General features: G+C 39.7%; 5 protein-coding genes across 5 annotated transcripts; 4 read left to right on the top strand and 1 right to left on the bottom strand.

Annotated features, from left to right (window-relative positions):
* The first annotated feature begins 25,680 nt into the window (after window positions 1-25,680).
* Window positions 25,681-30,881, top strand: LOC106913531 (gap junction beta-4 protein-like). Its single transcript, XM_088010125.1, has 3 exons — window positions 25,681-25,802; window positions 29,197-29,686; window positions 29,845-30,881. Exons 2-3 carry the CDS (start codon window positions 29,297-29,299, stop codon window positions 30,280-30,282), a joined length of 828 nt encoding a protein of 275 aa, XP_087866251.1. The 5' UTR covers window positions 25,681-25,802; window positions 29,197-29,296; the 3' UTR covers window positions 30,283-30,881.
* On the top strand, window positions 25,738-36,290 carry LOC106913077 (gap junction beta-4 protein-like). The gene is made up of 3 exons (XM_088010126.1): window positions 25,738-25,802; window positions 34,901-35,390; window positions 35,548-36,290. The coding sequence occupies exons 2-3, from the start codon at window positions 35,001-35,003 to the stop codon at window positions 35,983-35,985; spliced, it is 828 nt and encodes a 275-aa protein (XP_087866252.1). The 5' UTR covers window positions 25,738-25,802; window positions 34,901-35,000; the 3' UTR covers window positions 35,986-36,290.
* Window positions 36,291-43,945: 7,655 nt separating this feature from the next.
* pef1 (penta-EF-hand domain containing 1) lies at window positions 43,946-48,843 on the top strand. Its single transcript, XM_014987353.2, has 5 exons — window positions 43,946-44,048; window positions 45,285-45,522; window positions 46,976-47,131; window positions 47,614-47,757; window positions 47,893-48,843. The coding sequence occupies exons 1-5, from the start codon at window positions 44,028-44,030 to the stop codon at window positions 48,120-48,122; spliced, it is 789 nt and encodes a 262-aa protein (XP_014842839.2). The 5' UTR covers window positions 43,946-44,027; the 3' UTR covers window positions 48,123-48,843.
* Window positions 48,844-52,031: 3,188 nt separating this feature from the next.
* On the top strand, window positions 52,032-54,638 carry smim12 (small integral membrane protein 12). Its single transcript, XM_014987355.2, has 2 exons — window positions 52,032-52,140; window positions 53,528-54,638. The coding sequence occupies exon 2, from the start codon at window positions 53,551-53,553 to the stop codon at window positions 53,824-53,826; it is 276 nt and encodes a 91-aa protein (XP_014842841.2). The 5' UTR covers window positions 52,032-52,140; window positions 53,528-53,550; the 3' UTR covers window positions 53,827-54,638.
* A 6,442-nt stretch (window positions 54,639-61,080) lies between these two features.
* Window positions 61,081-69,468, bottom strand: gja4 (gap junction protein alpha 4). Its single transcript, XM_014987352.2, has 2 exons — window positions 69,158-69,468; window positions 61,081-63,651 (listed from the first exon to the last, which is right to left on the bottom strand). Exon 2 carries the CDS (start codon window positions 63,640-63,642, stop codon window positions 62,527-62,529), a length of 1,116 nt encoding a protein of 371 aa, XP_014842838.1. The 5' UTR covers window positions 63,643-63,651; window positions 69,158-69,468; the 3' UTR covers window positions 61,081-62,526.
* Window positions 69,469-71,535: the final 2,067 nt, after the last annotated feature.

Raw genomic sequence — 71,535 nt, 5'->3', positions numbered from 1 at the left:
TCCTTTTGTTTTTCCTTCTGTCCTTCCATCCTTTGTCCCGATCTAAACTCTCATTCCTTTCTTGTGCCCCTTATCAATTCTCCCTTAGTCGCTATTGTTACCATCTTTCCTTCCTTGTGGTATTTCTTATGCTTTTTTGCAGGTGTCCCATTTATTGCCTGTAGAAATCTCTACCGTAAATTCTCACAGTGAACTTTGGAGAGACGTCACTGCAAAGTGATTAGGCTAATATTCTTAACTAGAAGACAAAAATTTATGGAGGGGACCTTGGAAGTCTTGGTGTCAATGACGGCTTCCACACTGAAAGGTGTTACTGTTTCTCCAACTCTAAAGGGAAACAGAGTTGTTGACAATTTTTTTTGTTTTCTATAAAAAAAAAAAAAAACCTTAATGATTGGCAAAGCATTGGGTGTGTAAGGGAAAACACGTGACTAACTGCTAACAAATTTTACCCTGAAGGAGCAATTTATGAGCTGGAAGGCTTTTCACCACATGTGACCCCCACAGTAACCAGCCTCGGGTGGTTCAATTATTCCTCAGCTGGAAAAATTTTAAATTTTGAGAAAGTGTATCTGAGATGGTGTTGGTTTAAGTGAAAACGTGTCAGAAGATAAGATAATAAAAACTAACAATGGATCCGTTCCATTTTTAGATGTTTATTATTACTTCAGTGAAGCCTTTGTAAAATGAGCAAAGGGGCATTTTACTAAGAAAAGAAGCAAAAACAGATCCTTAATCCTTATACTGAGTCCTTGAAACGGCATGATAAATGGATGCCGTGAAGTAAAAAAAGAAGTTTAAAATAGGCGTAATGAAGAGGACTCGAAATTAAGGGAAAAAAAAGTTTGGAAAGAAAAAAAAAACAAGAGAAGGAGGCAAATATGAAGTCGGCTTCGGCGGTGAGAACGTACAGAAAACAGAGAGACGGAGTGTTGGTCCTCTCTGCTGCAATAAGCCTCCAGCAGCGAGGGTAAGAGGCAGAAAGGCCAGGATTCCTGACAGAGCCTTATCTCATCTTCGGCCTGGAATAAAACCCATTTTCCAGCCCCGAGACAATAAAGCACAAGGTTACTAAACCTCACACCCGTGACACCCCTATTTAGAGAGAGGCCTCGGCCCGACATAAAAATGCATAACACCATCACTGCACCGAGAGATAGCGCATGACACCGGGTCTTAGCTTTCTGTGTCTGTGAGCATATATGTGTGTTTTATGATAATTCAACAGAGGAGTGTTAAGCTCCACTGTGCTGTGCCGGAGCTAGAGAAAGTCTACTGGGGCAAGTAGAGAGAGACGGAAAAGTCATGACAGTCCAATGCTGGCGTAAGTTTTTGTCTTTTTTTTTTCTTCTTCTTCTTTCACTGCTCGCATACAAAGATTAATTAAATCACAGAGCAACAAGCGACCACGAGAGTGCGCGTGCGCGCTTTCAAACAACTAAATGGAGACGCGCATGGAGTATGTCTGATTGCTTCCTCTGGGATTTCTTCCCCTCGCATGCTGAAGTGAATGTGACATGCGGTCTCTCATCACTAAGTAGGTTGGGCATTGATGGGAAAATCAGGCACCCTTAGAAAAAATGCCATACGGATAATGCGTTAATGCGATTCACCTCTTTCGTAATGTGCAACCGGCATTTCCCGTCTTTCCGTCCACCGTCCTTAGCCCTGTACAGACGAGAGCGCCACCTAGCTCACTTCCTGAGCTGACATGCTAAGTAACGCATAGGTAGAATGCTGGGATTATATGCTGATGGGAAAGTCTTCAATTTGATTTCAGTGGGTTTTTTCTAATATTTGTGTCCTTCCTTTTCTTTTGCCTTCAGTTGTATATTTCCTTTTTGCTGTCTGCTGTGTCTTTGTTGTTGTATCTTTCCTTTCTATGAGCTTTTTGTGCCTTTCCTTTCTTTTGCCGCCCATTATGTCTTTCCTTTCTTTTGTCATCCGTTGTATCCTTTTATTCCGTCCATTCTGTCCTTTCTTACTTGTCTGTTTCCTCTTGTACTTTCTTTCTTTTCTTTATTCCTTCCAACTGTTAATCAGTCGTGTTCATTCCTCCACTTTTGTGTTTTTTTGTACATTTCAAAATAAGCAGAGTACTTAAAAGATGGGATGTATTTTTTTACAAGTTAGTGAACCCTGAAAATAGGGGCTTAACTTGAGAGAAGAAATGTAATCAGACAAGAGTAAGGCACCAAATGACACCTTTATGGACTCTATTAGAAAGCCCATAAGTCTCAGACTTCCTTGCCTTGTTTTTTTTCCCCCCCTGCCTCAAAAAAAGCACAGAGAAAAGTGAAATGTCCAGTATAACGGCGAAATACTTTCTGGCGAGAGCAGATGCAAACACAGGGTGGCTAAGGCAAGCATCTGCCCAGAGCCAAAGTCTGCCCTACATAATTACTGGTATATCACGCAAACAAAAACACCCAAAAGAGATAGAAATACGAAGCCAACACTGTGTGGAAAAAAGAGTCTGCTCTGCTTTGTCATATCATTGCAAATTAGGTCAATGCAACCAAAGCAAGTTTGGCATCAGTGAAGCATTTAATTTTTTTGGTGTGCATGTGCTGCATCACTGCTTGACTCAGAAGACTCGGTCTTCTCACAGCCACTGTGAGAAGACCTCACCTCGCTCATCAAAGGGATCTGGCAGAAAACCAGGAACTGCAGAACGCATCCACTGGTTCATTTAAATGGGAGAGCGGTAGCAAGCCAAGATTTGGCATTCAGTAAGACTGTTAGTTGCATGGGAAGCTCCAATGCAGGGAGAGGAAAGCTATTTTGTCTGGAAGAAACACCTATCTAATCTTCCTTCAATTATCTAATTTGTAATAAAGCTCTGGGAGGGGCGGGTGACACTTTTCAGCACATAGCAAGGCGGATCTGAGTTTCGGTTGACTTTTCAAACCAGTCTGTTTATTTTTTGCTTTTGTTTAAAAGCCTGGTCATGACACAAACTCCCAAAAAGACAAAAAATAAATAAAATAAAATAAATAAAATCCTCCATGCAAACACACTATAATTACTATAATTTGTCTCTAAATTAGCGTGGAGACAAATTATAGTTTACGGTGTAGAATTCATGGAAAGGAAAAACTGTAAAACTAGCCATTGTTTACTTGAAAAGCAAAGTTATCTGTATGACCGGCCCTTTGTATGGCACAGGACACAACTTGAGTATTATACGAGCTTTGGAAATTACCTACTCATAACCGCAAGATAACCTCATTTGTTACTGGCAACAAAAAACATCTCTCGAATGCAAGATATATTTCTGTTTCAATCTTCCATATTCTGAAGTAGGCGGTTGCAAAGAGTACTTGAAGGCATGCACCACCACAAGGCAATTTGCAGCGAGAAAAATAGCTATAGTTAGCCGGCATTATTTGACAATGATGAAATGTGAGCTCTACATTTTCCTTGAGGTGCTTCAGACAGTGCAGTAAACTGTAAAAATGTGAGGGAGGCTGAACTCCTTCCACGGAATTAGGGTGCAAGTCTCACAACCTGGTGTTTTTATTCGCCCGTGCACACATGAGTAACTCTCGGCGCGAGAGTGCGCGTTTTAAGCGCGCGCTAGATCCAGAGGCCCTTTATCAGATGCTGGCAGAGTGGAGAACAGCCGGATCGATAGAGCGTTGGCCTGAAACAGGGAGACGGTACCTGGATCTCGACCGGCCTCCACCTTTCCTCTCATTGATCTTCATTACCTGAACAGACTGGAGCGAGCAAAGAAGGAGCTGCTCACACCGCCCATTAAAGACGAGAGGATAAACTGCGTGTGTACACACAACACGCGCCGCACAAATGGGAACACGTGAGGCACGCACACGCTAATACATTTCAATTACAGTCACAGCTATCTCCATGACTTTGTAAGGACCTTAGGTATTCTACATTCAGACGGTGACCACCGCTGCTTAGAGCCACGTCCAAAACAAAGCCGACAAGCAAATCACCTGTTAGGCTGTTAAAGCAAAAAAGAAAAAAAAGAATAAGAAATATAGCTAGAAGTTACTCTAAATATGTTAATACTTAAGTAAGAATATTTAGAAGCAATGGTACTCTTTGGTAAATACCGATACTCACGTTTTGTCGGTGTCCACGCTCTTTTGCCAAGTGTATCGAATTTCAGCTGGATTAAATCGAATCGTATGCAAGCGATTGATGCTCCAGTTTTTTTGTTTTTATTTTTAAAATCATCTGAGAATTTTGCCTGTTTGAAAAATGTCACACAATTACTTTATCAAATTAAATTGTTGGAACAAAGATTTCTACCAACAGCACAAAGAACAAGCAAGAATTGATGAAATACCTACACTCCTGATCAAAATCTTAAGACCAGTCAAAAAAATTCCAAGAATTTGCATTTTGCACTATTGGATCTTAAGAAGGTTCTAAGTAGAGCTTCACAATGTTAAAAGAAGAAATCAGCGTAAGACTAAGAGACAAAAATTTTGAGCGGGGAATTAATTGAAAACTGCATTTACACTCAAACATGATTTTTTCAGCTGATCAAAAGTTTAAGACCATAGCTCAAAAAATCCAAAAAAAAAAAAAACCAAAACAGAAACAAAGTGTCAAAAAAAAGGACTCATTAATGAGTAGCTCCACTATTCTTGTTGATGACTTCAAACAATTGTTTAGGCATGCTTGATGCCAGTGTTTCCAGGAGGCTAGTGGGAACGCTGCTCCAAGTGTTGAAGATGGCTTCACGAAGGACATCCACTGTCTGGAACTGATGTCCATTTTTGTAAACTTCCCTTGCCATCCATCCCCAAATGTTCTCAATTGGGTTTGGATCCGGGGAACATGCAGGATGGTCCACAAGAGTGATGTTATTCTCTTGGAAGAACTCATTTGTCAGGCGGGCATTGTGAACTGCAGCATTGTCCTGTTGAAAAACCCAATCATTACCACACAGACAAGGGCCCTCAGTCATGAGGGATGCCCACTGCAACATCTCCACATATCCAGCTGCTGTTTGACGCCCCTGCACAATCTGAAGCTCCATTGTTCCATTGAAGGAAAACGCACCCCAAATCATGATGGTGCCCCCACCACTGTGCCATGTAGAAAACATCTCAGCTGGGATCTCCTTGTCATGCCAGTAACGTTGGAAGCCTTCAGGACCATCAAGGTTAAATTTTTTCTCATCAGAGAAGACAACTTTCTTCCACCTTTCAATGTCCCATGTTTGGTGCACCCTTGCAAAGTCCAAGGGTTTTGTGCAGTTTTGTGGCATTGACGAAGACGTGGGCTTTGAAGAGGTTTTTTGTTTCTGAAGCCCTTCTCGCAGATGCCATCTGATGGTTATTGGGCTGCAGTCAGCACCAGTAATGACCTCAATTTGGGTAGAGGATCGTCCGTGTCTTGACAGACAGCCAATCAGATCCTGCGGCTCAGAGCTGGTGAAACATTTTGGGGTCTACCACTTGACTTTTTTGTTCCATAACCCTCAGGATCATTTAAAAAATGCAAAATGACTGTCTTACTGCGTCCAACCTCAGCAGCGATGGCACGTTGTGAGAGGCCTTGCTTATGCAGCTCAACAATCCTACCATATTCAAAGTCAGTGAGCTTTTTTGATTTTCCCATCAGGAGGTCTTGACAGTGTAAAGACTTGACAGAAAATGACATGGAATCCAGATTTTTGCACAGCTTTTGGCTTTTAAAGACTAGGGTCTTAAACTTTTGATCAGCTGAAAAAATTATGTTTGAGTGTAAATGCAGTTTTCCGAAAATTCCCCACTCAAAAGTTTTTGCCTCTTGCACTGATTTCTTGCTTTAACATTGTGAAGCCCTACTTAGAACCTTCTTAAGATCCAATAGTGCAATAATTCTTGCAATTTTTTGATTGGTCTTAAGATTTTGATCAGGAGTGTATATACAAAAAAAATTACTTACCAAGTCAAGGCTATTTTCAAGCAACAAAGAGAAAGCAATGAGAAAGAATTAAGAAAGCAGCATGAATTTGAACACGCGGATTGCTTTATGCATTTTTTTATGCATCTTCCCACTAAATAGCGAGTAATTTCATGCCGAAGTCGAGCGAGTTTGAAAGGAAATGTGAGGGGAAAGGTGGAAGTGAATAAAAGGCAGTTTATCGAATAACCAACACTGCCAGGTACCATTCTCTCCCTGTGTCTTAAGTTAATTTAATTCTCCCCCCATGTCCCATCAAGTCTCATTTGGAAGTAGACGGCATCAAAGCCGAGCCGGAAAACAGCAAATGAGTGTAATTCAATTGTTGTGCGACCATCATTGATTGTTTGCCCGGAAAGAAGTTGGAAGAGAGACAAGACACTTATTTTCTTCACCTCTCCCATCCTCAGCAATCACTTTTTGAGATGGATGAAAGTGTATCAGAAAGTGCCTGTACCTGTTAGAACGAATACGCCTCAGTTCACTTAGCTTTCAGCTGTTTCATAAGGTGCTGTAGGCACAAGAAACACTAATGGCACACAGAGGCAATTAAGAATAATGTGGTGGACTTGCATAAAAAAAATGGATAAAAAAAGAGGGAGAGAGAGCACTCCTTGGTCGCAGAATAAAACAGATGGGTCTCTAAGAGCCTATAGCAGGTCATTTTGCCCGTTGTTACTCTCTCAACACTAGCACTAGTGTCTGGATTCTGACAGCAAGGCAAATAAGTAATGTTTTTTTATCATATTGGGCTCTTTAACTTATTAAAAAAATAATACAGGAGTAAAAAAATGTTAAATCTGTTCAAAAACTCTACACATACAGAAAATGCTCTAAGATATAGATAGTCTCTCCGATTTTGTAACCACAAGGAGTTAAATTCAACTGAAAGAGATTAGGTTTTGTCCACTGAACAGAGGCCATTCAGGAAGAAAAAACTATAAGGAAAAGTCAGATTTTATTAGAAAGTCTGAAAACTAGATTTGAGTGAAAAACAACCAAGTGCTGTTGGGTTTTTACTTTTATAAGAATGCTATTTGTGTAGTTTTGTCAACTGGGTATTGTGCTAAATGCTAAACCATACCAAACAGTATCCAAGTAGTTCATTACAGTACTCCAGGTTTTGATCAAGACAATATTATTGTTTTTCATACCAAAATTTACGCAAGTCATCGACTACATTAGCGCTAACAGATCAAGATTTACAAGTCCTCTCAATCGTCAAGAAAACCAGTCTGTTTGTGCCTTTTGACCAATAGGATAAAGGTTTCATAAATCTTCCCACTGTGTTTACGAGAGTCTCTCTTTGCTGTAGAATGTTTCAAGGTAGGTTTGATCTCCAAGACTTTTGTATTTTGAACTAGATTTTACGCTAAGCAGCTCCAAAACAGTTGACGCTTTAGCTATATGTCCGCCTAAACCTGCAACTCCCCAAAAAGGAGGATATAATATTTAATCTTCTTGTATTTCAACCTGGAATGCTTTTCTTAATTCCATTTTGCAAAATAAATATGTGTATCACTGCTTGTTCGTGTTGTACATGTTTTGGGGTACAGTTGGAACAGTGTTTCCATTCCACCCTGGTATTGTTTTACTACGTTGAGCTCATATTTTTGATATGTTGCCACTTGCTTTGGCAATTTTAAATACATTGGTGCTGTGTTATCTAGTCAGTCATCTTAACAAGAAGTCAACCAAGCTGTTTCTCCTAGATGTTCCAGGACTTCCGATAAAATGTAAAGGCGCACATTTCCAGCAAACACACACCACAGTTAATCTTCTAATGCTAGAACAGTAAAGAACTGTGTGAAGTTGTCATCAGCGGTTGGCAGAGAGTGGTTTTACCTGACTGGCAACATGTTTGGAATGTGTTTGTAAACTGTGCTGGTTCATCTCTAGTATATTTAGACAGGGCATCGTGGAAATACATAAAATCAGCATGACTCATTAACGCCGCATTATGTTCTTGGGCCAAGTGATGTGTTAAATTGTATTCCTGTACTGCAGAAAGCAACAAGCTTGTCTCGTATTGACTAAACGGTGTGTCAAAGCTGTGCTTACTTACACACCTCCGTTAAGATTGCAGCCTTATTTCATGTAGCTATCTGACCGCAAGGGAGAGCAGTGTTACAAAGAGAGTCTAATTTACAAGCTGGCATTGTCACGTCTGCGTTCTTAATCATTAAATATAAGGTAGTTGTGCACCGGCATGAGAAGAAAATCTTAAACTAGTAGCATTGCTTAGTTTATCATTGTAAAATGGCTAAAATAAGGCACAACTACAAACATACCAGGAAGTGGCGGTTCACCTTAGCTGAAAGTCTGGTTAACGAGACGATTGATCAAAGAAACCAGCAATAGGATTGTGAAAATTATTGTAAGAAAGTAAATATAAGCCTCGTTTAAAGATACAGCAAATATCCAGAAGAAGGTTCTCTGATCAGGTGAGATGAAATTCAACTATTTAGCCTACACTACAAAAACACAACATCTTTCCAAGCATTTTTGTATAGTTTTTAGTGCAAATACGTTAATATATTTTAAATGAGACAAAACTAACTTACAGGTCACGTTTGAGGAAGGTGTAGGAGCTTCTTTGAAGTTAATAATTCCTTAATGTTGATTTAAAAAGTACCCGCTCCAATATAAGATTATTTCACTGAAAGTATGGAAAAATGTCTTGTTCTAGGTGAAATAATCTAAACTAATACTTTTTTATTAATATCACGATTGCTCGCTTTGTGAACTACCATGTTCCATTGTGAAACATAGTATCATTCTGTGGGGATGCTTTTTCTTTTATAAGTCCTCTCCTCCATATTTAAGATCCATATGTCTTTGTTCATAGTTCTTTCTTTCTCTTATTACACTTACATTGCACATGTTCCTTATGTAGCACATACTTAGAATAGTCTCCATGTCTTCGCTCCGTTAAAGGAATCCACATTTGTCTAAGCATCAAAGCGATTTACATCGGTGATGGATGACAATCTTTTTCTTTAAAACCATTTTCTTTTTGTTTGCACTCATCTCCATTACACATATTGAAAAGGTCAAGCTCGTGACTGGAAGCCCCCTGTACTTTAATAGCCCTTTGAATGTTGCTCCCGTGAGCTGTGAATGTGGATCACGTGTGGCGCTTCTGATTTCACTCGACGGCCGAGCTCAATGGGAATTCTCTCTTTCATCCTCCTCCCTCACACGCACACGGCAGTCTTTTAGCGCAGTTCTGTTCCACGCAGGTCAGTCTGTTTCATTTTCATTCCTCGGTGCCGAGGCCTAGCTCGTTCACATGAACGTACGTCTTTGCACGTACAATTTCATGTAGATGTAATCACCTAACTCTGCCGAGCATGTCATTCTGATTACCATGGCAATTACCAGTAGAAAGTGTTGCTCTGATTGACAGGATCCAGCTCAAAGTGTTGTGCATACATATAGCACTGAATTGCACAATGTTCTTGCATTTTCGAGTCAAGCAGAGTAAAAAACACCCATAACTATCAGTTTTTGTTGCCATAGTGTTATTATAAACAAAGCACTTCAAATTAAAACGCATAAGAAATCACTTGTTCAATTACAAAAGTGTATAATCTGAGTTCACAAGCTGTGTTTTGTGAATTAGTGGGATATTTCAGATGCAGCAGTGAAGTCCATACTGGGGAAAAAAACAAAAAATTGGCTTTAGATCCAGCATGCCTTCCATAAATGAAAACATAAATAGAAACAGCCGGTCTTGAAGACTGCAGCCACAAAAGAGAATTTTGACTTTTTTCAGGAATCCTTCAGTGCAACACACATTGGTTGCCAAAGGTTGACGCGTTCTGTCAAGATGTGTTTTTCTTTTTAACAAAGAAAAACATTTACAAGTTCTTTCACCACAATGTAACATTCATTGCACAATTCAAATGAAAATCAAATTTAAAAAGAGGAAAAGTGGAGAAGAAACCAAATTTTAAAAAGCTGTAGTAACCAGGTTGAATACGTTTGCCACAACATTGAATCCTCTGTTGTTGCTCCTTTCAGTTCAAAAACAGCATTTTAGTTTTGTTAGATGTTGGCCACCATGCCAAGTTCCCACCTACCCTCCCAGATTGCGAGGACATCTCTTTCCACAGCCCTCTCTAGTGGATCCCATAGATTTTCTGTCAGATTCAGTTCTGAAGTCTTGGCTCTGCTATTCCAAAAGCTTCGATTGTTCCTTATTTGATGCCAAACTTTTATTGATTTTGACCGATGTATGATTAGACTGACTTTCCTGCTAAAAAATAATAATACTTCTTTTATATCTACATTCTAGTAGGAAGGTTAAAATCTCTAAAATCTGAAAATATGCATAATTTTCTTCACCTTGACAAAAAAAAAAAAAACTTAACTCCAACCCACAGGGTTATCGTCCAAGTTATTCTGGTCCCATAGTGCATCACTATGGGTAAGGTGTTCTTTGGTTGATTCACATTGCCATTTCTGTGCCAAACACAGCTTTTAGTATTGGGGACCAAAAACGTAACTTGGATTTTATCAGACTGTAACACATTCAATCCCACAGGCTTTAAGAGGCTTCTAGCTAAGGCTAGAAGTTTTGTTTGCCATCAATCCTACATCCTTGGCAATGTCACCAAGCGGTTCCTATTGTTTTGGTTTTCGCAATTATTTACAAAATTGAATAATTACTTCCCCTTTTGATTACGTTTCCATCTCCCCTTTCTAGACTGAACTGGACCAAACCGGAATGTCTGTATTTGAATCTATATCAGGGGCGTCAAACTTATTTTCATTTTGGGCCCTATCAAAAACCTCAATGTTCTTAAAGGGCCAGTTGTGCCAAAATGCATCAATAAAACTATTAAACTGTTAAAATATCAATAAATAGTTGTTTGTTTCAGCATTCAATAAGTGTTTCTTAAAATTAAATCTTTTCACGCTGATCAGTCCATCCAGGATTTCGTGATTATTTTTGTGCTTGTTTACAATCAAAATCACAGATTTTGTGATGCCAATTTAGAAATATCTGTAAGAAAGTTTTACGATATTTGTGCTAATGTCTGACGTTAAATGTGACTATTTATTACTCGTCATATAAATCAGACTGTAACTTGACATGCAGTCAGGCTGAGGGCAATAGTCACTGAAATCCAGTTTTGTTTTGTTTTTTTTGTTTTTTGGCCAATTTTGCGAAAAAATCAGCAGTAAGAATCAGAAAAAAATGTGGGGATGTGTTGATTTTGTGTGAATTTTGCATATTTGTGAAAAATTGGGGGGGCTTATTGATGTAATTTGGGCCACATAAAGAACTACGGCGGGCCAGTTTTGGACCACTTGCCTTAAGTTTGACCCATGTGATATATATGACTAGACTCATTTGGCTATAAATTTTTCAATATAAATTAAATCTGTTTGACTTGCAACGTGCCCTACGATAAATTTTTGTTTCTTGTGAATTTTTTTTGCAATACAGATAAACTGAACTTATAAATTCCTTATGGTCCAAGAACGCCTCAACAAGCCCCAGATATCGACCCTGTAGTGACTCAAACGGTTTGCATTTGAAATCCTGAAGACAATGTATAACTTTCCTACAGTTCAGCTATACCATGCTTAGACCTTACATGAAATGCACTGAAACACTAACTCATTTAAATCAAGTATTACATTTTCTGAGCCGCAATAAAATGGAAGTGCCATCTGACTGCGTAGGTATTGGAAGAATTACACAGTCAAGGCAGACGTCAATTGTCCAGCATCATTGTGTATGATGAGATTAAATGGATGTTTGTGAAGCAATGATTAATCCTGTTGTGAATTGCTCCATAGATTGCGAGAGAGCCCCGAAGGACGGGGAACCAATCTGCCGAAAATCTCCCCACAATAGCACTTGTTGTGCATGCGGCGCCATCGCTTAGCATCATCCTAAACTTCATTGCCATGCAGGAACAAACTCAAAGCCTCACTTTGTCGCCGTGATAATTAAAGATAATTTATAAATAACACCATGCATTATTTATAAAATAAGAGGTTACATGATAATTGGCATGCAAATTTGTTCCTCCCCCCCCCACTCATCCAAACTCATAACAGTAATAATGAAAACTAAACAAAGAAAAAGAGTTAAATTTTTTTTACCAGTAACCACAATTAGTCTTCAATTAATTTGTTTCCCAATTAAACCGCGAACCTCCAATTAATCAATCTTCAATTATGAGCATATTATACACATCACATCGTGGCGTAAATACACAAAGTCAGATTTTATGCTCTGGCAGACATAATAAACAATGTGTGGGGAGTTTAACATGCACCACACCGATCCCTCAAACACAACAATCACCGCCTAACCCACATACACAGAGGTGCCTGTACTTTCTGGAATACCAATTGTTGCCAGCTCAGAATGGAAGAAAAGTTAATGGGCTGTACATGGCACAATAAATCGTTGTTTTCCTCAACTAATCACTCACACACTGCGTCTTAAATAAAGTATTTTGCAGATATCAGTTAGATCGGGTTGCAAAGCAATCAGAAAAAGCATTCAGAAAAACCAGGAAAGCTGTAAATAAAAAGCTAAATTTAACAGGGCTTGTTAAGTTAAATGAAAATTAGCTACCGCAACAAACTAAACATCTTTGTTGGTTAAAACGTCTTTTCTTCACTTCTTCGCTTTAAAAACAGGGTCTTTAACATGTAGTTAGTGTGACCCAGCTGAAAAGATCACATTTAAACAGTGGGGCTTGGTATATATTTCAATCCTAAAGGATTTCTCAGTGTTGTTAAAGTTGCATTTTAGTTTTTTGGAATGACTAAGATCTATTTGTGCATTCCCATGTGCTTACTGTTGCTCTGAAGCACGCATTTTCAAGAAATGTTCTGTTGTGGCTGCATGAGACATGTATGGCAATGTATATTTAAAAAAACAAAAAAAAACCAAATGTTAACTTCCTGTTGAGCTTTTCCAATTTCTTCTGAATATCCTGATAATTTCTGGATAAGAGTGTGTGAACCTTCAAGAGGATTTGCTGAAAGTAAAATCTGTGTGAACACTATTCTTTTTGCACTCAGTGTATTTCCCATCCACATCCCACCCACTCAATGCACCTGTCACTGTGTTCTTCGGTTGCAGTTCTCCATTTATGAGAAAGTATACCTGAAAACATTCCTGGTGTTACAGAGTGAAAACAAATACAAAGCAAAAACCTCAGCTAATAAAAAAAACTGAGATGTTGTGTGGTCCAAACAAAATGCACATTGGGTCATTATGGCAATAACTCGATAATGTTACTTGCAGATGGCTTGTATGCATTGATGAAGAGCCACTCACCTTAGCATGCTGAATGTTTGAAATGGCTCACACAGCAAGGAGGGCTAGACTTGTATTAACAATTTCTGACCACTTTGGACCAATCAGACATATTTACTCTAAAGACCAAAAATTATAAGCAAATATAGAATCAAATACTTTGTGTGTTGTTGGGTGTCAAATGGCTAAAAATGAATAAATATTGTTAATTTGAGTAAGATGTATACAAATTTATGTCACCAGTATGCATAATAAAAATTTATACTGCAACACTGGTGTTTCCAAAATGATATGAGGAGGAATTATTTTTGGATCAGTGTAAAATGTGTTTTAAAATCTTGGAACATTTGTGGCAAAACAAGGAACGGTGTTACACAATCTAAGATTACAATAGTTTTCCTTAAGGTGTTGGTTGTATTCTGAAAAGTACTTTCTGTGGGTCTAAGGTAGAATTTCTGTAGCTTCTGGCGCACAATGACTGTTCTGCAAGGTTTAACAACATCATCATTAGCTGAATTAGACTCAAAGTGGAACCATAAGTTTTACTTTCATTTTCAAGCATTCTGCACCGAGAGGTGAGTAAGGCGCCGGCATTGGGCAGTGTGAGACTAGTTAAACTTGTCATGTTAATCTAATTTATCTAGTGTTTATGTTGCGTATAGCTGCGTGGAATGCATTGAAACTTGATGCGAGAGAGCTATGTTGAAACAAAAGCCAGAAACGCACAGCTGATGGGAGTATTAGAGATTAAGTTTTCACTCGTACGTAGATAAAACATTTAAAAGGTTTGAGATAGAAGAGACGGTTACATTAGTAGCTGTGGAGTGCAACAAACTCCACAAAAAGCCATTCATTTATATCAATTTAGGGCTTAAGCTCAGGTGACTAACGTTAATAGGGTCACCCAAAAAACAGGCCATTAGTTGAAATTTTTCATGATGAAATAGAACACCACTTCAGAAGCCAAGCATTGCCACTAGCAACTACTGCTTCGAATGCCAAGTTAGTGTGTTATACCAAATGTGGTACATTAAAAATAATCAAAACAGCATTATTGCAATATGAACAGATAACTATTCCTCAATAAACTGTTGAACAAAAGACCTTAAGACTTAAGGATTGTCAAGCTAAAAATCAAATTTATTTAGATGAGATGCTGGAATAGAAAGGAGACAATTTCTCCCCATTTCTTTATCTGTTTTCTATTTCTTTTGTATGCAAAGTGATGGGTATTTTTCTCGAACCTACATAAAAGAACCACAGACAACGTATATGAATTTTATGACTAGGCTTTTGCAAAAGGAGAAGACTCCGCCAACTGCTCCTCCGAGCCGTTCACAGAGCATTCTGGTCTGCTTCCGCGTGAGCCCCTGTTTTATTGTCAAAGAAAAACAGCCAAGGGGGCAGTCAGGAAAAACAACAGAGGTCGTAAAACTTCTAACCCAAACAACTAGCAACCCAGTTCCAGGTGTGATATCTGATCTACGGTCTGAGCCCGGTTCAAATCTTGGTCAAACTGTCAACAAGGCAAAATACGACTGCACACAGGCACTTCCTAAGTTAGGAGTTATTTTGGTTGATAAGAATTTAAGGTCTGAGAAACACAGAGTTAACTGTTTCACATGAAGATGAACAGACAGTCGTGACCTCCAGGTCAGTTCATACACACATAAGAAAGAGAACACTTTAAACTGAAAATCACAATAATACTGATTAACATTAGACTGAATATGAACTAAAGTAATAACAAAATGATAATACCAAAAAATCCCTAACACAAAGTCAAACTGTTGGTTAAACACGAGGATTTTGAGTAAAGAGTTATGTTTCTGAAGATACCCTTTTCATTGCTTGACATTTTAAAAAGCATTTCTTTACTCTGGTGTCAAGAAAGAGAGGAAAGGGAATGATTTTGTCAGCGTCCTCCAGGGGACATCCTGACATCATCCACAGTGACAGTGGAGATACGGTGCTGTTACAACACAGTGAAATGAGAGGGAGCTTAGTTTAGTGTCATCAGCTTCATCACTCAGGGGAATGACCTAAGCCTCAACAGGGACTGTTGTTGTGACTTTTTTACACTTATGTTGTTCAGTATATTTGCATGATAAGTGACTGATTACAATTATATGTTAAGCATAATTTACATGATGATTATTATTATTATATTGAATATGATTGTATACAATTACAAAGGCGAAGTGAAATATATTTCAGTGTAAGACATGATTTATTTGAATAGAGGAAGTCTTTTATTTTGAAGAATGCTTAAGGATCTGTTACTGTTTAGTCACTATCTTGCTTTGTTGATTTTATTGCTTGGTTACGAGCAGTTGTTGTTGCTGTTGTTCTGTTTTTATCGGCTGAAGCCCTTTTTTTCCTCTTCAATAAATACTGAACTTGTTTGAGAAGAAGCTTTACTCCGCTACATTTTGGTGCCGAAACCCGGGAATAAGAATTTTTTGATTTTTTTGAACGAAGTGAAGCTAAGGCTCAGTTTAGCAGCCAACATGACGGAAGGACTGGAGCGGTTAAAGAGGAAACGGTCGACTATCCGAACAGCGACGACGAAGCTGTTAACTCGACTAGAAGATGAGGTGGGCAAAGAGAGTCCCGATATGGATAGACTGCGTGAGTTCCTGGCAGTTTTATCTTCTAAGGAGGAAATTTTATTGGATTTGGACAAGAGCATAGAAGATGAAACGTCAATTGAAGACTTGGACACTGAGATAACGAACTCACAGGATTACACGGACCGGATTCTCATTTGGAAGGTTCGCACCACCAACGTTATTGGATTGCAGGAGACCGCTACAGACACCCTAAGAGCGCATGTGAGTGACGTGAACAACGGCTCATTTTCATCACAATCCAAACAGACGGTTAAACTGCCCAAACTAACGATAATCAAGTATGATGGAGAAATAAGCCAATGGCAGGAATTCTGGTCACAGTATGAATCAGCCATTCACAGAAATGATGGACTATGTAAGACGGACAAGTTCACTTACCTGAGATCTTACCTAAGTGGGGCAGCTGCTCGGACTATTGCAGGACTGACAATGACAGATGTCAACTATGATGCTGCAATAGAGTTACTCCAGAATCGTTTTGGAAGGAAGGATATTGTGATAAGTGCTCATATGTCTAAATTGCTGAACTTGACACCTGTGAGAAGATCATCTGATGTTGCAGCTTTGAGGCACCTTTATGATGAATGTGAGATCCAGATACGCAGCTTGGAGTCTCTTGGAGTGCAAAGTGATACTTACGGCTGTCTCCTATGTCCAGTGTTGCTACAGCTTATTCCAGAAGACATAGCACTTGCTTATACACGGCAACAAAACTCAACTAACGAATGGAAAGTCCCAGAATTGATTCAGTTTCTGCAAAATGAAGTGCAAAGCAGAGAACGGGCGCTTCTGCTGACCAGACCAGGCCACACATTGAAGAGCCCGAGCCCACAACACAAGCATGTGGGTAAGCCATCCTATGCCTGTGATCAACCTAGAAAGTGGAGCATTCCATCAGCGACTGCTTTGCATACAGCCAGCGTCGTGCCACAAACCTGTGTGTTTTGTGACGGTAATGACCATAAACCAGAGAACTGTCCTGGTTTTACAATAAGTGCACGCAGGGAGAAACTGAAAAGACTTGGACGGTGTTTTGTCTGCCTGGGCCCGAAACATATTGCGAAATACTGCAGAGTGAAGATTTTGTGCAGACAGTGCAATCGAAAACACCACTTGTCAGTTTGTGAACAATCTGAAGCTAAACCAGAAGTCGACAGTACAAGTAATAGTGGAAATGCAGAAGCTGTGTTGTCTTCGTTGACCAGCTCAGTCAAAGTGAAGACAAATACTCAGAACACAGTATTGCTCCAAACGGTTAAGGCATGGGCTGTAGGACCAAAGGAGAGAAAAATATCTCGCTGTCTGTTAGATGGAGGTAGCCAGCGTAGTTTTGTTCACAGAGACATTGTCCGAGCCCTAGGACTGCAAGTTGTGAGGCAAGAGACACTAAACCTCCATGTTTTTGGTTCCACCAGTCCTGTAGTGGAAAAACGCAACATAGTGAGAGTTCAACTTGAAAATGTGTGGAACACTGAACGGAAAATCGAAATAGATGCTATAGAGACCCCCGAGGTGTGCACTGCTGTAATAAAGGTACCAACTGAGCCCATTCAAGCAGAGATTAAGAAAAGAGGACTGCAGCTTGGAGACTTTCCACTAGAGGGTGCTAATGAACAAGAGTTGCAGATGTTAATTGGAGCAGATTACTACTGGCAGGCTGTTACTGGAAAGGTCCAAAGGGTTACAGATTCATTAGTGGCAGTTGAAACCCTCTTTGGATGGGCTTTACAGGGACCAGTGACTACCTCCAGTGTTACAGACACCACGTGTATGCACATTAGTTTGAACGAAGACACCCAGCTGTCTAATCAGTTGCATGCATTCTGGGAGGTGGAGTCCCTGGGTATTGTAAATAAACAGTCAGAAAGCCCAGAGGACTCAGAAATTATGCAACGTTTTGAACAAACAACAACATTTGAAGACGGAAGGTACCAAGTTGAGTTACCCTGGCAATGTGACAAAGACCAGCTTCCAGACAACTTCAGGGTAGCGAAGAAACGCTTTGAGAATCTAACGAGAAAGCTGAAGACTGATGTAAATTTATTTGCCAGATACAACGATGTAATAGAAGACTATCTTCAAAATGGTATCTGTGAGGAGGTTGCAGATGGAAAACCAGAAATGAATCAACAGACTGTGAAATATTATATGCCCCATCATGCTGTAATAAGAGAAGAAAAGGCCACAACCAAACTTAGAGTGGTATTTGATGCATCCTCACATGAGGCAAACAGTCCATCCCTCAACGACTGTCTGTACACTGGACCTAACCTGAACCCAAACCTGCTAGATGTGCTCATAAAGTTCAGATTGCACAAGATAGCATTTACTGCTGATATAACTAAGGCTTTTCTTCAAATCTCACTAGCAGAAAAGGACAGAGATGCTGTCAGGTTCTTGTGGATGCACAGACCTTTAGCTAAGGACTGGAAAAATGAGGTGCGTGTCTTAAGGATGAAAAGAGTTGTTTTTGGAGTAACTCCCAGCCCATTCTTGCTTGCTGCCACTATCAGAAAACATCTCAAACAATTTGAAAGAAAACAGCCAAAGGCAGTACAGGCTCTCAGAGACTCTATGTATGTAGATGACTTTATTTCAAGCTCACCTACTGTGCAGGATGCTCTTCACATGACAACTGCAGCAAAGCACATTCTCTCTCAGGCAAGCATGAACCTCTGCAAATGGGTTACCAACTCACCTGATCTGAAAGCCATGTGGAAAGAAAATGGAGTAGAGCTCACTGGTGATACAGAGTCCAGTGGAAATGTGCTTAAAGTACTTGGACTGGTTTGGAGACCGGAACACGATGATTTTGTGTTTGATCAAAAGGGGTTAATGGACATTTTGAAAGACAGAGAAAATACAAAAAGAAGTGTACTAAGAACATCAGCCCGTATATTCGACCCTATTGGATTTCTTACTCCTTTTACAGTCCGAGTAAAGTGCCTGTTCCAAGAGATGTGGGAAAAGGGACTGAGTTGGGATGAACCATTACCTACTGACTTAGAAGAGAAGTGGGAGCAATGGTGTCTGGAGTTACCACACTGTGACAGTAATGGCCTGGGTTTCTGGGTAAAAAAATAATAAAAAAAACTGTTGCCAGGGCAAAAAGGTGCGGGGGTTATGGAAAAGCTGTCGAAAGTAATAAAGTAGAACAGGTTTGATGAATTTCCATTTGTAATTTTTGATGTAAAGTTAAGAACTGACAGAGGAAAGTGGTTAGAAAAGTTGTGCCAAGCTTGTAAAGTTTATCACTTATTGAAGAGCTGGCACAACCTCACATTTGTTTGGGGTTTGTACAAAAATAATCATAGGAAGACCTTAAGTAATACGATTTTTTTTTTTTCATGGAACTGATGTTTTCATACGTACGCAGTCAGAAAAAGCTTCGAAAACCAATTAATGTGTCTGTAGTGAATGTAAATAAGCATATTGGCAAGTTAAATTGTTATTAAGTTGAAGGTGAATGTGAATTCCCCTCTCCCATTCCTCTCTGCTGTCTGCTTGAGCATGAATCTTAGGAGACGTAAATTTCATCATCTTTTCCTGGACTTATTCGGGATGAGAAATCTCTTATGGAGGATTCTGTCTATAATTGGACTTGTGGGTATTCAAGTTCCAAATCAAAATAATAATAAGAAGAAAAGGCCCCATGGAGTGTAAATTTGAGCTTGGTCCATAGGAGAGCCCAGCCACCAAGAGGGTCACACTCAATTTAGTTCAAGCACATATACAATTTGAAGGTTGTTGAAGTAAACTGTTATTTATTTTGTAAAAAAAAAAACAAAAAAACAGTTTTATAAAGAAAATCTGTTGAAAGTATTCACTGCTCTGCCCTGTACAATATAAAACTAGCTTCATGCTGCACATGGGAAAATATTAAAGCAGCAACAGGAAAGATTCTGATTTAAGGCATCTCAGCCAAAAGTTTCATCGTTATTTCTCTTACATGTCTTAGGATGGAAAATGTTTTCATGGTTCATTTACCGAAAGATAATTAAGTTGCTCCACTGTTTTATTTCGCACATTTTAATTAGGGCTTTGCCACTCATTAGTTTCTGCAATATGAGGACGCCTGCACGTTCAACCAGTCATTCTACTTAACCTTTCCATTTTGCTGCAACAAGATTCATCTGCAAATCTGTCAGGGAGCACACGCTGTGCAGACTATTCGTAATCCGCCGCCTCAAGACGCACCGCTAAACAATTTTTACCATAAGCAGTGTACGGGGGAGAGGAAAGAGTTGTCTGCCCTTCCCTTTAGATTATTTGGTCACAGTTCTCCTCCATATGCACTTCTATGCAGACTTTGGAGAAAGCCTTATCAAAAAGCTCTCTCTGTTTGAAAATGTTTTTAGGGGAAAAAAAACTCTCCAATGATGTATTCTTCCATTGCTTGGTGGGTGTTGCATTTTCATCACTCTCATTCTTCAAACCTTAGGAACATTGTGAACCAGCGTGCTTAGAAAGACTCTCTCTCAGATTGCTACTGCTAGAATTTGCCCCGCTGATTCACAGAGGTGAGCAGCATGCGTATTGTTACTTTTTTTTTTCCAGCTTCTTCCAGATATATTCTAATAAAAACTGTTCTGAATCATATCTCCAGCAGAAACAGAAAAATAATAAAATAAATCACTCCCCCTCAAAAATGTTTTTTTACATCAGGTACAAAAAAGCATCATGAGTTGTTCATTTATTTTATTTATTTTGTTGATTTAGAATCAGGAATGAATGAACCTACCCACACAGAAGGATGAAAGCAAGGAGAGGCCTCATTGATTCTGTCTCTTTTATATCTTACAGTGATATAGGTCACACAGTGCCTTGCAAAAGCATTTATATCCAATGAACTTGTTTTGCATTTGCAAGCACAAACTTCAACGTACTTTACTGGGATTTTATGTGCCAGACCTTGGAAAAGCACCTTTTGCTACATTTATCAGCTTAGCACATCTGAAAACTGAAATTTTGGCTCAACTTTCTTTGCAAAAAATATGAACATTAGCTTTACGTTCAGAAACAGTTGCTTGTTGGAGGCGTGGACTCTGCTGAAGTTTTAAATGTCACCCAATCACTAACGTTTGGCCATGACGTATGGAATGCACCAGTTCGACGCTATGAAGCTTACTGGAAATCACATGTTGTAAACAAAACATCATCCACCGTGAAAACAGAAATGCCGACCTGAACGAGTCGGCTGTTAACATTAGCTTAATATTTTGAGGCACGGCCAACATGGACTGAAGGGCTTCGTTCACTTCTGTTCGCTGATTGGCTCTTTTAAAATTTTACAGGACAAATCCAGGTCAATGGGAGAAATCCCAGACAAAATACTGAATTGAGATTGGAATTGTGTAGGAAGGCAATAGCCAGGCTAGCCACTAACTGGTTTTCAACCAGGCTCGCCCTGTGTTTAGATCAGTTCATGTTAGCATCAACTGTGACTTTAATTATTTCTACTTCTTCATTCTGGGGTTTGGAGTGTTCAAGCAAAATTGTATTTTTAGCTTTCTGTCATACAGAGCTTTTGTATAAAGGTCAAAAGAGTTCAGTGACCTGTCCAGCAAACCTTCTTCCACATGTTCCCTGTGTCCTTCAGGTGGCTCACGGAGAACTGCAAAATACTTCTGGATGTCTTCCAACAACTTTCTTCTTGGAACCGTTCCATAAAATCTAAACACATTCAGTAGTTCCTACAGAGCTGCATTTAATTACTATTTAATCGCTGCTTTCTCTCACATGATTTTCAGCTTGTTTCACGTTCAAAATTCATCCAAGATGGCATGAAGTGACAAAAACAAAATCACATCTTACATCACACCTCTTATATCTAAGACGGGTGTTTCCGGTCGCGTTTCCTGGCAAAGGCAGTTAACACCTGCGCCACAATGATGATGAAAAGTGCATGCAAGCAACAACCCACATGTTGCAAAACACCAGCAGCGAGGGGTAGGGTGGCAGAGACATGGCGGTGGTTGCAGGTCCAGTAACAGAGCTCAGGTTTCATCTCAACCACACAAACAAAACAAGTGCAAAAACAACACATCTCTTTTAAAGCCACAGGACAGGCTTTGTTGCGTTTGATATCAGGTGCATTTAAGAGGCCATCTCTGATTGGCTCGCACTATCTTTGGTGCTTATGTAACTAACGACAACCAGTTTCGCATGCCAGGCGGACTCTGGTTTTTTTCTTATCCCTCAGCATCCAGATCAGATTTTTTTTTCTGTATTTTTGATCTACTTAACAATACTTGCCTTTCTTTCTCTTTCTCCTTCTCCTTCTCCCTTCCTGATTTACAGAAAAGAAAAGAGTATTAAAAGGATGGAGCATCAGCATTCTCTAGAGGCCAACAGAGGGAATGGCATACTCTTTGTTGAAAAGCATTCATCTTTCCTCTCTGTCTGATCTTCTTCCTTTCTGTGTCTGCTTGGTGCAGAGATAGGATCATATTTATTGCAGAATTCTGCCATCTCCAGACAGTTCTATTTTGAGCCGGGTAGACTCTCCTATTTATTTTTTTTTTTTAAGGGTTGACTTTTGTACAACCTAAATGATATAACCTGTCTCGTGGCTTACAAAGAACCTACAGCAACCTTTACTTTGCCACACCCTAACTGAACTTTAATAATTGGCTGTGGGGGAATTGTTTATTTTGGGGTTTTTTTTAGCTACTTTACCTCAAAATTTGCAAAAAAAAAAAAAAAGAAAAAAAAAGAGCACAATGAAAACATCTGTTTTAGTTTCCACTTGACACATTGCAAATTCTCCCTGCAGGCGCCGTGCGTTGGGTAATTCCACCTGGTGTCCATGTTGCATTCATGACGAACCCTGTAAGTGGGTGTGTCGGCATGTCACTTGGAAACTAAAAGGAAAACAAAGCAAACAAGCGCTCTGTATGGAAAGAAAAAGAAAACCTCAGCTGAGACTAACCCTCCCTCCAAAGGAATGCAAGGGATTCTGTGCCATGAAGATGAATTTGTTATTTGTTTTCCTGCAGGAAGTCTGAACTAGTCTGATTAAATTGCATGTGCTGAGCTGACAGAAAAAAAACCAAACAAGAATTCGCTTTAGGGAAATGTGACGCTATAAGGGACTCTGGATGTTTTTACTGGCACCATATTTGCATTGACATCGTTGCGGCTGTAAAATTTGCCATAAAACTCATTTGCTGATAAATCCTGCAGCTCTGTTTTGTTCCACATTGTTTAAAGCTGCTGTTTTGATCTGTGAGATTTCCATGTTGTGTCGGCCAAGCCTTGGTCTGCAACGCTTTGTGCATATTCAGCACCATGCAAATACCAACTTGAGTATTTTTACAGTTTGTCACCTGACAAACATTTTACATAGCTGAACAACACAACACATTGATTGGTCATTGGGCAAGAAGTAGGGAACACAATGGGCAGGTTGCCAGTCCATCCCAGGGTTACACAAAGACACACAGGACAAAAAGCCATTCACTCACACTCACGTAGAGCAACTAGGGACAACTCAAGCTGCTTCTCCATCATCAAGTCTCACTTTAACCCATTAATGTCTGGTTTGGTTCTAGCAAACTAATACTACATAGTTCCAGAGTTTCGCACCAACGTGGCACAAAACCTTTGCTCCAACCTAATGCTGACCAGAATGCACCGTTTCTCACTTCTTCATTGCATCCCCTTTCTTCAGAGAGACGTGCTTCTAAATCACAACAATTCTGATACAATAGTTGACGCATGTGCTGTTGGCGCTGCTTAAAATTAAACTCATAATTGTGCTCCTCCACACTGTCAGTGATGTTTGGGGTTTTTTCTGTGTTTTTACTGTGTTCTCTTGCCATGTTTAGGGTTTATTTTTGTTCCATATAGTTTCCTTGGTCCCCAGTTTCTCTTATCCGTATGCATCTCCCGTTGATTAGTAATTGCCTTCACCTGTTTCCCTTGTTTTGTAAGTCCATGCGCACCTTGTGGTGGCGTGGGATCCTCGTCAGATCTTTCCTGAGTTCGTGTGGGTAAGAGTGGAGTAGTTCCGAGTCTAGTTTAGTTCAAAGGAAGTAAATTCTGTTCCTTTTGATGGTTTTTGAGTTCTGACGAAGCTTTACCTCCGACCTAACTGCTGATCTGTGGGTGCTAAGATGAGAAATAAAAACAAGACATCACGCCGCTGCCTGCCTGAAACTTTGTCCAAAACAACAACATCACGCATCATGACACACTGAGCAGCTCTCTGATAGCAGATGAAGTGTCCGCCGGTCCACAGTAGTGGTTGAGATGTTGTTGTTCGTAGTGACGTTATCCCAGGTCAATCAACGAATGAGGCCTTCTGTCAATCGCATTGCTGGAGAGCAATACTCATGTACTACCTCAGAAGTGGGTATGAAAAATGGGGAAGAGGTGCACAGGATCTTCTGATGGAGATGAATTTAGTAGGGGCAGAACCAGTTACACACACTGGTGGAAAAGCAGCATTAGACATGATTGTTGCTTTAACTGTCATGGTTTTTGGACTGTGGGAGGAAATCAAAGGACCTAGAGAGCGACCTACATATGCATGGCTACAACCTACAAACTCCCAACAACAAGCCAACAAGTTCCAACAATCGCCAAACATTCTCAACTGGGTTTAGATCATTATGTTGGTAGATCCATTCTGAAATGTCTTTGATCTAAACTCCCGTAGTTTAGCTCTGATTATACGTTTCAGGTTTGTGTCCTAATTCTCTTCACCAGTTTCAAATCTTCTTGGTGCCTCAAACAAGTTTTCCTTCTAGGATGTTGTTTAACTCCATCTTCCCATAAACTCTACAGCTACTTCCTCATAGCTTGATTGTGAATCCGTGTAGGAAGACGTTTTCAGCATGATTGTCTCCTCCCTTCCAGAGAGCATGTTTGCTGTAACTCCAACATGACAAACTGCAAACAGGGCTTTTTTTAATTAACTAAAACCATGTTTGAGAAGGACTGACAGATTGTCCCACCTGAGCTGCGGACCACAACACATCATGCAGCTTCACTACATGAGTAAAACTCATACTAGTCATCTGCTAGTATGAGTGGATAACTATTTCTTAATAAGTTTGGGTTTGTGTAATAACCTTTGCATTTTCCAATGATACATTGAACTGTGACTTTTTATGTAGGTTTGGATATTGGCTTACAACCAAAACTTTATCTTTGTCCTGTTTTTTAGTGTCCCTTTATCTTCAACATGCTGTTAACTAACAAAGCTCTGAGACCTTCAAAAACAGCTGAATTTGTGCTGACAATAACTTATACAGTTGCTCTATTGACTTTTTGGATTCCTTCTGAACGAAACTGGTTGATTTTATCTGGGATTTAAAACAAATGGATACCTCAATTTTCCGTTTTTTTGTTAGGGAAGTTGGAAAATACTCAAATACCTGTAACCTTTGCCTTCAACTTCACAATTACAGTGTCATAATGTAACAGACCAGTACAATTTAAGTCAAAAATAAAATACAGTTAGGTCTGCATTTGATTTGTAGCAAATTGTGAAAAACATTGGTGGGGGGGAGAGAATACTTTCGTAGGCACACGAAATCCTCTTGTATTCGTAAAGCGATTGAGATTGACACAAAGTGAGACCTAAAGGTGAAAAACGTCGATGACTCAAAGAATCTACTTTAGTCACTTTACTTTATTTTTAAGTGTAGCGAAAGCATTTCTCAGCGTCTCTCTTTCTCTTCTGCGACACAATCTCTCCGCCTTGAATTTCATCTAAACACTGGGCAAGTTTTCTCATGCCCAGCCAGGACACATTGGAATTACCTATGTGTGTCTGAGTGAGACGCTCCACCCATCCTCGACTGATCCGACAGGTCCACACCTAAAACCGTCCAGGTGTAACCGAGTCATTTTCTGTCAACGCAGTAGGAGCTGACACACGACACTTCCTCAGCAGACAGACAGGATTTCTGTGTTAAACCTTCTACTCCGTGTCTTTGGTAAGGTTCTTTGTTTTTTCTTTCTTGTTTCATATAGACAGACGCTTAGGCAATTGGATGTAATTCAGATTAGTTGCCAATCTTCAGTACTTTTCTTTGAATGCTAAATAAGAAAGAGAAAGAATTAATAGAAAAGACTATAGCAAAAACAATGAAACAATAAGAGGAAGTCATGCTAAGAGGTAAGATCAGTCAACTTATAGATGACATACATAAGGAAAACTAATGAACTGCTACTGAATTGATTGCTCCCTATTTAAGACCGAAATTATAAACAGAGACAAAAGCAGAGTAAAACTGGTCAAAAAGAGGAATACATGGAAAGTTCCAAGAGAGAATGCGACCACCTTTTACAGTAAAGAAGCTTGGAGATGTTTTTTTTTTTTTTTTAGATGGAGTAGATGCAACTAGTTTAACTCGTAGAGCAAGTTCTAGTCAGTTTATTTCTTCTACCAAGGGGGTCATGTACAAAGTATTATTGCATTACTCAGAATTATAATGATATTGTATTTCTGATACAATACGCTACATGAGAATTAAAACGGTGTATTTATTCTGTGTCCTTTAAGAGTTGCCTGAGGTTCTATGAAATGCAGTTGCTTAGAATGCGAGTACGTAAACTCATTGCATAGTGTGAGAGAGATTGATGTGTGTGCTTTGTGAGAAGAAAGAAAAAGGACAAACCCTTAGCAAAGAGATGATGGGACCAGCTGCGGTCGTTGAGAAAGGCGATGCTGCATTTGGTAGCAAATAGGAAAAACAAATTGCTGGCCGGTGATGTTTTTTTTTTCACTCTGAGATACACTCTGAGATTTCTTACCACACATTTTTGAGATGTCACCTAAATTTCACTTGAATTTACGTGAGATTTGCTGAGGAATGGCAATACTTCCTGAAAAAGTTTGGAGATGGACCAAGAAGTTTCCTGGCGGCTGGAAACGAGTTATTCTCAGCCAAAAAGGCACCAACCAAGATGTAGGACAGTTAAAAATAATGTAATTGAGAAAGGCGCCATAACTGAGCACAACCAACTCTTCAAAGTGGAAGTCGTTAGTGAGCAAAGATGACTCGAAGAATGTTGTTTTGACCTTCAGTGAAGTGTTCAAAGATTAAGAGAGATATCCAAGCAAGTCAAATGAAACCTGATTTCATTTGACTTGCTGAAGAGAGATAAAGCAATGAGATGTAGGAAGCTACTTAAAAGGAAACGGTATGTCTTACAACACGCAGAGTCATATCTGCAGTCAGAGTAAAACTTCTAAGAAGATAACAGAAAGGCCATATGTGGAGTTGCCATCTTTGTCTCTGTAGTTATCAAGTAAACCCTTCTGGAAACAAGACATGAAAAAAAGACTTTTTCCTGGTGTCATTGGAGTTAGCATAATGCTCTCCATGCTAACTGCCCAAATTATTAACTTAAGACAATATAAAGATTTTAAAATATCAACTCCACAAAAATTTTGGTTCTGAAATGAATTGAAATGAAATCATAATTGTTTTTTTGTTTTTTGTTTTTTTCAAAAGACGCATTGGTAGGTCAAAACTTTACCAAAACCAGAGATTATTAATTGCCCTTGGAAAAAGTTAGTTATTTTTATAGATGAGCATCATTAGGGACAAATGGATGTAAATGCAAAATGACATGCATTATGATTCCCAAAAAGCATCGCTCAGCAGGTAAAATTGCTCAGCATCTAAGTCTGAGAGGAACAGGCCAAGGTGCACTCTGAGTCTGAGATTAATGCTCCTGTCTGGATCATCCATTTATGAGGAAAGCTAAAGTGTGGGTAGCATCACACTGTACATGTCTGCCTTTAAATAGACTCTGTTTTTATCCTGGTGACATTTGTAGAGTTGGGTCTTTTTATGCCGTTGTAATTTAATAGTCTGAAATGCTGGACGAGAAAGTAAATGGAATCTGATGTGACAGCTCAATATGTCCACGGTGATGCTGAAACGTTGACAGAGAGCAATTTTTTGAATTCAGATGCGAGGGATTAGACGAGACGGAGCTGAAATGGAACGGTGGGCAGTGAAGCTGTTATCCAACTTTTTTTTTTCTCACTCCCTGTCAGACTGCCAACGTTTATCAGAATGAGATGTAAATATAAAAAGGAGTTTTGAGAGAGTGGGGGGCACTTTTTTCTTATTATAAAGTCTGACACTTTTAAAGGTACAAACTCTTTCTGATGGCTACACTATAAAAAAAATGTTTGTACTGAAATGCTTTGAAATACAGGACGTTTCTTTAAAATTTGTACTCAATCAGGAAAAGACATTAACTATCAGGAGGAATGACATCAGTCAGACCACAGCTTCTACGTTCATACGCACAAATGAAAGACTTTTCATACTTTAAACAAGTTGGACTTCATTGGATACACGTATCATACTGACGGCTGCATTTGCCTGTTAAGCGACATGTTTCAAATGCTGTTCAAACATTTCAAGCCGCTTGTTAATAAAGTCAAGAGTATTAGTTTGTCCTCTCTACAAAGGCAGGCTCTGATGATGACTCACCCACTGAAGTGTAAGGAGTCAGTTTTAGAAAACTCCACTCAGACTGAATGTGAAACATCTTTTTAACTGGGATACAATTGTGAAAGTAATGCCAGGCTGTTTGGATTCCACCCAGTTCATTAACATGAAAGAGCTGCCTTTATTTTTTTTATTTTATTTTTTTTCATTATTAACTGATTATACCACAAAAAAGGAACTGCAGTGGTTCTATTGCTACTACTGCAGTTTAAGCATCATCAATGCAAAGACTCAATGGAAGAATATGAAATGTGTCTTGCTTCCCTTTGCATTTTAAGATATTTTTATTTATCATAGTAAACGGGGGCTAAAAAATATTCATGTGGGACATACAGTATATTTTGTTTGAAAAATATCCTTTCTGCTCCATTTCACAATTATCCACAAGGAAAGCCTTAGGGCATAGAAACAGACAAAAGTTTGGTCTTAATTGAAATAAGTCAGAAGAAAGTCACTGTTTACAAAAAATCTCCTTAAGAATTCCCATTTGCCATAACCACAATACATGGTTGTGGCAACATTATGCGTTGGCCATTGTTTTCTTGAGTGAGGACAAGGAAGAGAAAGGGAGAAAATAACCAGCACCCCATTTATCAGCCAACATGGTTTTGATGAACGTGAATCTGCAATTTTACTGTCAAGCATCCCATATTGGGAAAACAATCTAGTGTGCCAACTGAGGTTAGGACTGTTAGAAATGTCTTTATTTGGTTTATAGAGATTATCATCCTTGTTTGTTAAGTCTCAACCAAACGTCTATGGAAAAATTGAGATTATTTTATTTCTCAAGCTGAAACATTTCACTTTGCTTTCTCAGCCTTTAGAATATTAATTATCTTTTTTTCCCTCTTCTCAGGTTGAAATCATCAGGACTTTTAACCAACTAGCCTCCTGACGATTTCCAGCTTCTCTCCTGACCCTCTTCCATCCAAACACGCATCGATAAGTGGGCAATCATGAACTGGGGTTCTCTAGAGGCTCTCCTGAGTGGAGTTAACAAATACTCCACTGTGTTTGGCCGGGTCTGGCTTTCTATGGTGTTCGTCTTCCGGGTCTTGGTGTTTGTGGTAGCAGCTCAGCGGGTGTGGGGAGATGACAGCAAAGACTTTGACTGTAACACTAAGCAGCCAGGCTGCGTCAACGTTTGCTACGACAGTATCTTCCCCATCTCTCACATCCGCCTGTGGGCCCTGCAGCTCATCTTCGTCACCTGCCCATCGCTCATGGTCGTCGGTCACGTCAAGTACAGGGAGAAGAAGGACATGGAGTACACTACCTCCCACAAGGGGAAGCACTTGTATGCCAACCCTGGAAAGAAACGTGGAGGCCTGTGGTGGACTTACCTGGTAAGAAAGATGGATTTAGCTAAATTTGGTGTCCTTGATTTGACTTTTACATGAACTAGCTGGGCTTAGGGATTCTGGGGAGAAAAAAATCAAAAGTGACTCTTGTAGTTATGTTTTTTTTTTTTCCAAGTTTGACACAAATGCATCCCATTTTACAGGTGAGTTTGATATTCAAGGCGGGCTTCGATGCTGGCTTCCTCTATGTCCTGCATTACGTCTACAAGGGTTACGACATGCCCCGCCTGAGCAAGTGCACACTGCCGCCTTGCCCCAACACAGTGGATTGCTACATATCCCGGCCCACGGAGAAAAAGATCTTCACGCTCTTCATGGTGGTCTCCTCCGCTGTCTGCATCTTAATGTGCATCTGTGAAATGATTTACCTCATCTTCAAACGTATCAAAAAGCTCATTCTCAGGAAGAAGGATCAGGAGATTCAGAGGTTCGTCGAAAGTCACGAAATGGCCCCTCTCTCACATCCAAGGTCGATGTACAGATCTAAATCCTCAGTAAGAGTGGATCCCACAGTATCTCTTCAGAACCTCAACAACATCAAGGTTGAAGAAAAGCCTCTTAAGCGAGTGGAGGAAAGCTAGAAGTAAACTGTCCAGAGTGCTTTTGTCAAACTCCATGGAGAGAGGGAGTTCTCCACGAGAGAAAATGCCAGTTGCTTTAAGCAATCTTTTAATGTGGATTTGTAAATAATTTAGATGATATTCTGAAGGACACAATGCACACCTCTTCTCTCTTAACACAAAGGTCTCCAGTGTGAAAGGTTTGTGTGTTTGACTGGTTGTTGTGTTGTGGTTATAATTGTATTCTGGTTGCGCTGTCTGTAATATATGTGTAAATAACTACAACACAAACAAATAAATGAATGTGGCCACTGATGAGGATCTAAGCATTGGCTACAACTATAAATAACATTGAACAATGCTAAGCATTTTCTAGTACAACTGAATGACTCGGTTGGATTTGTCTCGGGTAAATAGTTTTATCACACCCTTTCATTACAACTGCTTGACAATAAAAGTTAATATTTTTCATGTCGCTGAAAAGCTGTGCTTTCATTATAGTGCTTTAACAAAATAGTCAGAAAATAGTTTGAAATGGGAGTAAAGACATATTGAAGATACTTTGCTTTATATTTTGTATTTATTGATTTATCCAATAAAGTTATTTACTGACAAATGAACAGTTTATTGTAGTTTATTCTTTGTGATAAATCTACATATTTCTTTCGAGGAAGATAAAATCGTTCCGCATTGTCACAAGGTGACATAGTGAGTGACTCATTTAGTAAGTATTGGGTTGGATGCACAGTAGGGAGTGGCTTGTTGTGGTTGGTTTTTTTACTCTCCTTTTTTTCTGTTCGTCTACATTTTCCCCCCCTCTAGCGTCCAATCAGAAGCTGAGCTCACAACTGGGGTGTCAACGTTACAACAAACGGACCAATAACACCCGTGGAAAAGCTGGCCTTGTTTTCCATATTGCAGATGTATTTTTGTAGCAGGAAGTGAAGAGTTGTCAAACAAATAATGACTTTTCATTATGGACAGTGTAGGTCCTTAAAATATGAAATATTGTTCAGTGGTCTCAAATCTGATTCACTGGGTGCATTATGGGAAAGAATACAAGGAATGGAAACACTAAAAGAATATTTCCTGGGTTTTGGCTTTTAGAAAAAAAAGGAAACAATGCTGAGACATCTCATCTTTCATCCCCCCACCCTATACATTGGCATACATTGCTGGTAATGCAAAATATTATTAATACAAGAACAAAAGCTGTAATATTGGGATTAGATGCAGAAAAAGCTTTTGTCTGTCAGGTGGAATTTCTTATATAAGGTGCTACAACAATTCAGTTTTAACAAAACATTTATCAAAACTATTCCATCGTTATATTAGGAACGAAGTCATGGAACGAGATAAAATCAGTCACAACTCTTATAGATGACATATATTAATTTTAAAGAAAACTTATACTGAATTGATTGCTTCCTGTTTCAAACGGAAATTACATGGGATGCATTGAAAGTTCCAAGAGAGACGATGCCGACCACATTTTACAGTAAAGCGGCTTGGAGATGTATTGTTTTGGTTGGAGAAGTAGCTGCAACTAGTTTAACTCGTAGAGCAAGTTTTAGTCTGAAACTAAAACCCCTAAGGCAGAAGTCATACTAAACCCTAATTCAGAAGTTTATTTCTTCTGCCTTAGGGGCTCATGTACAAAGTACTATTGTATTACTCAGAAATACGTCGTTCTACTAAGCATACTACATGAGAATGAAAACAGTGTATCTATTCTGTGTCCTTTAAGAGTTGCCTGAGATTCTATGAAATGCAGTTCAGTTCCTTAGGACGCGGGTACATAAATGTATTGCACAGTCTGAGAGAGAGTGATATGTGTGCTTTGTGACAAGAAAGAAAAAGGACAAACCCTTAGCAAAGAGATGATGGGACCAGCTGCGGTTGTTGAGGGGTTGTTCAGGGGCCCATAATGCTAATAGAGGGATTTTTTTTTTTAATTCAGATGCGAGGGATTAGACAAGACGAAAATGAGATGGAATGCTGGGCAGTGAAGCTGTTCTCCAATTTTTTATTTTTATTTTTTCTCACTCCCTGTCAGGCTGCCAACGTTTATCAGAATGAGATGTAAATATTACAAAAAATGAGAGTGGGGGCCACTTTTTTGTTGTTATTGTAAAGTCTTAAAGGTACAAACTATTTCTGATGGCTACACTTTAAAAAAAATGTTTGTACTTAAATGCTTTGAAATATAAGACATTTCTTTAAAATTTGTACTCAATCAGGAAAAGACATTAACTATCTGGAGGGACTGACATCAGTCAGACCACAGCTTCTACGTTCATACGCACAAATGAAAGACTTTTCATACTTTAAACAAGTTGGACTTCATTGGATACACGTATCATACTGACGGCTGCATTTGCCTGTTAAGCGACATGTTTCAAATGCTGTTCAAACATTTCAAGCCGCTTGCCAGTAGACTCAAGAGTATTAGTTTGTCCTCTGTACAAAGGCAGGCTCTGATGATGACTCACCCACTGAAGTGTAAGGAGTCAGTTTTAGAAAACTCCACTCAGACTGAATGTGAAACATCTTTTTAACTGGAATACAATTGTGAAAGTAATGCCAGGCTGTTTGGATTCCACCCAGTTCATTAACATGAAAGAGCTGCCTTTTTTTTTTGTTAGGAACTGATCATACCACTAAAAGAACAACTGCAGTGGTTCTATTGCTACTATTGCAGTTTATTAAGCATCATCAATGCAAAGACTCAACGGAAGAATATGAAATTTGTCTTACGTCCCTTTGCATTTTAAGGTATCTTTATTTATCAGTGTAAACGGAGCTAAAAAATATTCATGTGGGACATAGAGTATATTTTGTTTCTAAAGTATCCTTTTTTCTCCATTTCACAATTATCCACACGGAAAGCCTTAAGGCATAGAAACGGCCAACAGTTTGGTCTTAATTGAAAGAAGTCAGAAGAAAGTCATTGTTTACAAAGAAATCTTTAAGAATTTGAGTTTTCTGTGCCTTTATTTATGTTTCTGTGTCAATTGAGTTTCCGTGTTGTCCCGTCTACCCTTGATTGATCCCAGCTGTGTCTAGTGCCCTCTGTGCATTTAAATCCACCTGTGTCTCTTGTTCGTAGTTGGGTCCTTGTATAATGTCATTGTCTCTAACTGTGTTTCTTGTTGCTACCAGTTCTGAGCTCCTAGCCTTCTGCTCACCTGTGCTGCCTGGATTTTGTGTTATTCTCCATTAAACCATCATTTTCTCTACTACCTTTGTCCACTGAATCTACCTCACCACTCTACAACCGCAAAACATGACTGATTTCCATTTTGCCACAATCACAATACATGGTTGTGGCAACATTATGCGTTGGCAATCATTTTCTTGAGTGAGGACAGGGAAGACAAAGGGAGAAAATAACCAGCACCACATTTATCAGCCAACATGGTTTTGATGAATGTGAATCTGCAATTTTACTGTCAAATATCCCATATTGGGAAAACAACCTCGTTTGCCAACTGAGATTAGGACAGTTAAAAATGTCTTTATCTGGTTTATATTCTTCTTCTTTTCCTTTCGGCATTTTCCCTTTAGGGGTCGCCACAGCGAGTCATCCGTCTCCATGTAACCCTGTCTTCCATGTCTTCTTCTCACACCAACTACCTTCATGTCCTCTTTCACTCCATCCATAAATCTCCTCTTTGGTTTTCCTCTAGGTCTCTTTGCTGGCAGGTCCATCCTCAGCAACCTTCTACCGACGTGTTCAGTGTCTCTCCTCTGTACATGTCCAAACCATCTCTGTCTGGCTTCTCGGACTTTATCTCCTACACATCTGACTTGAGCTGTTCCTCTCATGTATTCATTTCTGATTTTATCCATTCTCACTCCCAAAGATAACCTCAACATCTTCATCTCTGCTTTCTCCAGCTCTGCCTCCTGCCCTGCTAATCAACCTACCTGACACTCTTTTCACCTCCACAACATTCCTGATCAACTCCTCCTTTACGATAATCTCTACACCATTTCTCTTCTTGTCCACATCATTGTAGAATAGCTTGAACTCTGCTCCTAGACTTCTAGCCTTATTGCCTTTCCACCTGGTCTCCTGGACACAAAATATGTCCACCTTTCTCCTCTGCGTCATATCAGCCAACTCTGTAGCTTTACCGGTCAAAGTCCCAACATTCAAAGTTGCTACTCTCAGTTCTACACTCTTACCTTTTCTCTTCTCTCTGTACAAACATGTCTTCCTCCCTTTCTGCTTTGCTGACCAACAGTAGTCCAGTCCAATTTCCACTAGTACCCTGTTGATCACCAGCACCAATGGCGGTTGTTATTAACCCTGGCCTCGACCGATCTGGCATACTGGAGATCATATTCTTGATTTGCATGTCAGATTTGGCAAATGTTTTACACCAGATGCCCTTCCTGATTCAAACCTCTGCATCATGAGAAACAAAAAGACCCCTTTTGTGGCTCCGACAACACAGTACACCGTAAAAGATTCAAGCAAACAATCTGGTTTATACAGATTATTATCCTTGTTGCAAAGTCTCAAGCAAATTTCTATGGAAAAATTGAGATTATATTATTTCTCAAGCTGAAACATTTCACTTTGCTTTCTCAGCCTTTAGAATATTAATTATCTTCTTTTCCCTCTTCTCAGGTTGAAATCATCAGGACTTTTAACCAACTAGCCTCCTGACGATTTCCAGCTTCTCTCCTGACCCTCTTCCATCCAAACACGCACCGATAAGTGGGAAATCATGAACTGGGGTTCTCTAGAGGCTCTCCTGAGTGGAGTTAACAAATACTCCACTGTGTTTGGCCGGGTCTGGCTTTCTACGGTGTTCGTCTTCCGGGTCTTGGTGTTTGTGGTAGCAGCTCAGTGGGTGTGGGGAGACGACAGCAAAGGCTTTGTCTGCAACACGGAACAGCCAGGCTGTGAGAACGTTTGCTACGACAGTATCTTCCCCATCTCTCACATCCGCCTGTGGGCCCTGCAGCTCATCTTCGTCACCTGCCCATCGCTCATGGTTGTCGGTCATGTCAAGTACAGGGAGAAGAAGGACATTGAGTACACTACCTCCCACAAGGGGAAGCACTTGTATGCCAACCCTGGAAAGAAACGTGGAGGCCTGTGGTGGACTTACCTGGTAAGAAAGATGGATTTAGCTAAATTTGGTGTCCTTGATTTGACTTTTACATGAACTAGCTGGGCTTAGGGATTCTGGGGAGAAAAAAATCAAAAGTGACTCTTGTAGTTATGTTTTTTTTTTTCCAAGTTTGACACAAATGCATCCCATTTTACAGGTGAGTTTGATATTCAAGGCGGGCTTCGATGCTGGCTTCCTCTATGTCCTGCATTACGTCTACAAGGGTTACGACATGCCCCGCCTGAGCAAGTGCACACTGCCGCCTTGCCCCAACACAGTGGACTGCTACATATCCCGGCCCACGGAGAAAAAGATCTTCACGCTCTTCATGGTGGTCTCCTCCGCTGTCTGCATCTTAATGTGCATCTGTGAAATGATTTACCTCATCTTCAAACGTATCAAAAAACTCATTCTAAGAAAGAAGGATCAGGAGATTCAGAGGTTCGTCGAAAGTCACGAAATGGCCCCTCTCTCACATCCAAGGTCGATGTACAGATCTAAATCCTCAGTAAGAGTGGATCCCACAGTATCTCTTCAGAACCTCAACAACATCAAGGTTGAAGAAAAGCCTCTTAAGCGAGTGGAGGAAAGCTAGAAGTAAACTGTCCAGAGTGCTTTTGTCAAACTCCATGGAGAGAGGGAGTTCTCCACGAGAGAAACGCCAATTCCTTTAAGCAATCTTTTAATGTGGATTTGTAAATAATTTAGATGATATTCTGAAGGACACAATGCACACCTCTTCTCTCTTAACACAAAGGTCTCCAGTGTGAAAGGATTGTGTGTTTGACTAGTCTTACTCGTCTGGTTGTAATTGTATTCTGGTTGCGCTGTCTGTAATATATGTGTAAATATATGTATAAATAACCACAACACAAACAAATAAATGAATGTGGCCACTGATGAGGATGTAAGCATTGGCTACAACTTTAAATAATATTGAACAATGCTAAGCATTTTCTAGTACAACTGAATGACTCGGTTGGATTTGTCTCAGGTAAATAGTCTTATCACACCCTTTCATTACAACTGCTTGGCAGTAAAAGTTAATTTTTCATTTAGCTGAAAGGTTGTATTTTCATAAACCTATTTTAATTGTGATTTAAAGAAATAGTCAAAAAATACAGTTTGAAATGGGGGGTAAAGACATATTGAATGTCATAAACGGTGGTTGTGGTGAGGATATGGACGCAGACGGACCAGGAGGTAAGTGAAAATGATGACTTTAATGAAGGAATCCAGAAGACAGCGCAACAGAGAACAGCACGGGGAACATCACACGACACGGGGAAACAGGCAATACATGACAAGGATCCGACGAGAGACAAAAACAGGTGGGTTTAAATACACACGGGGTAATCAAGGGAATGAGACACACCTGGGAAACAATCAACGGGGAAGATGCAGAGACAAACTCACAGGGAACAGGACTACACAGAAAAAAACTCCAAAATTAACACACAGAAACATGGATCATGACAGTACCCCCTCCTCAAGGGGCGGCTACCAGACGCCCAAAAAAGTCCAACAAAAAACGACCCATCAGGGTGGGCAGAGGGGCGACGGAAGGGGGGCTAGAGTCCAAAAATCAATGAAAAACAACCCATCAGGGTGGGGGAAGGGAAAGAGTCCACGGGGAACAAAAACAGAATTACTCAGTCCAAAACACAAAAGCAAAACAAAGACACGGTCAGGGCGTGACCTGCCGTGGACAGTCCGGTGGGCGACTCCAGCACGGCGAACTCTGGAGGTGGCGACAGCAGCCACCTAGGCACGGGGATCGGCGGCAACGGGGACAGACGCCTCGGCGCGGGCACTGGAAGCTTGGCGCGGGCACCGGAGGCAGCTGCAGGTGAGGCCCAGGGGCCGGGACCTCCGGCGGCACAGGGCAGTGGTGCCGTTGACGCCCAGGGGCCGGGACCTCCGGTGGCACAGGGCGGTGGTGCCATTGACGCCCAGGGGCCGGGACCTCCGGTGACACAGGGCGGCAATGTCGGCGGGGTCCGACCCCTGGTGGGCACAGCACCAACCGTGTTCCCCACCAAGGGTTAGATCTGGCGTCCTTAATGATGGTTGCTTCTCTAACCGTAGTTGTGGTCGGATCCTTCTGTCATAAACGGTGGATGGGGTGAGGATATGGACGCAGACGGGCCCAGGAGGTAAGTGAAAATGATGACTTTTATGAAGGAATCCAGAAGACAGCGCAACGGGGAAACAGGCAATACATGACAAGGATCCGACGAGAGACAAAGACAACAGGTGGGTTTAAATACACATGGGGTAATCAAGGGAATGAGACACACCTGGGAAACAATCAACGGGGAAGAGACAGACTCACAGGGAACAGGACTACACAGAAAAAAACTCAAAAATAAACACACAGAAACATGGATCATGACATTGAAGATGTTTTGCTTTATATTTTGTATTTATTGATTTATCCAATAAAGTCGTCAAAAGGGTTTTTTTCTCTCCTTTTATTCTGTTCGTCTAGATTTTTTCCCATTTTCCCCCCTCTAGCGACAATCAGAAGCTTTGTTCACGTCCGGGGGGTGGGGGGGTGTTAGTGTAACAAAAACTGGACCAATCACACGCGCGGAAAAGCAGGCCCTGTTTTCCATATTGCGGATGTATTTTTGTAGCAGGAAGTGAAGAGTTGTCAAATCATGAGTTTTCATTACGGACAGTGTAGGTCCTTAAGATATGAAATATTGTTCAGTGGTCTCAAATCTGATTCACTGGTTGCATATTGGGAATGAATACAAGGAATAGAAACACTAAAAAAATATTTCCTGGCTTTTGGCTTTTAGAAAAAAAAAATGAAACAATGCTGAGACTGCTCATCTTTCATTTTCCCCTCTCCTCTTATGTGTAGGTAACATCCCTCCTGGTGTTAACCCGGAGGCATACCAGTGGTTCTACAGCGTCGACGCCGACCGGAGCGGCTTCATCAACTCGAAGGAGCTGAAACAGGCCTTGGTCAACTCCAACTGGTCCAACTTCAAGAACGAGACCTGTCTCATCATGATCAGTGAGTCGCACGGCTGCAAACGGTTTAAAAGCCAAAAACGGGGATTCATAAAGAATAAACAGACAATAGATAATATTAGGCATACATTGCTGGTTATGCAAAATTGTCATGAATTCGTGGTATATAGTGATGAGGTAATTGCAGGCAGACCCAGGTTGAAGATGAATGATGATTTTAATGACGATTTAGCTCAAATAGTCAAAGGAACTGGCAGCACAGCTGAGCAGAAAACTAAGGCTCTACACTGGTAACTACTGGGACTGAACAAGTGAGCTGTTGTTGGCATAGGACAAAAGACGGTTCCACTGTGACGACTCTGAAAACAGTAATCACACTCAACAAAACGACAAGGACCTCACAAAGACACAGTGACACAGGTGACATTAAATACACAGAGGGTAATCAGGGAACAAGACACCTGGAAACAATCAAGAGGAAGACAGGACAACCCGGAGACTCACTAGACACTGAAACTAAAACTAAACACACAGAAAAACTCAAATCCTCACAAAAATATTATTAAAACAAGAACAGAAGCTGTTATATTGGGATTGGAATTTCTTATATAAGGTGCTACAACAATTCGGTTTTAACAAAACATTTATCAAAACTATTCCATCGTTATCTTACCAACCCACAGCTAGGATCAAAATTAATGTGAACCTTTCAAAAGCATTTACATTACAACGAGGGTGCCCCAAGTCTGCTCCATTATCCTGCTATTATGTGCGATATATTTGGAACCTTTAAGCCAATGGATAAAACAGAACAAAAATCTAAAGGACATACGCTCGGAGGGAGGGGAACAAAAGATAGAATTATTCGTGGATGATGTTTTGATTTACCTATTTCAACTAGGCAGGTCGCTTTCAGCACTAATGGATAAGTTTGGTATGATGTCAGGCTACAAATTAAATACAAAGAAAACCCAAGTTTTCTCCTTCAACTATTCACCAGATTAATTAATTAAAAGAAAATTTAGCTGGGATTGGGATTCAAAATCTTTGAAATACCTCAGAGTATTTCTGTCTCATGACTTATCTGAACTAAAGTCTTTAAACTTTAGCTCTTAATGTCTAGAATAAAATCAGATATTGGAAGCTGGAGTTTAATCCCTTTTACAAGCTTAACATCAAGAGTAGAAATGATTAAAACAAATGTATTAACAAGGTCTGTGAAAGACTGGCGACCTGTCCAGGGTGAACCCTGCCTCTCGCCCGGAATGTTACCAGGAGATAAGCACCAGCACTTCCCGACTCCACTAAGGGACAAAGGTATATAGAAAATGGATGGATGGATATTACCAAGGTTACTGTATTTATTTACAACTCTCCCAGTTGAAGTGACAGATAAAGATTCTGCATAATGGGATAAAATCATATCGAGATTCATATGGCAAGGAAGGAGACCACGGATCAGATTTAGAACTTTGCAGTTACCGAAGGACAAAGTGGGGTTAGCCTTACTCTCTCATAACCCTTGCATGTAGAAATGGGGTCCAACCGACCCTACACACGTAAAACTTGTATCGTTTGCCACAGTTCTCTACGTTTACCTCAGTCCTTGCACGCACAAGGGTTAAGAGCTACTATGTTGCAACACAGCTTGGTACTCTACTGAATATAAGCAATCCATCATACGCTGCAAAATGGAAAGATATAGAATGTGCTATGTCACCCACGATACCTCTACAAGCCATAATAAATAACAAATTGAGAAAACACTAAATTGAGGATTTGTCTCCTCCTTAAGGAGGTACCTATATGGTACCCTATTGGCAGGATTTAAAGAATTGTATGGATAAGGTGCTGGGGTGAGTATTCCATTCACAGTTGATGTTCTGCTCATGGGAAGAGGGATGGAAAGATTAAGAAGAGCAGCTGGTATAGGATTATGTTGGTAGTGTAGCAGCATAAATGGTACGCTGCCACTTTAAGGCCAATTTCAGCTGCTGCATATAAGCAAGCCTTCACCTGTCATGAGGCTGCTTGTGTCATGACGTCTCCATCTGCTTCTGTCGTTTGTTAAACTGTGCTGGCCTCCTTTGTTGCACCTCCAACATCTGGACCAATCTGTCCGTCCGTTTGTTTGTTTGCTGGCGGTAAGCTGCACAGCATAGGTGGAATTGTAGATCCGTTTATCTGGCAGTGTGGTAACTTACCAGGTCACAGCCTCCTGATGAGTCTCTAATCAGCATTACACCTGGAGTGAGGCTCGCTGCTGTTTTGCCTACCAATAAAGAAATGTTTTAAAAAACCAACCTGAACTTTCCCTGGGAGCACTGATGGCACTATCAATGGGATAAAGTGAAATATTGTAGTGCTATTGTACCACTGTTTTACTCATATTGTTTCATTTTTTGTCTTTCTTTTAGGGACTGAGGCTACTGTGGTGGTGGTGTCTTGTGTGTTTTGTTGGAGCACCTTTTTCTTTGTTCGCTGTGTTTTGTGGTGTCCAGGGTGATCCCCTTTTTCTGCACTGGATGTTGTCACTTCCCTCACTACTTCACCTATTAGTAAGCCTCAGTTTCCTTTGAAATTTAAACATTTTATCATAATAAATGTTGTCAAATGCATTCACTGTTTTAACCATTCAATTTCAGGTTATTATTAATTTAAAAACATATTAAAGTTTAATAAATTTTTGTAGAACTTTCTGAATCTCGTCTCCTCATTTCCAGCAGAACTTATCTGTGTCCTTATTACATTACATTTTCCTGGAGTTATTCCAGGTGGCATTGTTGGTTTCCCATATTGTAAACTTTAACATCCTATATTTGGATTTCATAATAAAGAAAATCCACCCCAGGTTGCCACAGTAGCAAGCAAAAAAGCCATTACTAGGAACTTCCTGAAGGCAGAAGCTCCTAAAAGGGAAGATTGGGTTGATGTAATGCATAATATTTATATTATGGAAAGGCTGACTTTCCCATCAGATTAGAATCTGGAAAATTTAAGAATTATTGGAAAAATTGGCAGGGTTTTATTTCACCAAGGAGATCAGACTTTGTTGAATGACATTGTGGGATTGGGTACCGTTATAGTGCTACAAACTGTAAATAGTTGTTCACAGTTCATTTCCAGTGAGAAGAGATTTAAAATCGTGATGACTTGGAAGAGAAGAACGGACAAAAAAAAACTAATTTTGTTTTGTTTTTGTTTTTTTGTTGTTTTTTTAGTAGTAAGTGTATGGGTAGATTGGGTAATATAGATTGGCCAAGTTGTTTTGTCCAATGCAGGTACAGAAGTTATGTGCAGCTTCTCTAGAATGGTGTGTATAGAACATTTGGAAAAAAGAAAAAAACAAATTGTAAAGTTTGGATGTATACTTGTATGGAAAATAATTTTCAATAAAATTTGCAAAAATTATTTAAAGAAAGTCAAAAACGGAGTAATCGGTTATTAGCATGTTGACAGTTCAATGACACAGCGGTGTGGCGGTTTTCCCCTCCGGCAGAGTGGCATAAACATAACCTGGAAAAACAGACATTAGTTCAAGCATAAGACATTTTTAAACTTTAGAACTTTAGCTCAGTATCTAGTCTGGGGAGGAACAGGAATGTTCTGTCTTGATTCCTGCTCCGTTCCGATTACATTTGCTGGCAGGGACCTAATGTTACATCATGAAGCTTCTCTAAATAATAAATGCCCTGCTAGTACATGTGGATGACTGTGTCTTTGTGTCTTGGGTTTGTGTAATAACCTTTCCATTTTCCAATGACACATTGAACTATGACTTTTTGTGTAGGTTTGGTTATTGTTTTACAACCAAAAACTTGTCTTTGTCCTGTTTTTTAGTGACCCTTTATCTTCAACATGCTGTTTGTTAACTAACAAGCCTCTGAGACCTTCAAAGAACAGCTGAATTTGTCCTGACATTAACTTCAGTTACTCTATTGACTTTTTGGATTCCTTCTGAATGAAACTGGTTTATTTTTGTGCCTCAATTTTCTGTTTTTTCTTAGGGAAGTTGGGAAATACTCAAAAATCTTCAACTTCACAATTATAGTGTCATAAATTGTAGTGGTTTGTAACATTAAGTCAAAAATAAAATACATTTAGATTTGCATTTGATTTGTGACAAAATGTGAAAAAGATCGGGAGGGGGAGAGAATACTTTCGTAGGCACACTAATCCAACTGTAAATGTAAACAGATTGAGAGGACACAAAGTGAAACAGAAAGGTGAAAGAGCTCGATGACTCAAACAAAGAATCTACCTTAGTCACTCTATTTTTAAATGTAGCGAAAGCATTTGACTGCATCTCTCTTTCGCTTTCTCTTCTGCGACACAACATGTTTGGTAGACTTCTGGTTTCATCAACACTCGGCAAGTTTTCTCATGCCCAGCCAAGACACATTGGAATTACCAATCAAATCAAATCAAATTTTATTCAGCAACAAGGCTTTTCAAAGTGCTTTACGTCATAAAAACACAAAATTACAAAGAAATAGAACACACAGTCAACATTACATTTTGCACATCAGGGTTTTTAGTCTAGATTAAAGGAACTCAGTGTTTCAGCTGTTTTGCAATTTACTGAAAATTTGTTCCAGATTTGTGATGCATAGAAGCTGAATGCTGCTTCTCCTCGTTTGGTTCTGGTTCTGGGGTTGCAAAGCAGACCAGAACCACAACCTGAGGGGTCTGAAAGGTTGATACAGCAACAGCAGATCTTTAATGTATTGTGGTGCTAAACCGTTCAGTGATTTATAAACTATTTATGTATTTCATCACAGAGGGTTTCAACATGCCCCGCTTGATCTTATGCAGGGAAATATTTTGTCCCTTCACAGTGGACTGCTACATATCCCGGCCCACGGAGAGAAAGATCTTCATCCTCTTCATGGTGGTCTTCTCCGTGGTCTGCATCTTAGTCTGCATCTGTGAAATGATTTATCTCATCTTCAAACGTATCAAAAAGCTCATTCTAAGGAAGAAGGAGCAGGACATTCAGAGGTTCTTCGAAAGTCACGAAATGGCCCCTCTCTCACATCCAAGGTTGATGTACAGATCTAAATCCTCAGTAAGAGTGGATCCCACAGTATCTCTTCAGAACCTCAACAACATCAAGGTTGAAGAAAAGCCTCTTAAGCGATTGGAGGAAAGCTATTCATAAACCTATTTTAATCGTGATTTAACAAAGAAATAGTCAAAAAATAGAGTTTTAAAGGGGGATAAAAAATATACAAGATGTTTTGCTTTATATTTTGTGTTTATTGATTTTTCCAATAAAGTCATTTACTGACAAATGAAAAGTTTATTAGAGTTTATTCTTTGTGATAAAACTACATATTTCTTTCGATGAAGAGAAAATCGTCGTTCCGCATTGTCACAAGGTGACATAGTGAGTGACTCATTTAGTAAGTATTGGGTTGGATGTACAGTAGGGAGGGGCTTGTTGTGTTTTTTTCTCTCTCCTTTCTTTCTGTTCGTCTACATGTTTTCTCCCCCTCTTGCGTCCAATCAGAAGCTGATCTCACGGGTGGGGGAGGGGGGGGTCAGCGTGACAGAACAAACGGACCAATAACACGCGCGGAAAAGCCGGCGCTGTTTTCCATATTGCGGATGTATTTTTGTAGCAGGAAGTGAAGAGTTGTCATACAAATCATGAGTTTTCACTACGGACAGGTAGGACAACTTCACGTTTTTCTTTTGTTTCTTGCTATAGTGACATATTTAATGGTGTAATTAGTGGATTGTGTGTTCCGTAGCTTTCGTGTGACCCCGCCAGTTGTTTATGTTACACCACAAACGACTGTTATTCATTTGTTAGCTGAGGGGTTGTTCCTGTCTCGATTGTGTAGTATGTTCAGAAATATAGGCCCACTGTCAGCAAAACTACTCAGCAATAATTTTAATCTATATAGTTTATATGTGTAAGAGTTAAAATGAATGTGATTTCGTAATATTCTAAAAGTTCGAAGTTGGCTTAATAATAAACTAAACTGCGCGTCCTAATTTGAATGTGTGTGAATCACCCGAGTTTCCGTACATGGCCTCTGGACCCACTTTCTGAATGTTTAAAATGTTTCCTCAGTGTTTCGTGAAATTTAATAGTAGCAAGCCATTAATGGAATCAGTTTTAAGTGGAAAAATGAAAAGATTGTTCTCCATGAGTTAAATTTTTATCCTAAAGAATATGAATTACACCTGATTAGCCACTAATTATTAATCTATTTTTTTAATAGTTCCTGATATGTGGTTGATTTTCAACAACTTTATATTTGGACATTACTTTTCAACAATTTGACAAATAAAGCAAAACCTTTTCTATATTATTATGCACAGTTATGAAATTGTAAACACCTCAATTATGATTAAATCAGTTCATATAAACAGGGAAATATTTAATTTGGGTTATGCATCAATATTGATGACCTTGACTGAAATGCATTCCTCCACACACTTATTGGTGCTCTTGTAAATATGTGTACTTATTCATCCCTTTAGTATCAATGTATTTTTGAATTTTGAAAACAATTTAATGTCTTATCAATAGCAGGATCTAAATTGTGTATCTTGAGAGAACATACAAACTCCACGCAGAAAGACCCCAGGCTGGGATTTGAACCCAGAACCTTGTCGTTGCAAGGTAACAGCGCTACAAGCTGCACCACTGCGCAGCTCAACTTTCATTTTGTTAAATTTAATTCGTAAGAGCACATCATTAATATGTATATTTGCTGCTTTGTAGCTCCAGAAACTTTCTTATCTCATGCACATTTGCACCATCATATAATGTTACACAATTTATAACGGAAACACTGTTAAGATCTGGTTCTATTATTATATTTTTGTTCGGTTGCCGTAGAATCGACTCAAAATCACTTGAATTCACCTGTTTTTCTTTGTATTGCTTTGTAGGGGTATCCAAGTGGAGGCCACCCACCTCAAGGTAACCCATATGGTGGAGGCCAAGGAGGTTACGGGGGTCCCCCTGGAGGTGGAACAGGCCCCACTGGGGGCCCATATGGGGGTTATGGAGCTCCAGGTTATGGTGGGCAATATGGGCATGGACCTAGTGGCGCGCCTGGTGGTTACGGAGGACAGCCTTATGGAGGACAGACTTATGGAGGACCTAACAGATACAACGCTCCTGCAGGTAATTCCACTCTGCAGCTGCAGCTCTGTAAAGACTTCTGTAGCTGTAAGAGTAAAATAAAACAAAATAAGACGGCAAGATCAACCTGATACTTCTTCCTTGTTGCTTCTTTCTTTCGCTTCGCGGTGGGATGATTGATAAAAAATGACCTGCGTTCCCAGATAGTCACGCAGAGACGCGGCTCAATTTGTGGACCCTCTGCAGGTCACATGAAGCTGGAGTAATGACTCTCTGGTGAAACAGAGCGAGGCCTAAGCAGAAGTCGGAGACGGATAGGCAGGGAGCGTGTGTTTTGTGTGTGTGTCTGATTTCATCAAATTCTATGTTTCCATCTCTTCCCTGCAGAGACAGATGTCAGGATGTCACCTGTCGTTCTTCCCATTCATGTTCATGACAGTCAGCCATCTCTTTACTCCTCCTTTTTGCACACTACACTGTATTTTCTAAGTCTCCATGTATTTTCCACCATATAATCAGGTGGTGACCTCTTGGGCGAGTGCTGTTTCTCTCTTCCTCATGATGGCTTTTCCAGCCCTATTAGGCATATTGACCTGATTTCTTTCTTTCTTTTTTTTCTGGTCCATGTGGAGCAGTGAGTGTGAATGCTGTGGCTTTTCAAAATATTCACACCAAATTTTCACATCACACAAAATCTGTTCAATGTTCTTTTGTGCTGTTTGAAATAGGACAATGCAAAATGACATCCAGTTGTCAAGTGGAAGGAAAAGGATACATTTTTTCACAATGCACAGCATTTCTTATAAATAAATATCAGAAAAGTGTTGCATGTTTCTTTTTTGCCACAAAGCACAGCATCTGTCTCGTCCAACCAGAGCATCAAATTTGACATGTTTACTTTGTCCTCTACATGGTTTCTGAGAAACTTTAAATAGAATTTTTTTTTCTTTCAAAAGTGTTTTTTTTTCTTTGTCCACTTTTCCTTTCAAGCCACATTTTCATTATCGTTGTGATGCTGTTTATTTTTATTTATTTATTTTATTTTATTTTTGTCTTTTATTTATATTTTTTTCTTTTCATTACTTCTGTGTTTTTCTTTGTTCACTAATGGTCTAACAAACATCTGAGACCTTCACAGAAGAGCTGGATTAATGTAGGGATTAGATTTTGCACAGGTGAACTCTGTTTACTAGTCAGTTTCTAAGGGGAATTTATTATTCAGGATTTTATTTGGGGGTTTCTACGTAAAAGGGAATAGAGTCGAAAGAGAAAGCATGTAATTGTATCTAGGTTTTAGAGTCGGTCCTTAAGAAATGAAATATTATTCAATGGTCTCAAATCTGATTTACAGGGTGCAGAATGGGAAAGTTTTAATTAAATACAAGGAATAGAAACACTAAAAGAATATTTCCTTGCTTTTGGCTTTTATAAAAAAAAAAATGAAACAATGCTGAGACTGCTCATCTTTCATTTTCCCCCCTCCTCTTATGTGTAGGTAACATCCCTCCTGGTGTTAACCCAGAGGCATACCAGTGGTTTCACAGCGTCGACGCCGACCGGAGCGGCTTCATCAACTCGAAGGAGCTGAAACAGGCCTTGGTCAACTCCAACTGGTCCAACTTCAACGACGAGACCTGCCTCATGATGATCAGTGAGTCGCACGGCTGCAAACGGTTTAAAAAGCCAAAAACGGACGAACCGGTTTTTAGCATGTTGACAGTTCAACGACACAGCAGTGTGGCGGTTTTCTCCCTCTGGCAAAGTGGCACAAAAAGCACTGGAAAAATCAGACGTTAAGTCAAGGCACGGCATCAGACATTTTTAAACTTGAGCTCAGTTTCTAGTCCAGGGGAAGAAGGAACAGAAATGTTCTGTCTTGATTCCTGCTCCATTCCGATTACATTTGCTGGCAGGGACCTAATGTTATCTCCGGCCATAATGAGAACAATGTGACCTCTGTGGACCGGTGTTGGAAGCAGAAGGTCTGCGGTGATGGATGGGGGGGCTGCAGGGAAACGCACTAAAACATTTATGCTTTAGTTTGGAAAGACTGTGAAGAAAAAGTTTTTTTTTTTGTTTGTTTTTTTCCGAGGGTTGTTTGTCTGAACTTGTGTTTCTCGCGTCTTCTGCCAGATATGTTTGACAAGACGCGGTCGGGTCGGGTAGACTTGTTTGGTTTCTCGGCACTGTGGGATTACATACAGCAGTGGAGGGCTTTGTTTCAGCAGCATGACAGGGACCGCTCGGGATCCATCAGCGGCACAGAGCTGCACCAAGGTATCCATGTTTCATTACCTTGTCTTAAAGGTGCTGCGGGTCATTTATTTTTATATATATATATATATATATATATATATATAAATTCACTGTATACCCCTCACATTTTTTCCACTGCCGTCTCTCCTTTTTCAGTTTTAACTCAGATGGGCTACAAGCTCAGCCCCCAGTTTTCCGAGATGCTGGTGCAGCGCTTCGGCGGGAGGGGCGGCGCCCACGGCATCCAGCTGGACCGCTTCATCCAGGCGTGCACGCAGCTCCAGAGCATGACGCAGGTGTTCAGGGAGCGAGACACCGGCATGACGGGCAACGTCCGCCTCAGCTACGAGGACTTTCTCGCCAGCGCCGTCACGAGGCTGATGTGAGCGCGGCTTCGCCAACGAGCCCCGCTCACAGCCGTCAGAAGGCGCGCCGTCATTTGGCGCGCAGGCCGACAGCCGCTCGGATTTTCCCCGTGCTTCGCCAGAGGTGCCTCCCACCCCCACCCCCACCACGTTGCGGTATATTCAGCGTAGCGGCAGTCGCTGCATTTAATTTGACGGTTAGAAGCCTGACGTTGCACTACGCATGAGGTGCAGAACCTTTACTGGCACATTCACTGTGTGACGGGGTTTCTAAGATGTTCATCTACATAAAACCAGTCTGACCACGGATAATGGTTATAGTTAGAGAAGTTTTTTTTTTACTTTTTTGCAAAAGTCATGTGGGGCTGAATTTCAGTTAATATGTAATTACAGATGATGGGAACATTACAGTTATTAGATTTATTGTCACACTGAGGCCTCACAGTTTAATCAGGCCTTTTCCAACTAAACCAGTAAAAACTTGTCTTTTCTTATTTGTTGTTTTTTTTCTCACTGTGTTTAACACATTAATCAAATATTTCTTTGTACAACTGTAAAGATTACTATGCAGTATATAAAAATATTATGTGGACCTTTTAAAATGGACAAAATTGTGTGCAAAATATGAGTTTTTTTGGAATTCAGCTCAAAGACAATATGAAAAAAATGTATATTTTCTCCGTAGACTTGAGTTTTGCTATATGACTTGTGATGCTAACGAATAAATGTTTTGCCATTTGTACGCATCCTTGATCTTATTTACTTACCTGATATGCATACAAAGCAACTAGAAGCTAGTTTTTTATTTGTTTTTCTGGTGATTTTAACAGGATAATTTAGTCGCCACTAAAATAATGACATGCCAATCAATTTGCACCGGATTTGCTCTGACCGGTGATTGGCAGATCAACACTCAGAGCTTAATGCTCTTAAATCTGGACATAGTTATAATTTCAAGAAAGAACATTAACCAAACTTGATATCTGTAGATGTAAAAGGAAAGCAAGAAAGCGGTTAAACTAAACTGAGTATCCCTATCATGATGAGATGATTATTTATGTTTTAAAAGTTTTGAAGAACGACTGTCTACACCTTATTCTAGAGAAATATGCCACGATTGACACCTGATCTCAGGATTATAAATGCTCACGATTTTGACAGAAAGTTGAGTCCGACCCTATTTGAGCCTAAAAATGCACATATAGTTACTTTGTTTTCTTTTTGTCAGTGAAGCGGTGTGAAAAAAAATGAATAAGCAGCTGTTTCTCCTTCCCACATCTGGTTCTTTTATTCTTCACCATCTGTCTCCCTGCTTGATTAGTTCATGGAAAGAATCGTTATGCCTCACTCCAAATTGGGTAGACATGTAATATGAAAATCCTATTGTTATGGTGAGCAAACTGATTATGGTTATGAGTATTATCACGGTTTTGTCAAAATATGCAAAAAGTGTTACTACAGATGACGGGTAATTCACAAACGCTGGAAGACAATCGCATAAATGTAGTTTGTAATATCATTACCATGATGATCATTTGCATTTCACAAACCTGGCCTGTATAGAAGAGTTGTGTTTGCAGTTTGCCACTAACTGTGTTATGAAACAGCAAACAGGCCGTTTCAGAATTGTAGTTCGCCTGTGTAGTGTCGTGGTTTGGCGGAGGATGTGAGCAAAGCCATTCTGTCCGCGTTGACCACGGTTCCAAGTGTGGAGCAGCTAATGTCGGAGCAAGAGAAATGCTTAAAGTTTGGTGAAATCAGATGCGGTCGTTTCGAATTTCAAGAGACCACGCCTTCGGCAAGCAGTTGTTTCAGAGTAGCCGAGGATCTAGGTCCTCCGTACGAAGCAAAACGTAGAATGAGGGACTGATCTTACCAGGCCAGAGTTGAGTTACATTTTTTGTTAATCATTTCCTACAAATTTTCATCACTTCCTGTTGGTCTATCATCCCATTAAAACACTTTATGATTTGTTATTACAATGTAGCAAAATGGGTGGGGGGGGGGGACCGAATACTAAAGGACGTGAAGCATGTCCAAAGGTTTAACATGTTTTACGGTTCAGTTCACTGAAACCCATTTCCTTTTGCATGGACCTTTTTTTCCTGACTTCTGTGATTCAGCAGTGATGTAACTTGAGTCCTGTCATCTTTCCCCATGTGTAATGAGGAAACCACTGACCATGCCTGACATCTGTAATTAACTTTAACAAATAGGTTAAAGTTAATTACTTTAGTGTTACGGGGCTGTGACACTCTGCTCTGTCAGGCTCGGCTCATGATTTGGATTGATAGAAATAGCTGCGTTTTTTTTTTTTTTTTATTATTATTATTATTATTTTTTTTTTTTTTTGCAAAATATTGGCGAGGGCAGCTCTAAATCTCATTTAACGAATAAACGGACATTTATTTAATAAACCCACCGCTGCCAAGTTCAGCTGGTAAAGCAGAACTGGCACGGGCAATGTTGTTAGCCTGCGGGAGTAAGTGTGTGTGTGCCTGTGTGTGTGTGTGTATGTGTCAGGAGATGAGCACATTTCTCCTTATTTGACAGCACTGATCACATGCCAGTCCTGGCTACTGAGGGATGCAGGGGTTTAAAGAATGATTTCAAACATAATCACCCACACAAGATTCAACTTAATCACAATTCCGTTTTCATTGAAACTAATTTTAACAAATCTGGACATGACTCAGTGTTTTTTTTTTTTTCTCCTCTGGAGCTTTACTACAAGAAACCATTAAGTGAAAGCCAGCCACCGCTCTGTGACAGGCTGCTTTCCGACTGCTATAGATCAACTAGGTGGCGAGGATCATTGTTGTTAAATGGGAAAGTTTCCAGAGTGGGGGCCGAATAATCAGTGTCATCAATCAGACGTAGCTTTGCAAAGAAGGCTTACTGATTCACTACCCAGAAAACCATCGTACCGAGTCTGATATTGCTTCTCCTATTGGGTGAAAGAAATGCACTTTGAGCTTTCTCTATTAGTGAGATGTTTCCTCTGTTTCCTTGTTTTCTTAGTCTTGGTGCATGTTTTAGTATATTCGGGAATCATAACCTGAATAAATGCAAGATGCAGTTTGTAGGCAAATTTCTCTTGCAACATGAAAATAGTTTTTTCATGGCAGTGTAAAGTATTTTACGTTGGACTTTAGCTGCCATTTGATCAGGAAAAGTTTTGAGTGTGTTCCTTAAGGCAGTGTTTTTCAACCCTGGTCCTCAAGACACATTGCTTTGCATGTTTTAGATGTTAAAATACGGAGACATGCAGGGCACTGTGCCTTGAGGACCAGGGCTGGAAAACACTGTCTTAAAGTATTTTTGCAGGAATATGGAGTGTTTGCATACCCAAAGCCAGATCCAGATACTGTGTGGTACTCGAGGCGTATGAAGAGGATGTTGTCTGGTTTGGGGTCTTTATCTAGTCAAGACCCAAACCGGTATAAACCGGAGCAGATTGAAGCTGGGATAAGAGCAAAGTCATCCAGGTCTGGAATCCTCCTTCCAGGTTTCTTTAACCTCACATAAATTGTATGTTCTCTGGGTGTGGAAGCTTGACTGATTACTCTGGAATCTTTACCACATGTAGCTATGTAAACATTGTTTAATTTAGAAAGTTACCAGTTTCCTATGTTAAGGCTGCTTAGTTTGGAAAGTTACAAGTGTTAAGAGTTTTTTTTTTTTTTCAGCTTAAAGACATGGATCAGATCCCTTGTAATAGAAAGAACTGGACTTGGCAAGGATGGAGACAACAAAGAGAAAAGACCTACACCCATTAAGACTGTGGATTTTTTGTTTATTATATATAAACAAAAGCTAAATTAAATACGAAGATAGATTTCATTACACATCATTTTTAGTCACTGGAAGAAGTAGCTGAGGGAGTACACGCTGCTGGGCATTCAGTGCAGTGTACTATATTTACCAGTAGAGGGCGGTAAAACGCAGAAGAAAAACTGGTGAATGACGTTGATACAGGAAGGAAATGGGAAACTCACGGAAATTACGTCTCTCTAGAACAAATGTGTTAACTGCAGAGGTGAGTGTGGTCTTATGAAATGAATTAACGGCGGTCAAAACTTGTCAAAATAAATAGTGTGATAGTAATTTGTTTCTTGATAGACACAGTAAGCTAGTAGGTTAATGTTCATACTTCCGGTACCCGTCTTGTTAAGATTATGAATATCAAATACTTTAAGCTACCCCACCGACCAGGGTGATGCTGACTTTGTTAGCTGATATTCGTGCATAATTTTATCAAAACGTGTTCGTGTTTTGGGGGGATGGAGGGTTGTGTCGGTTTTTAATTAAACTCATGGTCAGTTTTTGGGCGCGCTCATTCGACTCGTCAGTTTTTGTTTTGCAGTATTTTAAGTCAAAAATGGCGAACTCTGCTAGAATGTTGAATTATATTACCAGTAAGCAAGGTGAAGCGAACGGTGTCGGACATAAAATGAACTCTGTAATAATAGTAGAGACCAGGTTTTCAATTCGACACTGAGAAAACTGGCGAATTTGCGGCATTGTGATTACTTTTTAACAAATTTGGCTAAACTGAAGTTTACCGGCTGGTAACATTAAAGATATTAACCCTTTAATATCGGTTAAAAAAATTAAGATTTATTGCCCCGTTTGAGGTAAAACAGCAAATCATAACATTTTCTGCTAAAGGAGAATTAAAAGTCATCCATCTGTTAATTCTAAGATTTTGGATAACAGGATATAACATTGATATAGACTCTGCAAATTTCTACAATTGCTTAAATCTAATCTGAAATATAAACAGAAAAAGACGCCAGATTTCACATCATTAAGTCATAATCTTTTTACAAAATGTGTCTCCTTGCTGCTTCTATTGGATTTTTGAGAATAAGTAGCAGGCAGGTGTTGCTAAACTGCCTGATTAACTAATTATCAACAGGTGGCTCCTCTAGAGAATCTGGAGTTGCAGTCTGCATGCAAAGTGACGCACGCACCTTTTTAGAAACTTAATTTTTTTCCCCTTTCTTTTAGATGAATTAAGTCTCTGCTGAGACTAATTGTCATAATCGACTATAATTTGTCAACATCAATATTTTTAATCAACACACTTAATTTTTTATTTCTTAATTATTTTAATTAATTTGTTTTACACGTTGATGCCTAAAACCATGGAACTGACTGTAGCAACACACCTGTAGAATTGATTATTTTCTGGTTAAAAACACTAGACTTTATTTCCCTGTCATTGGAACCTAATTTGGTTTAACTGTAGGGATCTGGTTTTGACCACAAGAGGGGGCCAGTAGACAGAAAATGTCCACTCTGGCATTAGAAGTTGATGTTTGGTAAATAATTTTTTTCCCTATTACTGTTCTGAAAAGAATAATCTATGCCACAATTTCTCTCTTACTATTATATAATTTACTTTTTTTCTAACCTTCAAGGCACCTGGGGAAATTAAAGCAGCATGTGGCCCGTAGTATGGACTGCGATGCGGACCTACGCGCCGTACATCACCTTCCCTGTCGCTTTCGTGGTCGGCGCTGTGGGCTACCACCTGGAGTGGTTCATCAGAGGCACTCCCAAACCTCGGGAGGAAGAGAAGAGCATTTTGGAACTGAGAGAGGAAAGAAAGCTGCAGGAGCAGGTGGGAACAGACGGCACTCAGGTGCTTAGCCTTAAAGAGAAACTGGAGTTCACGCCTAAAGCTGCTCTCAACAGGAACAGATCTGAGAAGAGCTAACTCGTGTCGCGACAGACTTGTTCTTGCAGTTTTATTTTTTCCTCCCCCTTCTTTTTCCATCAAGAGGATGGTTCCTTGGGAACCGAAGAGGTGAACCGGAGGACAAAAATCAACCCACTGTTCCACTCACCTGAGTAGTTTTCACTTGTCACCTCCTGAAGAATCAAAGCCAGCCCGACCGACAGTAAACACATAAAACCAAACACACTCTTGCTATTTTTTGTAACCAGGTACAAATCTTCTATCGGTGAATTTTCATACGACTTGACAATGCATAGATGAACATTTTAATCAAGCCACTCTAATAACATATTTATTGAACCGTTAAGTGTTGATCTAATTGATTGTTTTTACTTGCCCACCTCCACTTACAAAGAAAATCGCTTTTATTCATGTCATATTACAGCAGTATGAGCCAGATATTATTGTGGCTTCATGAATAAGTCACTCCAATTTTCTTTTGGTAGTTTCATTTTGAAGATATTTTCAAGCTGAATGTTTCTCAAAGTGAGTGTCCTTTAATCTTTTCTGAATGTTAGAAAAGACGTAGTAATTATCTTGCAGGAAGTTGGAAAAGAAAGACGGCTCTGTGTTGTTCTTTTTATCTCATCTGGCCTTTGAAGGCGTGTGGCAAAACAAACCAGCAGCACAGGAGGTTCCGTTGGAGCTGTAAGCTTTTTAGGAGTATTATTTGTAACCTGAACATGATGCTTTCATTTTAGAAAGTCTGGATGGTTAATACTCCCAGGTGTATAAATTGTGTCAAAGAAATGATATGAAATAAAAGAAATCTATGTTCATAAATTGAAAAAGTGTCCGTTGCTGACAAATCACACAAAACTGGCTTAAGATGCTTCACCAAAAAAAACATAATGCAAAAACTCATTGATGCATCTTGAATTTTCACATTTCACCACCATAATTCTATTTGTTAGGATTTTACTTTTGTTTTTTGTATTATTATTGTTTTGTAATCTGAAAAGTGAGGTTTGCATTTGTATTTTGTGCCTTGTATTCCGGTACCCCTGAATACAATCAGAGGAATTGGAGTAACCAACCACAAGCTACAGCTGGTTCACCACAACATAGCCTGCTACAAATGCTAATGTTAGTTAGCATTGCCACTGATGACTGCAGATAAGTGGATTTCCTGTACCGGTAAGCCGATTTTCTGCCATTAGCATGTTGAACAGCATACACGAGGTGGATTGACAGCGCTAAGACCCTCCTCCTGGCTCTGATTGGTTGTTTTTGACTGAGAGCAGTTCGCTAACAGTAGCATTAGGAAGATGAGGAGGAGCTTGATTATTTTGTTTTTGCACAGATTATCTGTGTCATACTGATGGCATGCTGTCTCAACATGGTGTCATTTTTAATAACTGGAAAAAAAAACATTTTTTCTAAAAGTTACATACTGCAGCTTTAATACCAGACATCTTTAAATGATGCAGGTTTAACCTTTAATACCGTTAATGCACTTAATACCTTTAATACACTTTAATGCAACTTTTAATAATAGGTTAAACCTTTAAGACACTGTCAGCATCTTTGGAAATATAAAACAGGCAAAGTGTTTCTCTTCAAAGTTGATTCTTCCCCCCCCCCACCGTTCACCTGATATTTGTTTTCTCTCGCTTTGAACTTCCAAAAAACTCTGGAGGGAATGAATGTTAACAAGAGATCTGACATTTAATGTGCTGGTAAACATCCACACTTGAGTCAAGGCCACTTTTAACTTTCGTCATCGCTGCAGCGAAATGCGGGTCTGAAAATAAAAACTAACTGGAATTAGTCACAGGCTGAATCAGACAAATGAGACAAATAAGCAACAGAACTGATCCCACTGTTCGAGGTTTTAAAAGTTGGTCCCAGACTAGTCCTGTGGTAATAAAATAAAAGTGGTCTGCAGCCTTTCTAGTGTGCCAGGATACGTTCTGCTACATTACCCTGCCAGCTTGTGAAATAGGTAGAGATCATGAAGCCCAGACTTCCACTGGCACCACAGTGGTAAATACTGTGCTATCTGCAGCCATCTCCAGCTTTTTCTTCTCTGCTCTTATGTTCGCTATCAGCGAAATGGCCCACTCCACGCCGGCGACTCTGGGTGAGACACGTTTGAAGAAGCAATTACCGTAGGCTGGAGGAAGTTTCTGTTAAAAAAAAAACAAAAAAAAAAAAAAAACACACAAAGTGAAGATGCAGAGGTAGTGCTGGGAGTTACAGTGAGCGCGCTGTATGAAAAGTGTGTGTGTGTGTGTGTCCTCCTGGGAACAATCGGAGGACAGGTCATCCCGCGTAACAATGGCCCTCCGGCTCCTCAGAACGGGACGGTACTGTGGGAACGGAGGGCCGAGGTTCCCGGGAAAGGAGGGGGGGGCTGTGGCCATTGTTCCTGCTGGATGATGGGGATAATGGGTGTGGGTGATGCTGGCTGGCCTTTTTTTATTTCAATCTGCTCAAGAAGGTTCAATCCAACATCCTGAATGGACAGACTGGAGACTGTGTTCCAAAGTGTCGCATGAACAATAGAACCGTCTGCCTCCTGGACGGGCACCGCATCCTTTTATTAGATACCGTAGCTACACACACATGGACAGCTTTATGTCTGTGGACCTGAGAAGTGAAAATGTCTGTCTTCATAACAAAGTCCTTACTTTAAATTAAAACTTTAATCTGTCTCCTTCAAAGATACTCATATGTAGCAATAAAATGTTAAAGGCAACTTTCAATGTCATCCCTGTGACAGTAAATGCAGTGAGTTCTTATAAGAGACAAATGTTTGAGCAAATCCAGTTCCAAGCTTTCCTAGGCTTTTTTTTTTTTTTTTTTTTAGCAAAAAAATTATTTTCCAAATCTATAGGCTACAGAGTAAACTGCCAGTCAGCCGATGTCAAGTTAGAAAATTCGCAAATATGTTTGTGTATTTTTGTTGGGAAGCTTTTATTGCAGCACAGAAATTTATATATCATATGATCTTGGACATCCAGAGACGGAGTATTTGTCATCATTATTTTTTGTGAATAGCTCAAGCTCTGGATGAAGAATCAAGATAAAAATAAAATAAAAAGTTTAAAATACTTTTTCTGGAAGAGAATCTCAACTGGATGTAGGTCTGGAAATATGCTTTGATCTGAAATATTTCATTGCAACTCTTTCTGTTTGGTGAAAGTCAAAGTGCTTTGTTCTTTCTGGTCCATCTAGTTTAAGTTTGGACAAGAATTTGTGAGAGTTTTCTCTATATTTTGAAGATTGTTCTGTTGGAAACAAAGATTAACATTCTTGACCGACTTTTGATTTTTGCTAATTAGGTCCACATTACAGCAACATCTTACTAATGAAGAAAACTAGCTTTACCACTCATTGAGAACTTGGGTCAAAATTAAAGATACAGTCTCTTCTCCAGCAAAGTAACATTCTTTCTTACATGCCAACTTTTTGCAAAAAAAGTTGGCATGTACTTTATTTACTTCAGGAGATTTCTCAGTTTTTCATCTTCTCTAATAACTATGCAAGCAATTTAATAGCATGTGTTCCTTTTCTTTGTAAACAAAATACAAGAAACCATATCTTAAAGGACTATTACATCGTAAAGCCAGCTGAAAATTGCTCGTTAGTGTGCTTTTTTTTTTTTAACTAATTCACGATGCAAGTGTTCTGAGGTTTGGAGCATTGATGTAATATCAGTGTTTACCAGGAAAAGGGGCTGGTAGGGGAACACTTCCACTTCAGCGTATTGCAAATTAATCATTGCTTACCTAATCTGAAAGTGCTCCAGCAGAATATTCGGATCCTAGATGCACCCGAGAGTCATAATTACAAGCACATTTTAGTCTACTGGCGCTACACGGCTTTGAATGTTAAAAATGAGGTGTGTGGGTCCTGCCCCCCCCCCAAGCGTTCCCTTTTGCAATAAATTATTCCTACACATTAAAACGGTAATTATTTGCAGATGTTAACACTTCAAGCTACAGCGCCTTGCAAAAGTATCCTTGGCCGTTGCATCTTTTCACATTTTCTAAAGGTACAACAACACAAAAACAATGTCCTTCATTGAGATTCTGGGGCAGGCCAGCAGAAAGTAGTGCAACTACAACTACAGCACTTGGTGAGGAAAACACAGGGGAACAAAAAGCAAAATAATACTGGGATACCCACCACAGCACCATTGTCATGTGAAACAATCCCTGACCACCAATCCCCCCAGGGAGCAACAATACTGGAAAAGGAAACAGATACAAACTCACTTCCTGTCCCAGCAGTTAAATTTAGAGATCGGCGAAAGGCTTTTCGGTTTGTTATTCCATGAATCGCAAATGAACCCAAATGAAAGGCACGGTGCACGGACGGGAGACTGTTATGGATACAGACAAATCCGTTCTCGTGCGTTGTTTGAACGGATGTCAGGGCAAACAAAAGGAGTTGGCACATGTCTGCCTTTTCCTCAAATGAGCTCTGCGCAGCGTAAACAATAAATCATAGAGAGCGGCCCCATGCAATGCCACTGAGCCCGAGCTCCGACTTGATCCAAAAATACAGATTTTTACATAACTTTCCTGACCTTGTCTACCCTGCAGCTGCTATTTGAAGGCCAGTTAGGTCCTTGTGGATCAGGAAAAAATTTGAGTTTTTGAGGTGAAATCATGCCAGCCCTTTCTGAGTTCACATGGGCACGTTTTTACCTAACCACTACAGCCTTCAGAAATAAGTTGAAGTTTTACTTTGTATGACAGGCAGGAATTATGACACCTACTTAATGTTGTACATTGTTTCAGCAATGCCCCTGTGTAAATTCTCGAGATTGTGATTCACTATATCACTAAGTGACCAACTCAAAATGAAAAGAAAGAGTTTAAGGATAAACAATGAAGGACATCTGCAAATATCAATGCCTATGTCTTTTCCTTGAACTATTAGTTCAATTTAAGTATGGTTAAATAATGTCTTAAGTCTTGAAAATAAACCTTACTTAACCTTAAAGCAGCGCAATTCAGTTGAAGCTTATTTGATCAAGGACGGCACATTAAAACAGTGTTGCATGTTGAAAACAAAGCAACTGTTGTTTTGTCTGTAGGTTTTCTAGCCACAGACTAATTTTCTAACCCAGAACCATCTGTTGGACCTTTTTTAAAAGACAGGAAAGTTAAAAATGAAAGATTCCTGTCTGTGACACCCACACACCGACACTTGCATTAAGTTTCTGACTAATTACATGAAAATGCATATTAGAAAAATCTCCTCAACAACATAAGCTGGAATACATTTGTTTTTGCTTTAGCTGTTGTTTCACCTGGGAATTAAAACACTTTCAGATCTGTTACCAGTTTTTATAGCTGAACACACAGCCAAAGTTACAATGGTGTGGTTTATTAGCCAGTAACTTTCAAATTGATGTTAACAGACTCTTCCCATCAAACCTGTTTGATCTTTAACCGTTTTGCAAAAAAAAGAACAAGCAGAAATCTTGCCTGGTAGAGACATACTGCAAAGAAAGTTCAAGTTCAAGGTTGGTGGATGTGAAAAGATGGATCTACAAAACGTTGACTTGGACAGGTTCAGTAAAAGTCCTCCAGGCTTCTGCTTTTTGAGTTTCTAAAATGAAAACATGTTCCTTTCACTTCACAAGAACTGAAATGTTTTTTTTAAAAGAAAAAGGCCTGATGGGCTTCATTTATTTTCATTGGATAAATTGAGGAAATGGATCCACTGTGACTCCAACAATGTCAGGAAGTAGAGTCACAGTGGCATCTGATCTCTGATGTTCCCTGGGAATAACTTTATGGATATTTGCTGAAAAAGAAAAAAGTTGACTTTAGTTTGTGCATTTTTCACAGCTTTACACAAGCAAAGGTCTCTGTTTTATTAGCTTTTTCTAAGGCACTCCTTAAACATTTTTTTGCCCTGAACGGTTGCGTTGAGGAAGGGAAACAGTCTAGACAAAGCAGATAATCAAACCAGTGATGGCTGAAAAGCTTTATTAATGCTCCATTGTTCTGAAGAAGGAACCAAACCCTTTCTACACACTCGTAGTGGGTTGTGAAGTTTCTTGGACTTGTCAGTGGGAGAAGCAGATGATCAAGAGTCACTTCAGTCAACCTGAAAGTTACTGAACGGTGGTGGAATATTTAGTCTGTGAAAAAGAATAGAAGCCACCTATTTTTTTAAATTTTTTTTGTTTATAATTTAAAAGAACAGATTATGCAAAAGGCTCGTCTGCAGATTTGCTGCTGGCTTCGCCTGGCACTGGCGGGTTGCCCTCCGCAATGTGTTCCTTGACCCCTACGGCTTTTCGCTGAAAACACAGAGGCCGACGCATGCGCACACAATGGAAAGTGGAGATAACAGAACCGCTCGCAAATGCCAGAACAGTTTTGACACGCGGCATGGACTGAACCCCGTAGCCGTTGCTTCCTCAGCGGAACGTGCACATTTGTCCCCAACAAGGGCGTGTGATAAAAAAAAAAACACATTCCTCTAAAGGTTGAGGCGTCTCATTCCTATCGTTATTGGAAGAGAAAACCATGGTAACCCACAGGGAAATAAATGATTTCACTGCTTGTTCCAGTTTTTTTTGTTTACTTTGACCACTCCTAAAGTTGAAGCTGTTCCAAAAACCAGGTTCCCTTAAATTTTTCTATTAATCCCTTTTCCTGCCATAAAAATTGCTTATCATCACGCCAACTGGTAATGGAGGTGCTGTATACCGCTGAAAAGAAATATCACCTTAATGTATCAGAACACAAGAAGGAACTTTTGTTGAAGGCGCTGACTTCTGGGTTTTATCAGTTGCTCTACATGAGAAAAGAAGAAGAAGAAAAAAAAAAAGCATTAAGAGCCCGGCTTCTCCAGGGGAAATTAAATAGAGCACATAGAGCCGCTACGGCTTGTGCAAGCTTATGGTGCCGTATGAGTGATGCTCTCTTTTCACTGCGAAGCCATAACCCCCTGATTAGAAAACAGACATTAAATCAAAGTTATTTCCCTCCACTGGTTCCCTTGGCAAGCTGCACTGATGCTATCGTGAAATACTCTTCCATATCTTTGTTTCTATTATTTATCCTGCTGGCATGAGGGATTCATTTTCTCTGCGTTAGCAACAACGCTTGGATGACATAAAGTGTATTGCTGGACAAAGAAACAACGACTTTTCCAAATAAAAAATCTCATTCTGTAAAATGTTTTTTTTTGGGGGGGCTGGGGGGGGGCATAAACACAAGAGATCAACTTGAACTTCAGAAGTGAATAAATGGTCCAAAATTAAATTGTGTCCCTTAGACTTTATTATGAACTGACATCAAAATGATGAATAATTCTTGTTTTTATTGTTGTTTTTCAAAAAATAATAAATATTATGACCAGGATTACTTTACAACACTATAAAAATTACATTTAAATACATTTGTCCAAATAATTCAACCAATCTCTTTCATTGAATTTGTACATTTCTGTACCGCTTTATGTCCATTCAATGGGCAATTACTGGATTTGAGTTCCACAGAACAAAAGTAAAAAAAAAACCTTTTTGGCATTGTATTGCTCTGCAACCCCGAGCCTCAGTGTATTTTATTGGGATTAAATGAGGCAGACCTACATATGAGTGCATGAATGTGATGTTAACAAAAAGAAGGATATGTGGTTTTTATTACCCTGAACACACCACATTTTGACACATGGTGTTGGTAGCCTTATGCTGTGGGAGTGCTTTTCTGACAGATGGAGCGAAACACATTGAAATCCTCGAGAAAAACTTGTAAGACACTTAAAAAACTACCACCACCTTGTTTTACTATGGGGATGCTGTGTTCAGGGTACTCAAAACTGCATCGTTTTTTTTAATGTATATATATATATATAGGTCAAATCAATAAAATCCCAACATTGACGTTTGTGGTTGTTGAACAACAAATTGCAAAGAGGTGTATTTCTGGACGGCTCTGCAGCTATTGCTTATTGAAGTTTCCAGCTGTAGGTTCACATTAATGCTATCACATGCAACGCGGTCACTTCCTCCAGTCTCTTCATAGCTGAAATGCTATGGTCACCATTACTGTTGCTCCATCCCACAAATCCCAATCTTTTGGCTTCTCTTCCCACTTCCCCCCCGAAACCCCCTCGCCTTCCAAGGCCACATCTCCAACTTTTGATTGACCGGAACTCACTGGGCGAAAGGAGACGAGCATATTGTGTGCGTGCATGCATGCGTGCCTTCATCCATGCCGCAATTATCCTTCTGGGAGCCGAGCAGGGTCCGGAGACCAGTGCATTCCACAGAGAGCACAAATCCATTAGGAGAGAGCAAAGTTCCAGAAGACTCTTGGGGTTTCAGTGCAAATCTCAGAAGAGTACGTTTAAATCTAAATTTCCTTGCATAAACACTTAGTAGCTCCCTTTGCCAGACCCCTCGGCTTGTTTTTTCCACATCACTTTGCTATTAAACCTAGCAGGAAGGCATCTTATGACTTAAATCTCATTATGGAGTCACATTTTTATTTCGCCTTTGGCAGTGTTCTCAAAATGCTTCATTCTGAATAGATTTGTTTATCAAAAAAAAAACAACCTGCAAATGTCTGTGCCTCTGAGGCATGGAGTTCACAGTGCAGTGGTTGTTATACTGCTTTCCTTCAAACTGTGCACTCCTGTTTGTTAAGTGTCATGTGCAGAAACGTCAAAAACCAAAGGGAAAAAAAGTACACCGAGCTACCATCAAACATATTGTTTCTGTTTTTTTGCATGTCCCTTATGGGCACCTTTCATATCCGTCCCTGTTTGATCTGAATGTTTCGGATGACTGCATCTTTTGGAGCTTGCTTTTCCAGTGGATTTCATGCAATTCATGTAGCTTGGAAGCAAGTTATCCCCGGTCTCTCCTGCATCCCAGTTCACTTCTATTACCGTTTCGGCGTAGCTTTCGCAGGGGTTGCCCGGTAATTTAGCCTCCCTACCCTGTGTGGGGATGCTGATGTCCCTGCTGGTGTTATAAATCTGGGGCGTCTCCATTCGTAGTGCTGGAGTTACTTGTACCTGCTCTCTTAGAGGTAGGCAGTCCTCATCCCACTTCTCCAGGCGATAGGAAAAGGCTAGGATCAATAGATGGATGAGTTCAATCAGGTTGAGCAAAAGGGAGATGCCGGCTATCACCTGAGAGTAGACAGTGAAGATGGTCTTCTCCGTGGGCCGAGAGACAAAGCAGTCCACCGTATGAGGACACGGGAATCTCGTGCACTCAAACTTGGCTGCAATGAAGAAACCGTCATAAAGGAACCAAAGTCCGGCGATAAATCCCGCCTCCAAGAGGACCTTCAGGAGGATGCTGAACGCATACGCCCTCAGAAGCCTCCCTTTCAGTTTCGGAGCTTCACTAGATGCCTTTTTAGGCGCTATCCCTTTCCCACAACTGTTTTCTTTCTCTTTCTGCTCTGCAGTCTCTTTAGTCACGCTGGTATCCTCCCTTTCTTTCACAGTTTCACATTTTTTACTCCCACTTTCACCTTTGCCCTCTTTTGGGTCCTTCCCACCTCTGATGGCCACGTATCCATAATAGAAGATGGAAGGAGTCGAGACGAAGATGACCTGGAGGACAAAGTAGCGGAAGTGGGATATGGGGAAGGCTTTGTCGTAGCACACGGAAGTGCAACCGGGCTGCTTCGTGTTGCAGACGAAATCGGCTTGCTCGTCATCCCACGCCGACTCAGCAGCTGTTCCCAGGACCAGAATGCGAAACAGGAAGAGTACGGTGAGCCAGATCCGGCCAATAGCAGTTGAGTACTCTTGGCCCTCCTCCAGCAGGTGTTCCAGGAAGGACCAGTCAGCTCTGGACATCCTCTGCTCCTGAGAGGGACAGATTATAGAAAGGAGGCAATGAGACACATTAGAAAATCAAAATTAACCCAAAAACTACGAATAAATGTACTGAAAGAAGATACTTTTTAAAGCAGGAAAAATATTTTTATTCCCAATTTAAATTTATTTAGCCAACTCCCCTCAGAGATAATGTTACCAATATAACAATGGGAATGAATATTGTTGATTGCACGCCTACTAATATTTGGATAAGTGTTGCCATTGCTAAAATCTACAGGCAGACTAGAACAGCGCAGAAAATTGACATCATCGTTTGCAACTTCTCCTTCTGTTTGATAATCTCCCATTCACTTGGAGGAATCCAAGTGAATGGGAGAAATCTCAGTCTGAGCTGTAAAGAGAGATTAGAATTGTGCAGAATAACGCAGAAAGGCGATGGCCATGCCAGGTTTGTAGCATTCCAGAAGCTTAATATTATGATTATCCCTTAAAAAAAAAAAAAAAACTGATGTGTGTTTGGGATCTTTGTCCTGTTAGAACACCCAACTGTGGCCAAGTTTCAATCATCTGCAAACAAAAATCCTCTTGGCAGCGAACCAGACCCTCAACATGATAATAGCTCCTGACTTTTTAAATCTGCCTGCTAAGTCAAACCAAGTAATGGGGACAAGACGTCCTGCTTATATAAAACTGTGGTTAACATGACTGAGATCCAAAGTTTATGTATAATAATTTTTTTTACTACTTTTCCATTTCACTTGTTAAGGATAGCGACTCACACCAGTTATTTCCAGTTTTATATCTGTAAATGAGCACATTCGTCGACAAAGCATCGAAAAATGCTTTAAGAGTGATCATAAAACTCTGGCATCAATGCATAATTGGCAAAGCAAACTGAATGTACTGACAGCATAGTTTGTCACTCTAATATAACTTCATAAGTTGAAAGCAGAAGAAAGATATAAGAAATGCTGTCTGAGAGCTGCAGGTTGCAGCTGTATCAGACCGGCAACCTACCTAGGGATTTAAAAGAACTCTTTGGCCGGCCCAAACTCACTTTAATCTGGCAAAGTTGCTTTGATGATCTTGCGACCGACTGTGTTACAGCTGTTTGTTTTGCCAGTGACATGAACTGTGTCGTGTCAACATCCTGCAGCCTGTGGCTGTTCCTTTTCTTGAAGCCAAGATTTACATAATTTCAGGGCAACAAGTGTTTCAAATTGAGAGAATGTTTCACAATGGGCTAAATCTAAATCTACTCCTTTCACCTGTTTATTTTCACTAAGCTTGTCTATTTTTCCAGTGTAGAAAGGATTGTTGGGCAAAAGTAAGAGTGCTCACTTTAGGTTTTCTTTTCCGATTGCCAATAAACAGCCATTTGTCCTTTCAACAAATTTCCACTAGAGAGGCTTTTCGCATAGAGAACAATTTGCTTTGTATACAATGACTGGCTGTGACATCATCATCTTTACACGAAGCTGTGAAAAAGGTTTTGCTCCTTTCACATTTCTGCTGTGTTTGCTTTTATTTCACACAAGTTTCAGACCCTCAAACAAATCTGGGAAAAAACAGACTTGGAAAACAACAAATGATTGATATAATAATGGGAAATTAGTGGAGGGAGGGTTTAATGGGATACTTTAAAGTGGCAGCATCATGTAAAATCAACTTTGCTACAATGTTATTCCCTCATCAAAAGCGCACGTGGAGTGTTGCCTCAATTCTTTTATGCACGTTTGAGAAATCCTTTAATCTCCACGGCAACCGTCCAGCTGTGAAAAAACACCTCTTGAGGACAAATCTCCCCTCTGAGCTGCGGCTTCTTAGCTACCAAACTTCCACCACACAGAGCAGCCCGAGTCGCAACTCCTCCGCTCAGCTCAGCTCCTTCAGACTAGCCAGCAGCAGTTAGCAAAGAACTAGTGGAACTGCACATCTGCTGAGCTCAACATACGAGCTGCTTCTCAGTGCAACGCCGGGGAAAAACGTTGCTACAAAGTTAATAGAGGAGCGCTGTTGTGAGGCGGAGGCCCAATTTGAAGGCGTCAAAGCAGAAAGTCACATTTCTTTTAAGGCATATAGCATCTTTATAACCAAAGTTAACATAGTTACTTGATTGTGCTATAAAACAGTACTATGTTCCTGGAAAACACATAGTGCTGCGCATTTAAAGGCACACAAACTATTGAGAGGAATATAAAAGACATGTGGAGCATGGGAATGCAGAGTGCCAAATTGAAAAGCTCACTTTCAACAAAGACTGTTTGTTAAGAACCCCAGAGACTGAGAATCCCTTCATTACAGGAACCCCTGGAGTCGTTGCGTGGGGGATGTTCTACCGCAACGAGGACCGGGCTACAACTTACACAGAGCAACCCATTCAACATTGTTCAGAACCCCATGCTGGAGCAAAGTTCAAAGAATACAACGCTTACAGGTAATGACGGACATAAACACTGACACAGTAAAGCCTCGAAAAGGTAATGGTTCTAAGTTTAATTTGGGAGGGGGGGGAGAGAGTCTACTTGGGTAAAAAATACACTAAATGCACCAAATGCATATATTCTGAAATGCATCTGAAAACATTCCAACTTATGGCTATTTTTACAGCATGCAAAACTTTCCAGTGGAATGTTTTTTGGGGTTTTTTTTTTTCTCAAAGAGGTTCTAAAATCGGCATGTGGGTCCTAAATCCTGACTACGTGTGGGGTGAAGACAAACTTTGAAACCATGGACAGTAAAAGCTTTTTTGGACTAATATCTGAGTGGGGGTGGTGGAGGGGGCGCAAAAGAAATTGGATTAACCAATTAGATGTAAGTGGACAATATCCTTTTACATGCAAGATGTGTTGCATTTGTTGCTGGAGTTTAATTTTTAAGGGGACGCAGCCCAGATACGACGCGAGAACTGGCTTGAAAATGTACCAATTACATTTTAATTGGTACATTTTATTTCCATGACAGAATTCTCACCGGTTTTCGAGAAAAAAACAAACAAAAAAACAAAAACAACAAAAAAGGCAGCGGGTTGTTTTATTCTGTAAGTAACAAACGAGCTAATTTTCTCCAACCTTTTCAGCATAATGGTTCCTTCTCCACGAAAGAGCGTGCGTATCTGGCGGCGGTGCCTTATTAGTTCTTCCATGAGCTCACACTGTTCTCGGGGGGCTCCGGGCCCTCTTCATCGAGATGCAGAGGAGTAAAGCTTCCATACACTAAAAACAACTAAAACAAAAACATATGGCACTAAACTTAGCATTTTATTTGAGCGGGAGTAGGGAGCGCTGCAACTGTTTACGACTAACCTTTGAAGGACCCGTCCAAAGAGAGGCCGTTATTCCTTTTTACAGAACATGACTACTGGCCGTTTATGCGTTTGGTGAGTCAGGTAATGAGGGTAAGTAACGTGTAACGCGGCGTACTGTGGCTGAATTCAATAAAGTATTGTCCTGACCTGTGAGGAGGTTAGGAAACGGAGGATGTTGGACATTGTTGAATGACACAGCAGCTTGCTCAAAGGGCAACACACACACACACACACACGCACGCACACACACGCATCTGAATAAACATCCTGTGTGGGGGAGTTCAGGCTTTGCTGTGATGCTTGCCTATTTGTTTATGCTATTAATGTTTTTATGTTATTTCTTCCATCTCAGGGAAGAAATAACTCTTCATATGTGAAAATAAAAACTCCTATGACAGGATGAGGAGACAATGGGCTGCCAAACAACTTGGATACCATAATATTGTAGTAACTTTGCTGTTCCTGGGAAAATTCACATGAGGAACTTGCTGACAATGTACCTATGAGTAGGCTGGTATGAGTGTAATAAGTATACTAAGCCTAAATGAAAATATTACAGTATCACTGAGTTAACACAAAATTAAAGTGTAAAGTGATCCTGCTTCTACTGAAATTACATAAAATATTATTGCTCTTCCAATAATACCTATATTATTTATTGTTTTGATATGCTACATCAGTAAAAGTGATATAATTCCTTTTGCTTGAATAAAATTATAGAATTAACTGTCGCACACCTTAATATTAACACTATATCCATTTAAACATCTTTGTTTATAGTTGCTCCCTATATTTATGGCATTCACAACTCTTTTGTTCCCAGGAAAGAATCCCAAAATAATCCACAACAAGTAAATAGTAGCATCTAAACTAGCTGAGTAGCAGTGTATAGCAACAGGTGGGGGAGGGACAGACAACCATGATTTAAAAAAGCTGGAGAAAATGTACCTATAGCTCTTTCTCTGGCTTCCAGTTAAATGACTTTCAACTGTTGGGGCTCAGTAGTTTTGTAATCTTTTCAAAAACCTCCAGACACTTTGAAACACTTTAATGGTTTTAATAAATAATTCCTGTGGTATGTAGTGAGTAGTGACACATAGTGGTGTTTGGTAATGTTGCTTTAAAATTACACTCTATTACACAACATGATAACAGTTCCTCTTACAATAAAAAATGTGTAAAAAAATTACACTCTCGAAAGCTTTTATTAACTGATGTTTAATTTTAAGCAATGTAACAGTTGCTTAAAATTGTAAACAGTTGTAAACACACATCAGTAACAATCCTGGTCAAAAGAAAAGATAAATGACATACAAACCTAAATGCTGAAAAAGTTTATGTTTCTCTATTACCATTTCTTGCAACCCACTTCAGACACATTTCCTGTCATTTTAATAGCTGGATATTAAACTGTACAAACATTTTGACATGTAGGTTTAGGCGGTTTGGAGCCTCAATTGTTTCTTGTTTCGGTCTTACAGACGTCACTGGTTTAACATTAAAAACACAGCATGGCAAAAGTTCATCTTACAATAAAAACAAAAGAAAAAAAAACATGTAAAAACAAAATCTTCTGGCTGCTTCTAGGTTTTACACAAAATTATTTGTAGGTTATTCTGGTGAAGCCTGTAGGAATGGTGCATTTACACATGTAATCTGGTGAGAAATTGAAATAAAAATTACAATGTGAGCCTTACTTTCTTTTTGACATGTCCCTAAAAGGACTTATAGAGAAATACCAGTGATAGAAAATGTTCGTTTTGAAAGCACAGCTTTGTGAAAACTTTGTGTATGTTTATACCAGTAATGTAGTTTGCCAAAACTATATTTAAAAAAGTCAAGTTATGATCAATCACCAAAAAGTCACATAACAACTAAGAGCCTGGTTCAGAAAGCAGTAGCAAAAGAAGGCATTGAAACCAGCCATTTCTTTAAATTAAGTACTGAAACTTTCAAATTTACTAAAGGGACTGAAGTAAGATACATTGTCACCTATTACAATTACATTGTATTTAATTACACCTATTACAAGCCCACTACTGGAATTATCCTTTAAAAAAGTTAGTAAAACGCAAAAATGAAACTTTCACCTGCCTTTCACTGTAAACATAAACCAGAACATTTATTCAATCACGACAAAAGAGAGCTCACACTTCATGATGCTCTCATAATTCCATCCGCATTTTTTATTTTATTTTTTTTTCTTATCCAGGTGAACCTTCTTACCTTTCTCTCTCTTAAAGCGCCTTATGTCTCCTCACCGGTTCCGGGTCCCTCTGCTGTGTACTGCTGATGTTACGCCGCTTGAAATGTGCTGTTGCCTTCTTTATAAAGATCCGCTGTAATCGGAAAAAGTGGGGAGAACTTTCCCATGCCTGCTTCTCTTCCCCTCTCCGTTCGGGCCCTCCCTCAGGAACTCCGTCCAGGAAACGTGATGCATGAACTCAGAGCGGTTCTGGGTAACTGCGCTCCGACGCTCGCGCACTGACCCTGTTTAAGGCGCTATCAGCGCGCGCGATAATTGCGCGGTGGGAGAAATGACGCCTGTTGCGCTTAGTTTGACTTTGGAGGTTCGCGGTCACTGAAGATGAAACGGAAGCACGAATGAAAACAGAAAAATAAATCAGCTTAAAATAAACTGATAGAATTATCACTATTATTATTATTATTATTATTATTATTATTATTATTATTATTATTATTATTATTATTATTATTATTATTATTATTATTATTATTACAAAAATAGAAAGCTATTTATCCTAATCAACATTTGAGCATCTGAATTTATGTTATGGCTAGAATGAAGAAAGCTTTGTTGTTTTTAGGATTTTATCTCACATCTGCACGTAAATGACTCGATGTAATTTGTTGTATTTCCTACTTTGAACAATTAATTGAGCTTACTCTACTGTTTGATAACTATAGTTGGATGATTTCTCTGAAACATTATTATTTATTGTAAAGTTCCTCGAGACATTAATTGTGAATTGGTGCTATAAACGATTCTGATTTGAATTGAATTAATTTTCTGACGCCTTCGAGTCCCTTAAAGTTAACTTTTACGCATCAGTTTACTAGATAGCTGATACATTATCCATCTGATTATGTCCACCAGACTGTAATTTAGCATTACACCACATAATGGCGCCACTTACCTTATTTCCAGTCAGCGCGCGACTTCCAGGAAGCTCTTCAAGCTGCTGAAACATTGTGTGGATTTAAAATCTCTCACTATATTTTGTAAACTGTCAGTCATAATGTATATAGAACCATGGAAAGATATTCATGCCCCTCGAATCTTTTCACATTTTTGTCTTTTTTTTTTTTTTTTTTTTAAACATGATGGACCAGCGCAACATAATGTGAATGTAAAGTGGATGGAAAATAATATATAGTTTTAAAATATGAAATATGAAAAAATGTGGAGGGTGTTTTGTTTTTAAAGATTTATATGAAATCTTCATTCTGTTGAGCTAAGAGTCTAATCTCTTTTTCCCAACTATGACATGTTTTCTTCCATTTACCTGAATTTAACTCCATTCACCTTTCAATAAACCTTGTATCCACGTCCCTGAACCTGCTAAACTAAAGCATTCCCAAATCATGATGGTGCCACCACCATGTTTTCACTGTGATGTCAAATGGTAATTTTCTTCAAAATTACCTATGATCATATGAATTTATTTATTTAATCTCATTCGTCTGATTGGAAGAAAAATCCTCAATTGGATTTAGGTCTGGACTTTGACTTGGCCGTTCCATTGTATCTCTGGCTAGGGGTTGTTCTCCTGATGAAAGGTGAACATACAGCATTCTCCTACCTCCACCATGTGAGTTAATTTCTCCCATAGATGTTGTTTTTCATGTAGGTCAAAACTGGTCACTTTTGAACTACATGAAAACTTCACAAGTTTGCCATACGCCTTTCGTAGTTCGCATCAAACTGCATATGAGACTTCTTATAGTTTACTTCCAGCAATTTATTCCTTCTTGCTGGTGTCCCATACAGCCAAACATGACCAGTAGTTGACCTGTGGTAAGATTTCCCCCCCATAAGCCGTGTATTTCTGTTCACTAATGTGCTAAAACAGACTTCTGACACCTTCACAGGAGACCTGTATTTATTATGTGACCTCTTAAGGCAGCTGGCTTCTCTGGGTTTTTATTCAGTGGCTGGATTACAGAGCAGATGATGACACAGGTCGAGTGTGGTTAAAGCAACAAGTGTTTTATATTTCCACATTCAACACGTCTCCACGAAAGAGAGGTGGGTCAAGCTTTACAACAGCAGCAATCACCATGTGTCAGTCAAACTACAAAGGGCTCTGCTGGGAATGGATTAGACCATCCCTCACTCACTGGGGCAGACCAGATCCCAATTTCACCACTTATACACAGAATGCTTTGATATAAATGCTTGTTATAATATTTAGCAGTTTAATATAAATATGTAAATATCCAATCGCTTAACTTTACACATTATTCCCATTGTATTCATACAACCTCAGAAATTTCCCACACTTTCTGGAACCTTTAAATGGTATCCAAGAAATTTTTCCCTGAACATCCCGGGGAAGACACAGCCTAACATACAATTTTTA

Source organism: Poecilia mexicana, unplaced genomic scaffold, assembly GCF_051168715.1.
Source record: "Poecilia mexicana isolate PSO_F unplaced genomic scaffold, ASM5116871v1 scaffold_11, whole genome shotgun sequence".
Lineage (NCBI taxonomy): Eukaryota > Metazoa > Chordata > Actinopteri > Cyprinodontiformes > Poeciliidae > Poecilia > Poecilia mexicana.
The sequence above is the reverse complement of the archived record's forward strand: the minus strand, read 5'-3'. Positions and strand labels throughout refer to the sequence as shown.

Excerpts from the sequence above, each read along its gene's own strand:
- LOC106913531 (XM_088010125.1), top strand. The coding sequence starts at position 29,297 with ATGAACTGGGGTTCTCTAGAGGCTCTCCTGAGTGGAGTTAACAAATAC. Across the intron at positions 29,687-29,844 it reads GCCTGTGGTGGACTTACCTG|GTGAGTTTGATATTCAAGGC; the intron begins GTAAGAAAGATG and ends CCCATTTTACAG.
- LOC106913077 (XM_088010126.1), top strand. The coding sequence starts at position 35,001 with ATGAACTGGGGTTCTCTAGAGGCTCTCCTGAGTGGAGTTAACAAATAC. Across the intron at positions 35,391-35,547 it reads GCCTGTGGTGGACTTACCTG|GTGAGTTTGATATTCAAGGC; the intron begins GTAAGAAAGATG and ends CCCATTTTACAG.
- pef1 (XM_014987353.2), top strand. The coding sequence starts at position 44,028 with ATGAGTTTTCACTACGGACAG. Across the intron at positions 44,049-45,284 it reads TGAGTTTTCACTACGGACAG|GGGTATCCAAGTGGAGGCCA; the intron begins GTAGGACAACTT and ends ATTGCTTTGTAG. Across the intron at positions 47,758-47,892 it reads CGGCACAGAGCTGCACCAAG|TTTTAACTCAGATGGGCTAC; the intron begins GTATCCATGTTT and ends CTCCTTTTTCAG.
- smim12 (XM_014987355.2), top strand. The coding sequence starts at position 53,551 with ATGTGGCCCGTAGTATGGACTGCGATGCGGACCTACGCGCCGTACATC.
- gja4 (XM_014987352.2), bottom strand. The coding sequence starts at position 63,642 with ATGTCCAGAGCTGACTGGTCCTTCCTGGAACACCTGCTGGAGGAGGGC.